General features: G+C 41.2%; 1 long non-coding RNA gene across 1 annotated transcript; it reads right to left on the bottom strand.

Moving 5' to 3' along the window:
- Positions 1-21,559: 21,559 nt before the first annotated feature.
- Positions 21,560-64,465, bottom strand: LOC122813057. Its single transcript, XR_006366633.1, has 3 exons — positions 64,426-64,465; positions 64,128-64,166; positions 21,560-21,593 (listed from the first exon to the last, which is right to left on the bottom strand). It is a non-coding gene; the product is annotated as an uncharacterized LOC122813057 (long non-coding RNA).
- Between the last annotated feature and the right edge of the window lie 3,962 nt (positions 64,466-68,427).

Below are 68,427 nucleotides of genomic sequence, written 5' to 3'. Positions count from 1 at the left end.
GAAACTTCTACAATGAACTACGAAAATGTACTTATTTGGAAAACTGTGTGTGCATGTTCATTTCCACACTTCATTACACAAGTTTAACTTCTAACACACGTAGCGGCCATGCACAAACATCTTTTTTTCCATATATCTTGACTTCTTCTCTTGTATCTTATCTTGTATTATGTTATGTATGTAGAGTTAGTTCTGTACTTAGCATCTGTCATGTATCTGAAATTTTCTGTACTTGGTGTTATTTTTGCTTTACAGTTGCTCTGTATGCAGCTTTTCTCCCCAGCTGTCCATTGGAAAAGGGCACATGCTCAGTCTGACATACCTGGTTAACAAATGTCAAAGTGAAATAAAATACATAACTAAAATTACTTTGGCTAGAGAAGATGGATGGGATAGAATCAGAAGAACCTGAGACATGAGTGTATCTATATGATGAGTAGACAAAGAGGCAATTTGCATTGTTGCATTCATATGTGCACACATACAATCTAAGATCTGTACTGGTGTCAGATTTGATCCGGCATACTTGAGTGTTATCCCCAGTGAGTGATAAATGTTGAGCAAATAGTCCATGGATTGTTGTAGGAGATGCATGGTGTGGTGGTGAGGAGCCAATCGTCTGGGTATGGAAACATTCGGAATCCTTATAGCCTCAGTTGAGCTGCCACCAAACCCATATATTTGGTTTACACCCTGGGGGCTATGTTGAGTCCAAAGGACAGGAGTCTGAATTGGTATTGACTGGCTCCCATCTAAGAGTGTAAGTGTCTACAGGACTGTCTGTCCAGTTTTGCTTTGATAATATGCATCCTGAAGATCTAGGGAGGACATCCAATGGTCCTTGCTTAGAAATGACACAATAGACTTGACCATGACCATTTGGATTTTAGTCTGCTTAGAACCAATACTGGTATAATGTCCCCTGACTTTTTGGCCATTTCAAGCAAAAATAAGTTATTGTAATCACCATGACATTCCATCTCTGTTGACCATTTTCATTCTTGCTCAACAGGTGGGTTCACATCTGATCTCTGGATCTGACTTGGCCATTATTGTAGCTCGTGGCTACCAAAAGCTCTTGAGCTCCTCCCTTACCCATAGGGTGCCAACCCTAATATACCTCAAATCTTGTTTGCTGGTTGACAATGTCAGAAATATTACCATACCATCCTGATAGAAGACAAGGGTTGCCGTTGAAGTCTGAATGGCCAGTATACAAAAGCCTACTGTTTCTTTAAGGTATGCCGAATTTCACAAGTATGCTTTTCGCTTGGTACACGGCACAGTGGTGATGTCTGTATATAGCTTTCTTAGAACTGACTGCCCCAGTAGGAGACCAGTGTAATAAATGCCAGGATCTAAACTGTATATCCATGCAGGAGGAGGACTGGGGGATGGCGGTAGTGAGAGAATACTGCAACAGTGAAGGAAAGGACATATATTGTTATGGTCATATTTTACACAACTGTACTATGTCCTTCCATTCACTGTTGCAGTATTCCTTCCATGTGGGAGACTGCCAAAGCTCAAGAACAAACCTGGGAGGAGGAAGGAACAGTGCATCCCTCTACAAAGCCAAGAAGAATGGCTGAAACAAAACCATCTCTACCTCTGCACACATCATCCAATTTGTAGTGATTGGTAAAAGTATGCATAGAAGTTCAGGCAGCAGCTTCAAGACTAGAATTAGTATCCAACCCCTTGAAAAAATCACCAGAAGAAGCCTTCACAGAAGAAGAGAGGCTCTTGCCATGAAAAGTGTAACAAAAATAAAAAGCCTTTGAAATCCAATAAGAAATACCTGGCTTGGATACAGCTAATCCTATTGACCTACGATGACAAACAAACAAACAAACAAACAAACAAACAAACTGATCAGATTTTCTGATACCTTTATTTTTTTTATTTTTATTTTTTATTTTACATTTGTTGACCGGGAAATTCCAACTGGACTAGGTCCATTTTCAGCGGAGGCCCGGGGAGAAAAACTCCAGATTGTAAAAACAAAACACAGTACATTATACTTCAATCAGATATTCACATTGAACTATAGAGACAGTCAGAACACTTTTCAGCAATTAGATACATTACAAATAGCAAGGATTAGGAGATACATTCAGTCTAGAAAAACAAAATAGCTGTTAGAATTTTAGTACTGTAGGGCATAACAGTGAATAGCTTGGTAGTTGTTCATAGGTAAGTAGGGGAGGGGATAGGAGAGCTTAAGTTAAGTAATACATGGACATAGCCAGGAGGCTTTGTGGAGGGAGGCACTGTTCCTTCCTCCTCTCTTTACTGTTATTTCAATGCAATCTGAATTGCCTATGCACATCCAAAGTATACAGCATCCCCTCACTGGCAGATTTTGTATAAGGGGAAAAAAGTAGGAAAAGTAATAGACTGATTAAGTGACAACTCATTAACTACCTTATGCATAAAAAAGGCTTACTATGTAAAGACACCCGTCCCTGTCCTTATGAAATACTAAAAAAGGAGGACAAGCCATAACGGCATGTACTTCACTCATCTGTTTGGTAGAAGTAAGAACAATGCTGCAAAGTAGCTGAAGCAGCAGGCTCCGAAGGATCCAGATTCAACTTCTCCAAAACAAAATTAAGATCCCAGGGAGAGGGAACAAGCTTCCTGGGAGGTCTCCTATGAAGGACACCTTTTAGAAATTGTTTAGCCTGAAATCTACAAGCTGAAAGAGGAGATTAAGGCAGACAAGCAGAGATAGCTGATAACAGGTTCTTAACTGATGGGCCAAACCAGCATTTAGCAATTCAAACAGATAAAAGAGAAACTAAGGAACATCCATGGTAAGTGGGTCCAGGTTACGAGACAGGCACTAAAAAAAAAAAAACACTTCCATTTGGATAAGAAGGATTTCCTAGTACTGGGCTTTCTGCCCTACTGCAGGAGCCACAGCATGTCCTCAAAAAATAGGTGTCTATGAGGAATCAGATTACTATCACCAACATTGTCAATTGAAGAGCGGACAGGTAGGGATGGAGGAGAGATCCTGTGTCTTGTTTGAAAAGGCCCACCCTGTGAGGTGAATTGTGATGATAAAGGAACAGGGAACCAATTCTGTTGGGGTCAAAATGGAGTCCCCAATACTTTGGGAGCATTCTGTTCTATTTTGAACAGGACTTTTTGAATGAGTGGAAGGGGAGGAAATCCATACAGAAACATCCCATTCCCAATAAAATAGACAGCATATCACTGCCACACCAGAGGATCTGGGACTATGTCACAAAACAAAGAAAGCTGTGTGTTCAGAGTATAGGCAAACTAAACTACTTCTGGAGTGCACCATTGGTGGACAATGTCCATAAACACATCCCTGTGAAGCATCCATTCCTGGGATTGAGATAAGGCTCTGTTCAGTGTCGGCTATAATGTTCACTCTGAAGGGATATAAACTGCCTGAAGAGTCACTTGATACCTGACACCAGCATCCCAAACTGTGTCATCTGGCAAAGAAGATAAGTTCTTGTTCCTCCATGTTTGTTTACATACCACATCACTGTGGTACTGTCTGTGAATACTTTGACAGTCCCAGTAGAAAAAGAGGATGAAGGGCCTGCAGAGCCAACATAACAGCTTGTACCTCTTTGACACTGATGTGCTCCTTCTGCTGAAGAGGTGATCATCCTCTCTGTACTTCTTGGGAGCCAAAAGCAGCTCCTCATCCCATGTCTAAAGCATCTGAAAACAGTTCCTGAGCTGAAAGAGGAGGCTGAAAGGTGAGCCCTGGATTTAAAGACAACTGCTGAATCCACCAGATACGTTCCATCTTCAGACAGGGAACAAGAGAAACAACAAACACTGAAGGATGAGCATATGGAAACAACACTGACTTCAGAAACAACTGATACTTCCTCATGTGGACGCTGGTCAGGAGGAGTATAGGAATGGTGGCTGCCATAAACCCCATAACTCTCAGAAAGTCCCTGGCTGTAATGGAGGCCAGAGGAAGAAGAGTTTAGAGAAAGGAAACGAGTTTTAAGGATTTTGCAGAAGGTAAGGATGCCATTATGGTGGTCCTCAATCCTGTCCACTGACACCAGTGAGGGAATGTTCACATTGAATAAAATAGATACAGTATTTACAGAGGCAGATTTTTATTTATTTATTTATTTATTTTACATTTGTTGGCCGGGCTAGTCTAACTGGATACATGTCCATTTTCAGTAGAGGCCCGGGGAGAAAAGCTCCAAGCAAAGGTAATGACAAAAGAAATACAGTAAAGAGAAATATTAAAGTGAAATTATGGTACTTTTTTCTTAAAGATCAGATCCACTTATACAGAGTCCTTTAGTAAATATAAACTGAGAACAAATACAAAGAGCGAAAATTTGAGAGAGAGCAAAGAAAAATAATGAAATTTAAAAATTTTTTAACTTTTTTTTTGGTTCAATAATAGAAGTCCTTTGAGTTCAAAAAAGAAAGTCCTTTTACATGTAGGCTATATAGAAAAGTGGAGTAGAAAGTGAAGAGAAAGAGCAAGAAGCAGAAAGAGATATCAGTCAGGGTTGGAACAGGGACAAAGCCAGTGAGTTGTTAGATATTCTTTCAGATGCTTCTTATAAAGAAGAGTGGAAGCAAGGTTGGAAAGTTCACTAGGGAGATGGTTCCAACTTTTCCCTATGGCGTTGGTGAAAAGTGAGTCCCCAGCTTTGTTGTTGGATTTAATGGATGAGACTAGGAGTTTATTTGCTGAGTGTAGTGTAACAAGATTTTTGTAGGGGGTAATGAGGTTGGTGAGGATTGGGGTGTTATTAGGGTAGTAAAGGATCCTTTGAGTGATAACAAGTTGTTGAAAAAGAAGTTGGTTCTCCAGTTCTAACCATCCCAGTTGTCTGAGGTTATGACAGTGATGAGTTCTAAATGGGGAGCCAGTAGCAAATCTGGCTATGTTATTATAACTGGTGGAAAGTTTGGAGAGGTTGGTTTTAGATAAATTAGTGTAAATAGCTGAAGCATAGAATAAGGTGGAGATCAGGTGGGTCTGGGCAATAGTGATTCTAGCTACAGGGGTAAGGAAAGATTTGATTCTGTAAAGGGTGCCTAGTTTTTTGTTGACAGACTTAATAGTGGAATTAATATGGTCATCATAGCTAAGGTAGTTGTCAATTGTTACTCCCAGTAGATGGGTAGTAGTATCAGGGGATATGTTAGTTCCATTGTTAGAAGTTACTGTGAAGTGCAGTTGAGTTGATTTATGAGTAGGAGCAAAGAGCAATAGTTTTGTTTTCTTGGGGTTGAGAAGAAGGCAGTGTTTCAAGAACCAGTTTTCAACACTGTTAAACAAAACTGTTAAATGCAGATCTCTCTGCATCAAACACAATTTCCCTTAGGAGCACACTAGGAGAACACTCAGCCCAGTGTCTGGATCGCTTTATATTTGTATCCCTCCAAGGCCCCAGTAAGGTTCCCCACTAGCACAGCTACAGGCTCAAGTCCTCAGCCAAGTGACCAAGTCAAGTCCTCCAGCACCCCTTCTGTCAAACCGCTTTATGTCCCTGCCCCAAGTAGCTCAAAAAAATCTGGGTGAGGCTGGTACAGGTTTACCCACTGTGCCCCCTCTTCCCAGACTATAAGGTAGTTCAGTCACTGCCACCAGTCGCTCTATTTAATCACTTACTTTAAGGCCCTTACAAAGGATATCCAATTAATACTGTGCAATATTAATATCATTACAAATAGAAGTAGTTTGACCAAGACAGCTTAGGTCTTCAGAGACATCCCACACAGTCACATGAAATAAGTATAAAGAGTCTCAAAGTTTGAATATTTTCTAAAAGGACCAGCCACAACAAAAGGTTTAAATATATTTAGCAATAAACAAAACACATGAAAATACTAAATATATATGTACAGTAAACACAGAGTTCTCTTCACAAGAAATATTGAAATAATTGTTGAACAGTCTTAGGCAGTAAAGAAAAACAGAAATAAACTAATCTTGCTAAATATTCCTGACTGCCCTAAACAATACTGTTTTCTAACAACTTACGCAAGAGCAAGCAAGGCAGATGATGGTGCATAACCTTCCAGTGTCAGGCCTCAACACAGACTATGCTGTCCTCATAGATTTCCCCTAGTAATATCTAAAATATAATATCCAGGATGACTAAACAGAATGACCACATCTTTGGTCACATGACTCTAGGTTCCCACAGTATTCCTTTTGAAGTTTAGACAGGATTTCTTCATCCTCGTGAAACAGAGTATTACTCAGATCAGGTGCAGTTTTCAGGATGTCATAAAACAATTACTGCTCCTGCAGGGACAAACCATAGATAAAAACTATTCCAGTAGACTTTCTGTCTTTGCCTTTCTTTACAACTGAGAGATAAGATTTTATTGACTTTAATAGTTCATTCACATCTCCCTGATATTTCTTAAAAAAAGAAACAAGATAAATGTTTAACTGCTTCCCTGTCCAGCAGGACCCACTGTTAATACATTATCTTAACACAAACCACTTTAAAATATTTTGAGGCAAAAGCACCTGTACAAGTCAGTTTGATGTTCAAATGACATACAGTTCTAACACATTTTCCACACAAGCAACTTCACAAAGACATTTTCAGTTTCAGATACAGATGAGATATATTTCTTTATACAAATGGCATATAATTCTTAATGAAATTTCAGCTGGCTACGCTGGTATATTTTGCACATTTATTGCCCTACTGTCCCAAACACAGCTAGCATTATCCCATCTCATCAAATTTCTCACAGCCATTATGGGTACTGTCTAAATTCTGCAACCCAGAAAGACATGATCCTGAGAAGGAGTCAGAGAAGCCCTTTTGAAGTGTACTGTGAACCTCAGCCTCTGAAGAAGAGAAATGGCAAAATGAAAAATTTTCAGCACCATCTCTGGAGAGTATACCAGAATCAGATTGTCCAAGTAAGGAAAGATTTGCACCCCTTGAAGCTTGCAAAAAGTAATCACAACAGCTAGACATTTGGTGAATACCCTTGGGGCAGTACAAAGGCAAAAGGCAAAGCAGAGAACTGAAAATGCAAGGAAGCAACATAGAAACACAAAAAACTTCTTAAGTAGAGGATGGATAGTAATATATACGTAAGCAGAACCAAAGACACCATCTCAGCCTTAGGGATCAAAAGAGGAAACTGAGTCTGAAGAGACAATACATCCGAAATGATGACACCTTCAAAAAATTATTTTCAGAAGAAAGGTCTAGAATTGGCCTCCCAGTATCCTCTTTTCTGGTCATTACAAGCATTCCTGAGTAAATCCCCTTCCCCTTTGGGGCACAGTAACCTTTCAAATAGTACCCTGAGGCAAAATGTCTCAAAGAATCTCTGGGGAAAAAAGAAAGTTGTTTGTGAGGAGGCTGAGGAGTGCCCATAAAAGGGAGATGGAATTTCCACACCATGAATTACCCTTGGCAACTAATGGACCAAACCCAAAAATCCCGATTAATCAGAAGCCATGATGGAAGACAGAGACAGGTGAACAAAAAGAGGAATGTGACTGGGAAAGGACTGATACTCGTACAGCACTTGGTTTATCTGGAAAGGGCAACTTTTGATTCCCTGTAGCATGAGTGACCTTAGCAGGTGGAACCTGCTTGCCACCCCTTTTTTTCTTAGGAAGAGGGCAAGACTGCCTGCAAACAAAAGCTGGCTTACTGGGGTAGTTTCTTTGAAATTTATGCACAGAAAAACAAACATGTTTGACTTCCTGTAAGGTCTTCATTTTACCCTAAAGAGAATTAAACAACCCAGCAGCTGCTTCCCCAAACCAAAGTTTATTATCAATAAGAGTACACATCAGCTTAGCATTGATGTCATCAGGTAAAGCCTGAAGCCTAAGCCAGGAATAACTTATCATAATATAACTGAAAGCAGCAGCAGCAGTAGAAGAAGCATTTGCTGCTGCATAGCTATACTGAATAGAATGGCAAACCATTTGAGATGAAGCCCCATCCAAAGAGCATAACATTTATCTTCAGAGTCAGGGAGATTGGAAATAAGCTGACTGTCCTGAGAATGAAGAGCCAAAACATAGCTGGACAAAGGAGTCTGGTAATCAATAGCCCAAAATGCCAGAGTACCAAAAGTGTAAACCTTCTTACCTAGACATCCCCTGGTTTTACTGTCTTTATCAGAAGGCAGTTATTTGGATGAAGGAAGCAAATGAAAATGCTTGTCAAAGGCTAAGATACCACTGAAGGATCAGCAGAACATTATTTCTACAAGAAATTAAAATACTCAAGCACCCTATAAAGCCTATAAGCTTTTTAAGATCAAGGTGCAGAGAATCAGGAGCTTTACAGGCATTAGTAAAAAACATCAAACAAAGCAGTCAAAACAGGAGGAATAGCAAAAGGTATTGGAAAATCTATCTGCAGCAACTCATAATACTTTCTATGGATATCAGAATCCTGATCAAAATCGCATTTTTAAAAAATCCACCATCTTAGAAACTGTCCCAGAAGGGAATTTCTTCAAAAGGAGTATCAGGACTGTTACACTCCTCCTTCTCTGACCCACTGTCCAAAGGAGAAGGTATTTGAGTGGAATAAGCCAAGGAATCCTCCTCAGAAGCCGACTCATCTTCAGATGCAGCCTGTTCTCTGGGCCTTTTAACGGGACTACAGGACCAAGGAGGAATAGGAACAGTAACCCTAAGGAGGTTTTACTGCCATTAAAGTATTAAACAACCTCTGAGTAAAAGCCTGCCACTCACTCTGTGGATCCGTACGAGCGGGAGAAACATGCTTAGTTTTCTGTTTCTTCTTTAAAATAACTTCCACCCTATAAAAGTTTGAATGCTTAGACACAGGATAGCATTCAATGATCACAGTAGGAAACTCTTCCCTAATGAGAATCTGTGGAATACCCCCCCCCAGGGCCATCATAATGAATCAGCTGTGGCTCCCCCTGAATGTAAAAAATGGATGCCTGCAAAGCCTCTTTAGACATGCTGCTTGCCAGATCCTCACCACTCTCCAACTCAGTCATGGCAGAGGCATCTGACAACACAACCAAGCAAGCCTTAGGGTTCTCAGCAACCTCAGGAGAAACACCCAACATAAGCTGGACATCAGAAGAAGATTTCAGTCTTGCCTTTTTCACCTTCTTCTTCCTTAATGGCAGACACTCGTGGAAGGAAGTTCCTTACATTGTATCTTTAAAGGGAAGGCAACCTACTACAAAAGGTTTCTGGTACAAAAGCCTGACAAATCAAACAGGTTGTATGGTTGTGCAAAGCTCCTAGGCAAAAGAGACACTTGTCGTGGCGGACTATATGGAGAAGCTATCTATGGCACTAGCATTTACCCTTCCTGTTTGACATTAACCTTAGCAGCAACAAAAAAAGCCAAGAAAAAACAAAACACAATGGGATACTTATCTGCTACAGCTTGGACTTTAGCAACAGGCATAGGCATTCAACCAGGGAACAGAAATCCATTCCAACTGCAGATAACGGATGTAGGCATTCAGACCAATGATTAACGGATTCATTTGGGATGGCAGCAAACAAGTGTAAGGAAGGTACACATCCAGACATCACCTTTATGCCCTACACTACGCGAGTATACTTGTGATGTTTGGTATACTTTAAACCAACATTAGGCTATGGTATACTGGCTGGATATTGGTCTACCCTTGGCAGGGAATCCCAGATGTAAAGAAGACTGCAACAGTGAAAGGAAGGACATCATTGATACCCTTATAAATTCTTCTTCCATAAATCAATTGTGAAAAATGCTGAAGGTTGGTGGAAGGGGAGTTGAGGAAGAATGAAAACGGATAACATTGATGGTGTGGTGAGTATATAACTTCTTTATCTGATGTCAATTCTCATTCATTCCTCAATAGTTGGGGCAGAGTCCCCAGCTCCCTAAAATCCTGGGTGTACTCTGAGGAAGGATATTCGTGAACACAGTGCAGCTTAAGGATGCTCTTCCCCTAGAAACCAGATCCATTTTGTAAGAAGTAATAAAGATATGAGGAATGACCCAAGTTGCAGCCACACATATGAAGTACATGATGCTTTGGATCTGGGACCTGTTCCAATCTGAAGGCATAGGAGCAGAGCTAGTCAGGGATAAAGTCAAAGTCGAGGATCTAATTCTGTTGGGATCCAGGTCTGGAACTCTCAGAGCTGTCAGATCCTGGGGCTCTGAAATCGAAGGCTAGTTCAGAGAAGGAGTGAAAACTGTGTGAGTAGTAGCAGGTAGACTCACATATCCAATATGGGATGGAGCCAAGGTAACATCCATCTTGATCTGAGCTCTGAGGAAGTTTTGCATTATCCTGTCCACAACTACTTCAGAAAGACTTCTAGAGGACCTGTTACATGGTACGGATGTCTGGGGCCTAAAGTCCTTCTTGGGAGTTTTCATGAAAGGGGAATGGAGCCTGATGGAGATTGGATCAAAAAGAAACTCTTGGGCATGAGCTGTAGGAGTGCAGGACGTACTAGGCTTTGGAGGATTTGGGATCCGTAGTCTGAGTTGTAGGCCTTGCTGATATGATAATTGGATCCAATGGTTTAGGATCCATAGATTTTGGCTCAAGTTCATATCACAGAGTCCGAAGAAGTTAGATCAGATATGAAATTTCATGAGGCAGTTCCATATAAGTCCTGGAAGACTTTGGTGGTGAATTCTTCCTATGTTCAGAAGGAGCTTTACTGGTCTTACCTGGAGTTTTAGCCCCTGAAGAAGATGTTTGGGGAGGAAGTAAACCCTTAAGAATAAATTTGCTCTGTCTGCAGCTTTCAATATGAGCTGTAGCTGACACATAGTAAACCCTTAAGAATAAGTTTACTGTGTCTGTCAGCTACAGCTCTTGTATTGAAAGCTGCACACACTGAGCAGTTTGTATTTGAATGAGCTGCTCCTATTCAATAGACACATTCCTTGTGGGCATGTGAGTTAGCGATTTTGTGCCCAACAGAAGTTCCTATTGGCTTGTTGGCCATGACAGTACATCGAAGAAAAATAACAAGATTCAAGATTTTATATATGTGTGTGTGTACTTACACACACACACACACACACACACACATATATATATATATATATATATCTGTATACACACAAACAATTACCAACAATGGTAATTAAGAATTATCCTAAGGGCAGGAAGGAAAAAAAAATACAGAAATAGAAAATGCCACATATGGTAAATTTAAGAAATTGCTATAAGAAAATATCCTGACGCGTTAAAATTGAAGACCAAACAGGGAGGATTATAGTAAAGAGAGCAAGAAAGAACTGCCTAAGAAGTTTACTTATAAAAAAATTGAAATACCTGAAAAATCGCTGAGAGACAATGACCCTGTGTGTGACTGCTTTGGTAACAAACAAGATCTGAGGTACCGGGGAAGGACTAGAACATTGTGGGTGGAGAAAGGAGCTTGAAAGTTGAAGCAAAAAGTATAGTATGCAACAGACTCGGATCCTGGGATTGGATCTGTAACCCATTTGTTGAGGGAGAATGAACAGAACATCAGATAGGACCACTTCTCTTTTATGAAGGAGATGTACTACTTTCCTTTGGATAAGAATATTTCCTCGTCCCTTTAGCACAGATATGAAGTGGATAAATACTATCAGAGAAAAGAACTGTCATCCTTGGGAATTGACTCCAGACTCTTCATGTTACACTGGCATGAATGACCATTTGCTTTTCTCTATTTGGGAAGGAGATGGACGCTTTGCTTTTGGCTGAGGATAATATCAGGTCCTGGTAGCACAGATGGTGCATTTATTGATGACTTGATAATGCTGTGCTCTGTCAATATGATGATGTATCATCACCCAAAATTATTCTTAACAAAATGTAAGTTGAATCCCAGTTTTCAGACTTTACTTTGTCCTTCATGAAGCACGGATTATTAAAATAGAAGCCAGATCCCAATGGTAGGAACTAACAAGGGTGAAAATAGTTTGTAGACAGTTCTCTACAACATATCTGATGTGATGCCAAAAGTCCTGATTCATTAATGTCTCTTCCATTGCTTTACTGAAGTAAATGTTCCTTAATTCACCATTTTTTCAGTGAATTTGTAAAATGCTGAAAACTTAAACATGTGTAACATGGTGAACTCACTTTACTTACGTTTTGCATTGTTTTCTATTTTATCTATGTGTGCAAGTGTGTTTCATTTGTCGTCTTACTACATAGATCACTTTTCTTATCAATATACTCTGATGTGGTATTAAAACACAAATGGTCATATCCAGCTTTTGAATTAAATAGTGCACAAGTAGACATAACAGCATTACTACTGTCAGTTATACAGTTCAATTTATATATGAGAAAGAACTCCATCTGTCAACTTTTTATGCAAAAGTCTCCCATACATTGAATAGTGAGCAAAACAAACATCTGCAAATATGGCTACAGACCCAGCAGTGCAACTCAAATGTATCCTCTCCTTTATTTCCCTGGAAATGCATAAAAACTAATTGCAAGTATACCTTACACTTGCACAATGGTAAACATCCTTGTCTGGGGTTTTCCTGTCAATAATTTTGCAATAAAGTATATTAATAAAGTGATGTACATTCTAGCCTACACAGCAATAGGTGATTTGATGTAAGTTAACTTGATTCCATAACAATTTTAAACTGAAATATGGAAAAAAAAAACGTTGAAGGTGAATTTACTGAGGCTGCCCTTTGTAGCCATTTCTGGCATAAGGCACGGATTGCTTCTCTGGGATAGTATGTCTTTGCCAATAATAAAAAAAAAACTTACAAGACAAGGCCTACAATTCTGGCACCTTCATAGTTATGTCCAAAACACAAAAATGAGTTTTCCATAACCGTAACTTAACATCAGAGTAATGAAGTGCATTCAAAGGAGACAGTGTGACCTTTTATGAACAAAGTTTAGGTCTCAATGACAGACTGGGGGCATAATACTGATTTATTTATTTATTTTATTTATTTTACATTTGTTGACCGGGCTAGTCTAACTGGATACATGTCCATTTTCAGTAGAGGCCCGGGGAGAAAAGCTCCTACAAGTTATAAAGACAAGTATGCAATATAACAATAGACAAGGTTACAAAAAAATTGTTAGATACAATAAAAAAATGACATGAAATAAGTAACAATTTTCGTAAGGGATACTCATAAAAAAGAAGTAAGACTTTTTTTTTTTTTTTTTTTATCAGATGAGAGTAGAAGTTCACTATTATCAGGGAAGTATACACTATATTTGCAAGAGCAATAGGAACAAAGATTAGTTATGAAATTTTTGTATATTGGGTATAATCAGTCAGGGTTGGAGCAGGGACAAAGCCAATGATTCTTTAGATATTGTTTAAGATGCTTTTTGAATAGATGTGTGGAGGCAAGTGAAGACAGTTTAATTGGAAGTTGATTCCAGCTTTTTCCTACTGTGTTGGAAAAGAGCGAGTCCCCTGCTTTGTTGTTTGGTTTGACACTAGAAACTAGAGGTTTACTAGCTGAGTGAAGTGTAGGGAGATTTTTGTAGGGGTGATTAGATTAGTGAGGATTGGTGTATTATTGGGGTGCTAGAGGATTTTTTTGGGTTATCACAAGTTGCTGATAGTGTAGCTTATTATGCAGTTCAAGCCATCCCAATTGTTTGAGGTTATGACAGTGGTGAGTTCTATAGGGGGAACAGGTAACAAATCTAGCTATGTTGTTATAACAGGTGGAAAGTTTATTCATGTTATTTCTAGATAGATTAGTATAAATAGCAGAAGCATAGAAGAGGGTAGAGGAAAGGTGGGTCTGTGCAAGAGTAATTCTGGCTGGAGGGGTAAGGAAGGGCTTGATTCTATAGAGAGTGCCTAATTTTTTGTTGACAGTTTTTATTGTGGAATTAATGTGTTCATCGAAGCTAAGGAGTTGTCAATTGTAACTCCCAGTAAGCGGGTAGAGGTATCAGGGACTATATTAGTGCCATTGCTAGAGGTTACTGTGAAGTTAGGGATAGACGACTTAGGAGTAGGAGCAAAGAGTAGTAGCTTTGTTTTTTGGGGTTCAGAAGGAGGCAGTGTTGCATGAACCATTTTTCAACAGTGTTTAATACTGATTGGGTTTGGAGTTGGAGAGAGTGAATGGATTTGGCAGAACTAATTAATGTTGAGTCATCTGCGTATTGGATGCAAGTGGCTTGTAGAATATTGGTATGTAGATTGTTAATAAATAATGAGAAGAGAAGAGGACCTAAAATAGAGCCTTGAGGTACACCAGTTGTCACTGGGAGGGAAGAAGAAAGGGTATTATTCCAAAGGACAGCCTGCTGTCTTTTTTCAAGATAGGATTTAAACCAAAAAGGTGATTGTGAGTCAAGTGATTGGGCTTTTAGGATCTCCATGAGTAAGTTGTGATTCACCATATCGAAGGCCTTAGAGAGGTCTAAAAATAGGGCAGAAGAGAAAGTGTTGTTGCGATTTTCATTAATAGAGTTGGTGAAGGATAGTAGAGCAGTAGTAGTGCTGTGGAATGGTCTAAAGCCATGTTGGCAATTGGCAAGCAGATTATTGTGCATAAGGTGGTCAAGTAGCTGTCTATGTATGCATTTCTCCATTATTTTAGCAATGAGTGAGAGTAAGGCTATAGGCCTAAAATTAGATAGCTCAGTAGATGAGCCGCCTTTGTGTAGGGGGATAATGTGGGAAACTTTCCATATGGATGGGATTTTGCTTTCAGAGATAGTTCTATTTATAAGGATGGAGATGGGGTAGGCAATGGCTTTAGCTGCTATTTGTAGGTATTCTGCTGGAAGGCAATCAGCAGACGGGGTGCAGGGTTTGAGTTTTTGAAGGAATTTAGAAATGAGGGATGTAGGAACAGGTTGTAAATGAAAAGTAGGAGTTGTAGGATTAGGAGTGTTAAGAGGCAATGTGGTGCTTGGTGGTATAGAATTTGCAAGGTTTAGAATGGCTTCAGTAAAATAGTTATTGAAAGCATCTGGAATCTGGTTGGAGTTATTTTGGAATCCAGAAGGTGAAGGAGTTTTAGAGTGTCCTGGGTGAAGTAGTTTGTTAATGCCTGAGCAGAATTTTTGAGGTTGTGCTTTTTGGGATTAAAGGAGTTTAGAGTAATAGTCTTTTTTATCTCTGAGAATGTCTTTCTTGGTGGCATTTCTTAATTGTTTGAAATAAAGGTGATCTGATGGACTTTTAGAAGTTCTCCATTTGTTCCAAATTTTATTTCGGAGGTGGATCTTTTGTCTAGTTTCCTTTGTTAGCCAGGGGGCAATTTTGGTCTTTAGGCGGGAGGATCTAATTGGGGCATGGGAGTTTAAGATTTGTATGAATTTTGTATTGAAAAAGGTTACTGCTTCATCTAGTTGGAGGTTTAGCATAGGAGACCAATCACATGCTTTGAGTTCATTTTGGAAGGATTGGGGATTGAAGAATTATTTGGAGCGGCAGGTTATAATATTATGGAAATTAGGACAATGTGTTTTCTGCCTAATAACATAGGTTATCATGTGGTCACTAATATCATCAGGAAGGATTCCTGGTTTATAGGTAGTATGATGGCTATTGAGAAGGATCCAGTCTAAGGTGGTAGCTTTATTACTTGGTTTATGGATTGTGGTAGGAGTGGTAATTATTTGAGAGAAACCATGTAGATTTATGTGATTGGTAGGATTGTGTAAAGAGCAAGTTATCCAGTCTATATTAAAGTCTCCTAGAATAATGGTTTCTTGAGGCAGGTGTGAGGAGAGGTGATAGAGTATGTTTTCAAGTGTATTTATATTATTTCCTGGAGGAAGATATATACAAATAACATAGATGGATTTGGAGTTGTTAACTTCTAGCTTGGCAGTTAGGATTTCTGCATTGTTAGTTGGTGGAAGGTGCATGTCAAAGGTGCTAACTTGGAGTCCTGTTTTGTACAAAATGGCTACTCCGCCGCCTTTTTTGGTTTTATGGTCGTGTCTTAGGATGTTGAATCCTGGAGGAATAATTACCTGGTCAAGGGTAGTGGGTTTTAGCCATGTCTCTGTTATGCAGAGAATGTCAAAGGAATAAACTTGTAAGAGTGCATGAAGGTAGGTAGTTTTGTTGTTAATGCTACGGATGTTAAGGTGTGCTATCAGGAGGGAGTTAGATGGTCTATTTGTAATGGTGTGATTAGGTGTGGAGTTATTTGGGAGATTGTGTATATGAGTATTGGGACCGGGATTAGAATGAATATTGCCAGCTAATAGAGGGTGTTTTGAGGAAATTGGATACATTTTAGAATTTTGTAGTTAGTGAAAATGGACCGTTTGACGTAGAGGTAGGTTAAGTGGGTAGGCCTATGATACTTAGGAAGTAGGTATGTAGAGGTACAGGTTATATTACTATGTTGTAGAGTATGTCTTAGAGAATTAGGGAGAGTTTGTTGGTTGGGATAGTGTTCAAGGGAGGTTAGTGTGCAACGTATAATGAGAGCTACAAGAGTTGCAGTTAAGAGTAGAGTATGAGTAGAAATTAATTTCTGTGTAGGATCCATTAGGTTAAAAGAAAAATGTAAAAATCAGTGGAAAGAGAGATCGAATGTGGAGGTATGTGGGAAGGGGGTGGAGAGTGGTATGGAAGTAAAAGGAAGGAGGAGGGAGAAGAGAGTTTAGTGTGTAGGTATGAAAGAGATGTGGGAGTGGAAGTAAAGAAGTGTGGTGGAATGGGTGAGATAAGGGTTAATAAATAAAGAGTAAAAGGAGGAGGAAGAAAAGGTTTCTATACTGTGTAGTGGTTTAAGGTAGTGTGAGGAAGGAACAGGTGTTGGAAGAAATCCTAAGAATAGTTAAGAAAGGAAGTTGATATCTTTAATAACATCCTTGCATATCCTATATGATGGCACACATAAGAAAAGGAATCCTGTGTGTATAGTACATAGCTGGTATGTGTACTTTAATGGAGGAATAACCAGCCCTTTTTTGAACTTGTTCAAAAGCTGCTTTATAGCTGGAATAGGTATTTAACTGTGTGTAGTGCTAGGCAAAAAAACACAAAATCCTGCTAATATTACTGGGCATCAGGCTGACTGTACTAACAAGTATGGGAGAATATTAACAAATGTAAGGTGTACAGTAGGAATGCTTGGAATATGTCAGGTTACGATATAGTGGCTGTTGTACAACGCCAAAAACACAAAATCCTGCTAATATTACTGGGCATCAGGCTGACTGTACTAACATGTACGGGAGAATATTAACAGTGTATGGACACACTGTGTAAACTTCTAAGTGTCATACTGCAGTTGTAACGTTAAAGGGAAATAACACTCACACCTGCCACCATTGTGTATCACCATGTATGAGGGAGTAATGATTGCCACATCAACATTACTTTCAGAGTTCTTTCTTTGTCAGCTTGATGGCTGCTGCAGCACTGATTTACCATTCCCTAACCTGACCTGTAAGACACACAACTTGTGCAGATTACTGCATTCTGGCAAACATTTGACCTGTTACTTCCTAAACATTATTACTGATTATAATGCAATGCTGCTGTACCTTTGGAACTTCAAGATACTGCTATAATTATTGAAAATGTAGAATGGTTTGTATATCACTTTAAAAAAAATGTCACAAACAGAAATAGGTCTTAATGGAAACAAACGCGGAGACACATTTTACAAATGAAATGTACAAGTTTTATATTTCAACCTATTTATTTTTGTGAATATGTTCCACTGGTTAAAGTAAGACATATAAATATACAAAGTAGATATACATATTTCTGTAAAACAATATACAACTGCTGATGCTTCAGCCATGAATATTTCTGTGAGCACCAATGAGTTATTTGTTACTGTTACATGAAACAGTGCAACATGCCCTTTTACACTCATAACACTGATCAAATGCAAGTACAATACTGACACAAACACATATGTTAACATGAAGTTTATGGTATTGTGGACCCACAATATTTGCAGTAAAAAATAAACCATAAACCAGTGCATAACTGTAGTAGCGCACACTTTAGAACACTCATCTGGACAGTAATACTGAGGTAGGTAACAAGTATTTTAAAAAGTATCAGTAATAATACAGTAGCAACATCAAAGTGATAATCTGAATTCACAGCATTCTGTTAATAGTTGCTCAATTCAAAGCTGTAAAATTATGTAATAAAACTGAGTGAGCAAAGCTTGTTAAAGTTCTGCATCTATGTAGCTGTATAAAAAGGACAGCACTACCTACTCACTGAGTCTACTTCAGAAGACCAACAGCTCAAAAGACTGAAGCTCAAATGATCGAAAACTCAAAATACAGAACAATTTTTTCATGCAGGGGGCAAGCCACCTACAATTCCCCATGTGAGATCTGGGGGGCACAGCCCCTCACACCCCCTGTTAATTATATATACCAACTACCAGAACGCACAATACCACTGAAGGGAAAAATTCCACATTCTATATTTTAGCCAAGCTAGAATTTCTACTGAATGACCTCTCAAACCTCTTGAATCAGAGGCACATGGGATATCTGCATATATCTCATGTGCCTCTGATTCAAGAGGTCTGAGAGGTCACTCAGTGGAAGTTCTAGCTTGGCTGGAATTTTCATTTAGTTTTTACTTATTTTTTTTTCTGTGTGACCTTCTCACTCTTTGTTTTAGTTTGTTAGTCGGGATATTTTGCAGTCACCCTAATGATAATGGACATCAGCTGGGTATAACAGCCCCGTGTTTCTTATGCTTAGTCAAACACTCTGCTTGTGCTGTGCTGATGAGGTCATAACAAGGCTGAAATATGCATATCCACCGCTAGTGGGGTTTGGCTTTATTGATCTGAAATTGCCCACTGAAGTGGCTTGAAATAAGTCATGGGTATTCAGAATCACCACATAAATGAAACACCTGATGTTCATAAGGGTCATTTGCATATATCCCATGTGCCTCTGATTCAATAGGTTTGAGTGGAAGTTCTAGCTTGGCTTGAGTTTTCATTTAGTTTTTATGGATTGTTTATTTTCTGTGTGACCTTCTCACTCTTTGTTTTACATTCTATATGTTGAGTTTTTGATCATTTGAGTTTCCGTGTTTTAAGCTGTCAGTCTTCTGAAGTAGACCCTACTCATCAAACCCTAGAAGTGTAAAACATTTAGTGTAATACCAGTACCAACTGAAAGCACTCTTCGAAAACAAACTATTTACAATGGAACTGCACATAATGATGTGATGCAGAAATCACTGAAATATATGTTGTGCCACAATGACACGGTGTGCAATTTTTTGTGTCACATCATTGATGACTATGCATATATCTGGAATGATTCTGACTACATTCATACTCCTACTGGATGTTTCCTTAGGGCATGAGTTACTTCTCTGCCTTCATTTGCAGGTACACTACTGCACAATGCAGTCCAATTCCATGTGCATATCACTCTTACATCTACATTATATTTTTGGCTTGTTTTCATTAGGCTACTCACAAAACAGAAACATTCTAGTACTACTTCACTTCCCTATCTTGTACATTACTCTAGTGAAAGTATACAGTTGTTATGGTCTATTCTTAGGTTTTCCCTTGACAACAGTCATCACTGCTTGTTTAGGGAAATTCCCTGCACTGCTTCAGTTTTCAGCTTGATTGAACTGCTAGTGTCATTGTACTATATCAGTGAAATATACAAAATACTGATATTTTACATAGCAAAGTGCAATATATGCCAAAATGAGGTAAAATGCAATATGACAGTGGAGCACTACCATCAAGACAAGAAGTAAGCACTCAAGTAATACTACTGGGTCTTTGCCCTATAACACTGACAGTATGGCTGGTCAACAGAACCACAGTGTTCAAAGCCATGAAATGTAATGTCAAATTAGGACAGTGCCACAGATGAAAATACACGTGTTTAGTGCATCACACTACTCCACTGCTGTTTTTGCTGTATCTATTGCAAAAGAACCTCTTTGCGGTTTTCACACACCGGTCATCCTTTGCAACACCAGCACATGTGAAATGTAGCCATGTTTTACATACATGGCATCCAATCATCCACTTTATATATGTTGCAGAACCAATGCATTGTCAACTGTACTTCATTACACTTTTTTTCACTAGTTTGTGTGGAAACATCTTCACCTATCTCTCTCATCAATGAATTGAATTAAATATTATCTCATTTCCCTTTGGATGAAGTGTATGTTCGACAAACATGATTCATTTGCAGGAGCAACAGCATTGGCCACAGCAAAAAGACCACAGTCACTGGATCCTATATGTTTTTGACAACACAAAAAATTAATGTCAAGCACTTGATCTGCGCCCGCAAATAATGGGGCATACATTCTAATGAGCTGCTCCTTCAGCATGTCTGAGATGCCAGAGAATTGTAAAGAGTCATAGACTGTTATACATGCACCACACCTGCTTGACACAACCCTGTGTGCCCCAAGATGATGAATTTGGATAATCTTATCAGAATCAATTTCACTCACAGACTTATGAGCAAGAAGCACAGTGTCTATGAAACCACCATAACATGGATGATTTTCTGCAAGTAAATACTAACATGCATTAATGATGCTATCATTGAGCCATTCACAAATGGAAATATCATTTTTGTTTCTGTATGTCAGTTTGATTCCATGAATTACTCTAGGTGTCATCTTCATCTTCATCTTCCACTGCTTCTGACTATTCTTCCTGAGCTGTCAGCCTGTTACCTGGAAGCAATGACCATTTCTCTGCATCCTCTGTGACTCCGTATAACAGTTCCTCTGGTAATATCATTGCGATAACATCACTGACAAGATATCAACATCATCTTTGATTGTGTCTTTATGTTCTTTGGTATTCTCAGATGTCATTTCAGTACTTTCCCAGACATCAACCTTCTGCAGGTCTGTTTTTTCCCAACCCTCTGTGCTCAGATGTTTTTTTCTTTCCATATTTTCGTTGTGGAAGGGGATGTATTTATCCATGTGATTGCTGCTTACCAGGTGACTCAATCAGTGGCAAACCATGATCAGCTGGTATTCCTGTGTATGCATATTATGATACTTGTTTTAGCATATCAGAAAGGTTTTGCAGACTTTCATTTGTCACCAAATAAACACTCTGTTATTTTCTTTAGGTACTGTGTACACTGCCCGATTAACATGGTTCTCCTACTTCTACATGGTGGCAAGTCAAGTAATGATTGATCTGTTTTCAGTACGTCTACATGCTCCTGTTTTGCAACAGTCTTCAGATGTTTCCCACTGATCATTGCATGAGTCTTTATCTAATATAAACAATGGGTTTTCGGAATATGAGTTATGAAGGCTATTCCACCTCCATCCATCAATGCAGCGAAAAATGCAACACATGTGTTTGCATGGCAAGAGGAATCTTCTCCAATCTTCACAACTGCATGATGGTGACTCACTGCCCAAATCAACTGTATATGTTTTTCATTATGAGACTCACTTTTTATTTTGAACATTCCACTTTGATCATTTACAGATGTTATATATATGCGTATTGTCCAGAGTATTAAAGTGCCTCTGCATTACATGTAAAACAAAGTCTTGTGGGCGATTCTTCAAAAATGCTGGTATCTCCTCATTGTATTTATATTTCTCATATCCTTGGGCATTAAGCTGAACATATCTAAATGAAAAAAATAGAAATAAAACCAATGAAATATGCTAAACTCCACAGTAAATACAGTTATCATTATTTGGTGTTCTTGTCATAATTGTGGTTGTCTTCTCAGACCATTACAGTAGACCTACCATATATCACTGGTACTGTAAGTTATGCCACTAGAAATGTCATGTATGACACTCTCACATATCTGCATATGTTATCTGGACCCTACTGAAACTGAATAGCTAATATATACTACTTATTTCCCATGGTATTCAATGATCAAGTATTTTTACACATCCATACCTTAAAGTTTTCCATTTCTCAAACCTGGAAAAGAAAAAAGTGCATGCAAAAACAGAATATCATTCTAGTTCCCTCATTGAAAATCTCATAAAATGACATGTAGCTATGACAACAGCACAGGCAATACAGTTTTGCTGTGCTGTTTTACTATACACTATAATCTAAGTATTACATACATTATTGATTAACTTTTTCCACTGGGGTAGTCATGCCAGGTCAGTGTGGACATCTGGCCTGTGTACCAGGTAACATCCCTTACCTTAGCCATGAATAATTTCAATTGTGCTGCTATGTACGATGGGAGTGTGGAAATCTGGCCTGTGTACCAGGTAACATTCCTTACCATAGCCATGAATAATTTCAATTGTGCTGCTATGTACGATGGGAGTGTGGAAATCTGGCCTGTGTACCAGGTAGCATCCCTTACCATAGCCATGAATAATTACAATTGTGCTGCTATGTACGATGGGAGGACAATGATAGCTTGTAAGACAATGAGGTGAATGGATGCTCTGATCATACAGTGGAATTGAAAGCTCCCTCAGCTGTATTGGAAGATACTGATAATATTCCACAGACACTGATTCAGGAAGTCAAAATAAGTAGTCTGCCTACTGAGTTCTTTTTCAGTTGCAGGAAAAACAAGCTGAAGGTGGGTAGGAGCTTTACTTGGGTAGCAGTTGTGCACTGTTCTGATACAGGTACTGTTTCATCTGGACATGGATTATCTATCGAAGAGAAAATGTGGAAGACTTATTGTGTACAAACAGTGATTCAATTTTCATTATGCATATACAGGAGTCAGCTGCAGTGTCCCCAGTATGAACTTATGCTGCATTGATGAGGTCAGCAGCAGTAGAAGGTAACTGTAGTGTGTCTTGGGGACATCACAGATCTGTGGAAAGCAGTGGTGAAAAAGACTTAAAAAGGGGCCTGTTAACAGATGAGACATTTTGTATAGGGTTGTTTTGTTGTTATGGTTTACTATTCAAAATCTAAGGGCATTTGGCACAGTCAGATAGTGATATGCAAGACATTTGAGTATTCACAGAAAACTTTCTGTGGTATTTCATGAAAAAAAACAATGTATGTAACACTTGCACTTTGTCTTCCAAAAGTTTTCCAGCAGAACTATGAACAATCAGTTTTGCAACACTGACTTCAGTGTGGGTGACATATTACATTCAATGTACTAGAAACTGTAATAATATTTATGATATTCACCTGTTCTTAAACACATTTACAGAGTGAAGCATAACAAGTTTTTGATTCTTTGTAAGTTCTGAATAATACTGTTACCCATGTAGGTGCTAGGTTTACTCTATAGGCCTGCAAATGCTATACTCAGTATTGTGGGTAATCGATATCCTGCTATATTAACACATTTAGCCAGTAACATTTTAATCAATGAAAGATGATCTCTGCCAATTGTAGTACCAACATGTGCAAGTAGATTGTGAAACATCACTCTCATGTCTGTTTTACAAACAGTGGTGTGGGATAACAGTATAGAAGGATTTAGGAGTTATCCTGCAATAAATTTGGTTTACACACTGATGGAGAAGGACAGCTATATAAAGACCATAGATATACCCCCGGATTCATGAAACTTCCGTGCAAGAATACGCTTTCTTGCACAAAATGTAATGTGTCCATGTAGAGCAGCAGTACGCCGTGAATATTAATGAAGGCGCACTGCTGTAGTCTTACACGGACATGATCTGTGTGTATGAGTGCAGGGGTGTGTGTCTGAGACCAGAGCTCTCAAAATACACATGCCCCCTGCACTCCAGAATTGCCGTTCGGCAATTCAAAAGGAGAGAGGATACCTCTCAACCCCGAAGAGCACAAACACTGGCCAAATACAAAAATGTTGGGGGGACAAATAGGGACACAGTTTAAATATAGCACATACAAACAGATAGTTGATAGAGTAACAGCTTTCGTATTAGCATGAATTTCCAAAGGATGTGCAGACTTAAAATCAACTGTTCTTCATATACACATCCGAAAATTCACACAATATGCCAAACCTGTTATCCCATTAAAAAAAAACATTAAATCACACACACACACACACACACACACACACACACACACATATATATATATATATATATATATATATATATATCCAAAAAACTTCGTAAAAATTAGAATTATCCAATAGCAATGTCGAAAAAGCACACTGAGAGCCAGTAATTAGCACTTTTATCCAATTTAATATGTTGGACTTCTTCAGAATAATATACAATTACAATACAATCCTGTATATATAACCAAAGTAATGGTGAAATGACAAGTCATACTGTAGACCAATTAGGAAATATAACTCATGAATAATGTAATAAGAACCCTGTTGAAGCAAGACATTCCACTAACTGAATTATGTATAATGTATTTAGAACCCTGTTCAAAAGTAAACAAAGCCTACCACTAGTTAATGTGTAGTTAATTGTGCCATTTCAAAAAACATTTAATGTTTAAACTTTCATTTAGACCAGGTGAGGCATTAGCATTTAACCTTAGTTGCCATCTTAATTCTTTAACCTCCAATAAAGTATTTCTATCCCCAAAAAATATATGAACATAATCAAGCACAATTAATTTGAATCCTGTAGACAAAGGACATATATGACAGTGTTAGCTAGGGCATTACTAAAATCACATTTTCTTATAGCCGCACAATGCTCCTTGATTCTTGTAGACAGCTTGCATATTGTTTTACCAATATAAAATGCTGAACACAATGTGCAGATAGCTGCATAAACAACATTGTCTGAATTGCAGTCAAAATATGTAGTATACTGTATTTTAAAATTATTATGTTTAAAAGTATATGAGGCACCTGTAAGAATATTCTTACAGGCAACGCATTTTCCACAAGCAAACATCCCTTTATTACTGTGAATGACAGGGGGTGTAACAATAAATTGAGTGTCTCTATTTACAAATAGAGAACGTAAAGATTTAAATTTTTTATGTGTAAAAAAAGGACCTAGCCCTAATTTGCTGTCAACCTCCTGGCTGGAGGTAAGAATACCCCAGTTATTATAAAACACTTTCTTAATAGCTATAGAGTCCCTTCAAATAGGAACTGGGAAACTAGTGAATCTATCTATAGAGTTATGTGTAGAAAGAGAGTGTCCTGAATTATGTATTTGAGAAACGTCCTGATAGGTGCAGGACAAGGGAGTAGTCTGTGATTCAAATATAGTATTGGTTATATCATTTATAGTGTTACTACGCTCATTGGTCACAAGGGGAGTAGTCTGTATTTCATTCATAGTATTGGTTGTATTTTTCTTTGGAGTGAAGCCTTTTAAAAGACTAGGAGGAAAATTAGTGTGCCTTAAAAAGACTGCATCTTTAACAATAGAATTCAGTAAATCAGTAGGGCAACCTCTCGCTATAAGAAAGGAACTAAAAACATCACATTCATGTAGAAAAACATTATCATCAGAAATAATCCTAGACAATCTGATGTACTGACCTCTGGCCATATTAACTTTCATAAATAGAGGATGCATACTGCGGAAATGTAAATAATTATTTCTAAATGTCTTTTTCCTAAATATAGTAGAGTTTCAAGTTAAAGAATTTGTATCAATAGAAATAAGCACTTCTAAAAAGTTAACTTGCTTCCCAAAAGCTGAAATCTTAAACTTTAGAAATGGAATACTATCGGATAAGGAATTAATAAATGTAAACAAATCAGACTCACATCCCTTCCATACAAAAAAGAGGTCATCAATGTAACGTCGGTACAGAAGAATATTATTAAAACCAGGTAAATATACTAGAAAGTTACATTCCCACAAGGCTAATACTAAATTTGCACAGGCAGGAGCTAGTTTAGCCGCCATAGCTGCACCTTTAGTTTGATGAAAAATCTTACCATCAAAGTGAAAAAAATTGTTAGTTAATACTAGAGAAGTTAGGGAGCAAATCATGTTAATTTTTTCCTGTGAGAAGGTGGTAAATTTTGATAAATAATTTCTTAAGTATTCTATGCCTATATCATGAGGAATGTTAGAATACAAAGATTCAATATCTAAAGTAACTAAAATAGTATGTTCATCAGTAGGAGGGTTGAGAAAAAGGAGATTAAGGAAATCCCATGAATCCCTTAGAAAATAGGGTGAAACTTGTACTAAAGTGTTTAATACCAAATCAATAAATTCTGCTATACCTTCTGTCTTAGTTTTCTTGTTTGACACTATGTGTCTAAAAGGAGGATTAAACTGGTCCTTATGTATTTTAGGAATTCCGAAGAATTTTCTTAGTTGGGGCTCTGACACAGTTAAAAAATCAGCTATTACATCACAAATCTGTCATTCACAGTAATAAAGGGATGTTTGCTTGTGGAAAATGCGTTGCCTGTAAGAATATTCTTACAGGTGCCTCATATACTTTTAAACATAATAATTTTAAAATACAGTATACTACATATTTTGACTGCAATTCAGACAATGTTGTTTATGCAGCTATCTGCACATTTGTGTTCAGCATTTTATATTGGTAAAACAATACGCAAGCTGTCTACAAGAATCAAGGAGCATTGTGCGGTTATAAGAAAATGTGATTTTAGTAATGCCCTAGCTAAACACTGTCATATATGTCCTTTGTCTATAGGATTCAAATTCATTGTGCTTGATTATGTTCATATGTTTTGTGGGGATAGAAATACTTTATTGGAGGTTAAAGAATTAAGATGGCAACTAAGGTTAAATGCTAATGCCCCACCTGGTCTAAATGAAAGTTTAAACATTAAATGTTTTGAAATGGCACAACTAACTACACATTTACTAGTGGTAGGCTTTGTTTACTTTTGAACAGGGTTCTAAATACATTATACATAATTCAGTTAGTGGAATGTCTTGCTTCAACAGGGTTCTTATTACATTATTCATGAGTTATATTTCCTAATTGGTCTACAGTATGACTTGTCATTTCACCATTACTTTGGTTATATATACAGGATTGTATTGTAATTGTATATTATTCTGAAGAAGTCCAACATATTAAATTGGATGAAAGCACTAATTACTGGCTCTCAGTGTGTTTTTTTGACATTGCTATTGGATAATTCTGATTTTTATGAAGTATTTTGGATATAGTTTCAGTTCTTCGTTGAATTTTAAAGAGTTTTTCAGTGTGTGTATATATATATATATATATATATATATATATATATATATATATATATATATATATATATATGGGTCTACATCTCTTCTATGAAAGTACACTACTTCGAGAAAGAGAAGTAGACCCACACTTATCTTGGCACTTCACCGAAAGTATACTTCTGTGAAGAATTGTTCAATGAACCGTTAAGGAGCAGTAGGGAAACGGAATTTACCTGTTTCCCCATTGAAGTGCGATTTCAGAATTGGTATATTTAAGTAGGGGGTGTGTGGGGCACAGCCCCCCACATGGGGGCTTGCCCCCTGCCAAAACATTGTTTAAGGTTTCTTGAGCAGTTCGCTGAAACAATCTTCACAAAAGTGCACTTTCGGTGAAGTGCACTTTCACGTAAGATGGCTTGCAAGGGCAGTTAGCCTAGTACTAATCTATGAACCTATGAACCTATAAGTGTGGGTCTACTTTTGTTTTTCAAAGAGGTGTATTTTCGATCAAAAAAAGATCCATACACACACACATATATATATTTATTTATTTTATGGGCCGCAATACAGTTTCAGTATAGTTGAGAGGATGTGCACTTCGTTCACCTATGCTTAGCATAGCTAAAATATCTGAAGGAGTTAAATAGGAAAATATCAGCTGAATAAGTAATCTGAAATAGTGTAGTGGTTAGAGCTTCAGCTTTATAAGCAGGCATTCATGGTTCGAGCCCCAATGAAGTCTTTTCACTTTTATATGTGAAAGCAGTTGGTTATTTTTTTCACAGTTAATGTGTAGTTAATTGTGCCATTTCAAAAAACATTTAATGTTTAAACTTTCATTTAGACCAGGTGAGGCATTAGCATTTAACCTTAGTTGCCATCTTAATTCTTTAACCTCCAATAAAGTATTTCTATCCCCAAAAAATATATGAACATAATCAAGCACAATTAATTTGAATCCTGTAGACAAAGGACATATATGACAGTGTTAGCTAGGGCATTACTAAAATCACATTTTCTTATAGCCGCACAATGCTCCTTGATTCTTGTAGACAGCTTGCATATTGTTTTACCAATATAAAATGCTGAACACAATGTGCAGATAGCTGCATAAACAACATTGTCTGAATTGCAGTCAAAATATGTAGTATACTGTATTTTAAAATTATTATGTTTAAAAGTATGAGGCACCTGTAAGAATATTCTTACAGGCAACGCATTTTCCACAAGCAAACATCCCTTTATTACTGTGAATGACAGGGGGTGTAACAATAAATTGAGTGTCTCTATTTTCAAATAGAGAACGTAAAGATTTAAATTTTTTATGTGTAAAAAAAGGACCTAGCCCTAATTTGCTGTCAACCTCCTGGCTGGAGGTAAGAATACCCCAGTTATTATAAAACACTTTCTTAATAGCTATAGAGTCCCTTCAAATAGGAACTGGGAAACTAGTGAATCTATCTATAGAGTTATGTGTAGAAAGAGAGTGTCCTGAATTATGTATTTGAGAAACGTCCTGATAGGTGCAGGACAAGGGAGTAGTCTGTGATTCAAATATAGTATTGGTTATATCATTTATAGTGTTACTACTCATTGGTCACAAGGGGAGTAGTCTGTATTTCATTCTTTGTATTGGTTGTATTTTACTTTGGAGTGAAGCCTTTTATAAGACTAGGAGGAAAATTAGTGTGCCTTAAAAGTACTGCATCTTTAACAATATAATTCAGTAAATCAGTAGGGCAACCTCTCGCTATAAGAAAGGAACTAAAACATCACATTCATGTAGAAAAACATTATCATCAGAAATAATCCTAGACAATCTGATGTACTGACCTCTGGCCATATTAACTTTCATAAATAGAGGATGCATACTATGGAAATGTAAATAATTATTTCTAAATGTCTTTTCCTAAATATAGTAGAGTTTCAAGTTAAAGAATTTGTATCAATAGAAATAAGCACTTCTAAAAAGTTAACTTGCTTCCCAAAAGCTGAAATCTTAAACTTTAGAAATGGAATACTATCGGATAAGGAATTAATAAATGTAAACAAATCAGACTCACATCCCTTCCATACAAAAAAGAGGTCATCAATGTAACGTCGGTACAGAAGAATATTATTAAAACCAGGTAAATATACTAGAAAGTTACATTCCCACAAGGCTAATACTAAATTTGCAAAGGCAGGAGCTAGTTTAGCCCCCATAGCTACACCTTTAGTTTGATGAAAAATCTTACCATCAAAGTGAAAAAAATTGTTAGTTAATACTAGAGAAGTTAGGGAGCAAATCATGTTAATTTTTCCTGTGAGAAGGTGGTAAATTTTGATAAATAATTTCTTAAGTATTCTATGCCTATATCATGAGGAATGTTAGAATACAAAGATTCAATATCTAAAGTAACTAAAATAGTATGTTCATCAGTAGGAGGGTTGAGAAAAAGGAGATTAAGGCAATCCCATGAATCCCTTAGAAAATAGGGTGAAACTTGTACTAAAGTGTTTAATACCAAATCAATAAATTCTGCTATACCTTCTGTCTTAGTTTTCTTGTTTGACACTATGTGTCTAAAAGGAGGGTTAAACTGGTCCTTATGTATTTTAGGAATTCCGAAGAATTTTCTTAGTTGGGGCTCTGACACAGTTAAAAAATCAGCTATTACATCACAAATCTGTCATTCACAGTAATAAAGGGATGTTTGCTTGTGGAAAATGTGTTGCCTGTAAGAATATTCTTACAGGTGCCTCATATACTTTTAAACATAATAATTTTAAAATACAGTATACTACATATTTTGACTGCAATTCAGACAATGTTGTTTATGCAGCTATCTGCACATTTGTGTTCAGCATTTTATATTGGTAAAACAATACGCAAGCTGTCTACAAGAATCAAGGAGCATTGTGCGGTTATAAGAAAATGTGATTTTAGTAATGCCCTAGCTAAACACTGTCATATATGTCCTTTGTCTATAGGATTCAAATTCATTGTGCTTGATTATGTTCATATGTTTTGTGGGGATAGAAATACTTTATTGGAGGTTAAAGAATTAAGATGGCAACTAAGGTTAAATGCTAATGCCCCACCTGGTCTAAATGAAAGTTTAAACATTAAATGTTTTTTGAAATGGCACAACTAACTACACATTTACTAGTGGTAGGCTTTGTTTACTTTTGAACAGGGTTCTAAATACATTATACATAATTCAGTTAGTGGAATGTCTTGCTTCAACAGGGTTCTTATTACATTATTCATGAGTTATATTTCCTAATTGGTCTACAGTATGACTTGTCATTTCACCATTACTTTGGTTATATATACAGGATTGTATTGTAATTGTATATTATTCTGAAGAAGTCCAACATATTAAATTGGATGAAAGCACTAATTACTGGCTCTCAGTGTGTTTTTTTGAAATTGCTATTGGATAATTCTGATTTTTATGAAGTATTTTGGATATAGTTTCAGTTCTTCGTTGAATTTTAAAGAGTTTTTTCAGTGTGTGTATATATATATATATATATATATATATATATATATATATATATATATATATATATGGGTCTACATCTCTTCTATGAAAGTACACTACTTCGAGAAAGAGAAGTAGACCCACACTTGTGCGAAAGTGCACTTCACCGAAAGTACACTTTTGTGAAGAATTGTTCAATGAACCGTTAAGGAGCAGTAGGGAAACGGAATTTACCTGTTTCCCCATTGAAGTGCGATTTCAGAATTGGTATATTTAAGTAGGGGGTGTGTGGGGCACAGCCCCCCACATGGGGGCTTGCCCCCTGCCAAAACATTGTTTAAGGTTTCCTGAGCGGTTCATTGAAACAATCTTCACAAAAGTGCACTTTCGGTGAAGTGCACTTTCACGTAAGATGGCTTGCAAGGGCAGTTAGCCTAGTACTAATCTATGAACCTATGAACCTATAAGTGTGGGTCTACTTTTGTTTTTCAAAGAGGTGTATTTTCGATCAAAAAAAGATCCATACACACACACATATATATATTTATTTATTTTATGGGCCGCAATACAGTTTCAGCATAGTTGAGAGGATGTGCACTTTGTTCACCTATGCTTAGCATAGCTTAAATATCTGAAGGAGTTAAATAGGAAAATATCAGCTAAACAAGTAATCTGAAATAGTGTAGTGGTTAGAGCTTCAGCTTTACAAGCAGGCATTCGTGGTTCGAGCCCCACTGAAGTCTTTTCACTTTTATATGTGAAAGCAGTTGTAAAGGTCATATGTTGTAATAAATGAGGTAGTAAATAATATTTCTCACCCAGGGTAGTGTAGCAGAACCAAAAAAGTGTCAGTCCAGAAAATATGTGAAATCCCCCATATAAACACAGGTGCCCCATACAGTACAGTAACACAAGAATAAATGTAATGAAAGCACATATGGGATGTCAGGGGAAGGTAAACATAAAATTATAATATGTCAGTAATGATGACTCAATCCCATAAAGTTGATAGAATATATAAAATTAAATTTGAGCCATGTTAAGCAGTGCACAGCTATGCTTAGCTGGTATAAGCATTGCTTAAATATAATTGCTAAGCAATGAGTAGCCCAGCTAAGCGGATTTGCCCATTGGTAAGCAGTGCTCACCATGCACCTTTAAGCATTGCCAACTTTAGCTAAGCGGATTTACCCGTAGCTTAACTTAGCTCAGCATATTCAAAATGATCCAATCACGGCAAAGTGTGGAAAATCAGCCCTATATAAACCTCGTAGGCAGGAATGCAGCCCATAACCTGTTGTTGCTCATCACTGCAAGCTCCATGGTTGGAGTTGGAGAGGGTTCTCACTTTAGAGCGCAATGCTTGGGCATTCAAGAGTCCAGGGTCATGGTTGGACTCCTTGTGAAAGACCATTAAGGGAGACTGTTGCAGGGCCAGTATCAGGGCTCCCAGTACAAAGCAGAGGCCTGGGACTGTATCACATGTGACCTCACCAGTGCTACTATTATCCCTCAGACTGGTGAGCAGTTCCGGCATCACTTTGCCGATCTGAAGCATAGGAAGAGGGATCAGTTTGTCCAATGGATACAAGATGCTCGGGCACAGAATGTCCCAGGTGTGTGTAAGTATCAGTATCACGTAATGTTCAAGATACTCCAGCCTGTGTATGTGATGGATAGGTATGCATAAATGTTTCCCTGTCCCCTGTACAGCTGCAGATGAGAGGGCCATGAACATGGAAGTGCATGCCAGCAGGTTGCAAAGGCTGCGTCATGAGGCTGGTGAGTACAAATGTAGCTTGCAGTAGTCAGGGCAAATAACAGAAAGGAGTAGAATATCACCTGTCAGCAGTGAAATTTGTGTATTGTTTGCATACCTCTGAACTGTACAGATTTATGCAGAATGTCCAGATGTCTGCCTTATATTTTTGGTCCTTTTCCCATACAAATTGTGGCTTTCTGGCAAATCATTAAAGATTGAAGTTAGAAAATAATGGCAGACGTGAGTTTAAGACTTCATACCCTTCAGAAAATTCATGCTAATGCAAAACCTGTTATTCTATCAATTTTCTAAGTTTGTAAGAGCAGTATTTCAAATTTGTCCCTATTTGTACCACTTTTTGTATGGCTTTGTCCAGATGTCTCACTCTAAGATGTTGAGAGGTATGATTGTTTGTACTGAATAAATGACAGATTAGCAGAGTAATACTGAGGTACTGGGTATATATCAATTAAAGTGTGTTTACCTGTCAATAAAAGTCTAAACCCCAGACTAGTATTTTATTTTCTATGTGTTATTAAGATTATGAATGTGTACAGCTTTTGCACAGCAACTATTGGTCTGATAGCATTAAGTAAGTAAGGCTCAACTGGCAAAGATTCTGGAGCTGTAAAACAGATTAACTATAAGAAATGTTCCATGTACCAAGATCTGATAACTGAATACTAATGTTGTTTGTTAACCATTGTTTTCTGCACTGTAATATCTGAAAGTGTGATTACACAGTATAACAACTGTTGGCCATGCATAAATGTCAGCATTTCATTGTCAGATTGTCTGTACCAGAGAGTAATAGGTATACTACAGTAAAAAAAAATACAGCAGTAACACAATAGCTGATTGTGATCAAACACAGCCTCGTAGTACATTTTTGAACAAACAGGCAGGGTTTGAATCCTGGGAGTGGTAGCAAGCTTTATGCATATTTTCATCCATGAATATGTGAATATGTGTAGAAACAGTCAGGTAGTGTTAACATACATTTCCTCCACAGGTTTTGCAAGGTAAGTACATGCATAATATTAGCTGTACGAAGTCTGTAGTCATACACTGTGTACAACACCTACTGCCCAACGTCAAGGTCATAGGTAGATGTAATGTGAGTGCATATCTGGAGAGTAGTGACTGGGCTAATTATCAGAACAGTTGTGAGCAACTGAAAAATATACAGTTGTTAAGTTATCTCCCCCCCACTCTATCTGCAACAATAATCTAACCACATAAATCAATGGGTATGCTCCTTACCAAACCCACTGTTGGGACATGTTCCATATTGTTCTACACTTATTTAAATGTTTGAATATTAATGGACCCTGTTGAAATAATATCATTGGTGGCCTGTTGCTATCAATGTTACCTGCATGCTGTTATTATATCCACTGTGGTTCCAAATCTGCATGTGTTCTGTTTGCTATGCAACTGCTGGAAACTTGTTTTATGGGTTCAGTTGGAACACCCATGCATGCTGTTACAACTAATCCTGGAATTACATTGTTTATGACTAACCAACATATGCTGTAAAACCTCAACATCACAGCCCATCTGGGAAGGTCGATCCCAGCAGATCCGCCTGTCCTGCCCAGGATCTTCCTCATCCACTGGTCCTGCAACCATCCTCAGGCAGAATCACCTCAGGGGATGGGGCTCACCCCCAGGAGTGAGCATGGACAGGAGACTGTCACCCATTCCCAGGTCCGGGGTCTGGTGCATACTGAGCTTTGAAAGGAGTTCGGAGATCGGCTATCCCAGCTTGAGGGCTGCGTGGCACATCTTGAGGGTCAGCCTGCCCCTCCTGCTCAGCCCCCAGCATAGCCACCTTTGGGGCCGTGAAGGTGCAGTGGTGAATGCCCATGGGTGGGGACCTCAGTCCCACTGTAACCATATGGGGGCTCATGCGCTTTCGATTCACAACCACCCTCCTTGTCCAAGATGTTTACCCACACATGTCCAACACCGCCCTGTCTGATGTCTTGTCTGTATTCCTACCCAACCTACCTTCTCAATTATACCTACTATCCTTCCCCAACATCCCACTCCCACTCTCACCTTAAAAAAAAGGGCAATCTGTTCCCCAAAAAGAATTACGCCCCATACATAGCTGTCCTTTTCGCATACATGTCCACTGGACACATGTAATCTAGTCCAATTGGCTTGACAACACATTACCGTTGTGCTCACCCCTGTCTCAGGGTTTCAAGTATCCAAATTTACCTCAAAATTTTGTAGAAGTGCAGCTGTTGCTGTAGGAAAAATGGACAGCTATGGACCTTTCCTACTCCAGTCCTGCACATTCTTAGTTATCTTTCATCTTGTTTTTCCCTCTGCATGCCCATTTTTTTAACATTTTTCTTTTCTTTTAAAGAAATGAGTGTGGGGGTAAGAGGGAGTAAGCAGTGGTAAGCGTGTTTATGATGTCTACACAGATTAAGCATTTTCACATTTAACCATGTTTTGGCATCACCTAGCTTCACGCAAAACCATGCAAACCTGCTTAAAACTGCCTTAATCATCCTGTCTCCATCAGCCAGTGTTCTGCCCAGCAAAGAAATAATAAGCACTGTGAAGTTTTGAACCCAGGACCCCAAACACTAGAGTCAGAAAATCTACCACTACACCATATGAGCTGTGGAAGTATTCTTGCTTTTACAAACATATCATGCAGGCTGCACATTTAACATTAATGAAAAAGCCAGCAGTCCCAGGTCTTGGAAGCAGGACTTTCTACAGTAAAGTCAGAGAACGTACCACTGCACCATCTGAGCTGTAGAAATGTTGGTTGCTTTTTCAAATATATCATTCAGGAGAGGTATGGAATAGTAGGGAAAAAATTCCGGAGTCATTCATGTTTAGTATATATAAATATACACCTATTGATGTTTATGATAATAGATAACTATGAAAAAGTATATACTTCAGATATATAGAGATATACAAACATATGAAGCAAAGACATGTAGAACATGTACATATATATATATTTATACAACTATAGATTTAGACATAAAATTAAATTGTGTGTGTGTGTGTGTGTGTGTGTGTGTGTGTGTGTGTCTGTGTGTGTGTGTGTGTGTGTGTGTGTGTGTGTGTGTGTGTGTGTGTGTGTGTGTGTGTGTGTGTGTGTATATATATATATATATATATATATATATATATATATATATAATGGGTCTACTTCTCTATCGAAATGTCATCATTTCGAAAAAGAGAAGCAGACGATCACTTACTCGAAAGTGCACTTTCGCGAATATCACTTCAACGAACCTCTAAGAAACACTGTGGTGCTTAAGCACACTATAGTGGGGGGAAAGGAATTTACCTGCTTCCCCACTGAAGTACAGTCTCAGACTTGGTATATTTACATAGCGGGACTTGCCCCCCCTGCAAAACACTGTTTTTGGTGTTTACTTTGTTTTTATCAGTTCGTTGAATTGATATTTGTGAGCGTGCACTTTCGTTTAAGTGCACTTTCGCGTAAGTGATTGTCTACTTCTCTTTTTAAAATGATGACATTTCAATAAAGAGAAGTAGACCCATGTATGTGTGTGTGTGTGTGTGTGTGTATATATATATATATATATATATATATATATATATATATATATATATATATATATATATATATATATATATATATATATATATGTAAACACAAACCCAACGAAACTTTAGGAATAGGTGTGGTAGTCATTTTAAATGTTTTAAACATTTTCATTGGCTAATTAACTAATTGATGAAGTATATAATTCCTGTTGTTGAATTTATTTGATGTCTGATGAAGCAGAGGTGAACTCTGTGAAAGCGCTCACAACCTTCTTATTAAACCTGTTTTTATTAACTTTGAAGTGAAGAAGTGATTTTATCATGCAATTTTAGCTGCACTTGTGGTCCTTCGGGTTTGTGTTTACATAACTATCGTTTGTGGTGTGTTTGGTTATATATATATATATATATATATATATATATATAATATACAGATGTCAAAATGGGGAGACAATGTGACAATAGGGAAAAAATGTAAGTACTGCAGTTATAACTGTAGAATGTTGCTACAGTAACAGGATTTCTGTCAGCATGCACGTGCAAAAGGATGTGTGTTACAAAACTGAAATGTATGTCATCATTTACTGACAGGGGTTGGGAGGGTGGCCTAATGGTTAAGGTGTTTGCCTTACAAACACAAGGTGCAGGGTTTGAGTCTCACAAGGGATAATTGGCTAAGCTTAAAATGGCTCGCAAGGGCAGTTAGCTTAGTACTAACCTATGAACCTATGACAGGAATCCACACATCATCACAGTGATGTACCAGGCAAATGGACAACAATGAGGTATGCTAAGAACACCTTAGTGCAGTAAATCACCAAAGGGACTACAACCAAAGTATTACCTCATGTGACCCATGCTATTCCCAAAGGAGATGGTGGAACATATCCTGGCAATGAGGTAATGTCCAGGGTTCTGACAGCAGTAGTAGGTCTCAGAGAGGCCTTTGTGCATGATGTCAACATCACATGGGTGAGTAATGATAGCACCCACCTTGCAGTTGATGCAAACATCATCAGCCAGGGTGCCTTGGTGTTGGCCTACACCTCAGAGGTGTAGATCGCAACCACGAGAGGACCCAGGTCCACACCCTGTGGGACTCGACTCATGTTTGTTCAGCAGTTTGACATGGGGTCCACTGCATTCACACTGTGGGTTCTATCTGTGATGCATAATAAATATCCACAGAAGAAAAAACAATTCCAAAAAATGACTCAGCCAGTAGATCCAAAAACAAAGAAATTTATTATAGTAATAGCTTATCAGCACAAACCTATCTGTGATGCAGTTTGCAAGGGAACTACTGCTCTAGGGTTTGATGCCTAGCCAACTGTGTGTGTATGATTCCTGAGTGGAGTATGGTCTGGAAGGATTAGAAGTGCTGCTTATCATGTTATATACCATACTGTCACATAGTCATTGCACATGGCACAACACTTTCAGGGCTGTAGAGTGTCTACACCTACCCCTACAGTGTTTGACAACTGTTGGCCTTGTAATGTGGACATTGGGACATATAGTAGGGCATCAATAAAATAAATTAGCAAAACCCACACCCCAATCGATCCTGTTATTAAACACACAGCAACACATACAGGATATTGTCATCTCACACACACACTTGTCATCACTGAGATTAGAACCATACACATCTAGTTATTGTTACTACAGTGTTACACCTTTATCGCATGCGCCATGGAGCTTATAGAGCTGATCCTGTCCTAAGGTACTTCTAAGATGAGGAATATCACCAGCCCATGTAAAGTATACCAATGAGTCTTGTACTGGGTGAGAGACACCACAAAATAGTTTACCCTACACACATTTTTACATTTGTCAGGGCTGTGATGACAAGTCTTACCAATCTGTTTGTTGCTACTACATTGTTATTCATTTATCAGACACACCACAGAGGTTCTGGGATGATACTTGCCCTAAGGTTCTACTAAGGCAAGGGACATCAGTAAGTAGTGGTATGTTACTATTGTGTATGCAACAGACTGTGTTCTGCCCAGAAACAATAATCAGCCATGCAAGGATTTGAACCTTGAAACCCGTATACTGGAGTCAGAGAACATACCACTACACCATCCCAGCTGTAGGAGCTATTCTTGTCATTTTACAGTTATCATGCAGTCTGCTCATCTAATATTGATGAAAAATCCAGCAGTCCCATGTCTTGGGCCCAGGACCCTGTACACTAAAGTCTGAGAACATACCACTACATCATCTGAGCTGTAGGAGTTGTTCTTGTTTTGTAAAATATATCATGCAATAGAGGCATACAACAATAGTGAGAAAGCTTGGTGGAAACATTCATGTGTTGTATATAGACACATTTTATAATATGTCTCTCTCTCTGTATATATATAATGTATCTAGTGAGTTACATGGCTAATGGGCCACTGTACCTGCTAATTGGCCTAATGAGCATGGAGTAGAGGGAGACGTTAACCTCTTCATTCCTGGATGACACACCCTTAGTTATGAAATGTGCCACATGGAAAGACTTTCCATCCACAGTGGCAATATGGTGGTCAGAATAGAGGTTGCTGTCAAGCTGTGTTCACAGACCTCCTATGGGGACATCTGTGTACACTGGACAATCACCGATGTGGTAATCTGTGGACAACACATTGATTCAACAGGTGATTGGGACACATCTCATGACACTGACTGTAAGGACAGTGCTCTAACAACAGTTGCAGGTGTCAGTGGTGACTTCATGCAGGAGGTACACATATTCTGGGGATGTAGACATAGCCCCCAATTAGCAATTGTCTGCAAACAATGTTAGCCGCAGTTCATTTGTACTGGGTTGGATGTCAGAGGCCCTGTGCCACTCCACTCATGACAGTTTAGCAGGCTGACATGCAGTCTGCTGCTTCCACACTGTGGGTTCCATCCAAGAGCCAGTTTGCAGACCACGTACTGACATAGGGAATAGTGAATAGATGAGTGTGTTTGCCTATGCTTCCTGGGTGTGGAATTGTATCACTGAACTACAAGGGCCACGTATCATGTTTTGGACTCCATACTGTTACATAGTTAATTCATATGACAGTTTATAGGACTGCAGAGTGTCCACAGTTACCCCAACAGTAGGCCCTGTACAGTGGACATGTAGTAGTGTAATGGGTGGACAACACAAAAGTGTAGCAAACCCCCCCATGGATATGGATCACAGTGTTAACAACACAACCACAGACAGACACCCTAGGACACATACACACACACATACAGACACACACACTTGGTGAGACTCAACCCCCTACCTATCTAGTTATTGCTACTATATGCAGTTATCAGACACACCACAGAGCTTACACGTTTGACAGTTGTCCAAAAATATCTTTAAAGGTGAGTGACATTAGCAACAGTGCTAAAGGAGGGGAAAGGGAAGTGTAGAAAGTGGGAATGGCTTCAAAATCATGTCTCTACAAACACACACACTCTCACACAAACATACACACTTTTACGTTTGCCATTACTGAGAATAGAACCCCTACCGGACGAGTTTACTGCAATATAGTATTATGCATTATTGCAAATGCCACAGAGCTTTTACGGCTGCAGAATGCTCAAAGGGATCTTTCAAGGTGATGCACATCAGCAGGAGTGATAAAGAAGGGCAATGGGTAGTGGAATGCAATGCTTCATAGGTGTGTACTAGGCAAATAGCCATGGAGGCTTTACATGTTAGCCCATGGGACTACCCTGGCAGCATGGCACCTGACGATACTCCACAGTGTGTGTACTCAGTATAGCCACTGGGGTGGTCACTAGGGTGGGTATTCTATTCCCTATGCACTCCTCCAGATGTCTCTTGGAGAGGGCCAGTGATATGGTTTGCTTGACATGTATGCGGCATCTTTTCCGTAGCATGGCCAGTCTCTGTGTTATGAACCTACTCCCCAGCATGTACTGTTGATTATGCGGATGGGTTTGACGTCTCTGAGGCATGTAGTGTGGACAGCTTGGTTTCTCAGATGTAGCATTCATGTGAGAGTTGGGTCAGGCATAGCTGTGTAAGCCAGGCAGAGATTGCACCTACATAGCCAGTATGGGATGGAGATTAGTTTGAGTTAGTGGAGTCTGTCCATATAGAGCAGGTGTGTAATCCATACTGTCATCCTTGCGTGGCACATTTGCAACCTCCCCTGTTGTAGCTGGAATCCAGTGGTGTACATGGGCAATGGACCACAGTACACAGTGATTTGCTGAATGAGCTGTGAGTACTGGGAAACACTGTCCTTTTACATCAGAGATCCAACACCCTTAGTCAGGGAAGGTGACACATGGAAGTGCTTTTTGAAGACAGTAGCAATGTGGTGGTCAACACTGTTACACCAACATCAGTGCTCAGTGGTCTACATCAGTGTATTACTTTATGGGAACCATGTTTTCCCCAAGGGGGTGGCCCTACATCATCTGGCATTCAGCTTATGCCCAGGGATCTTAAACAGTCTAAGGTCTCAGACCTTTGTGTAGGGTGGCAACCTTACATGAGGGTGTAACATTGACACCCACCTTGTAGTAATTTGCAAACACTGTCAACCTGGGCACCTTTGTAGTGGGCTTGTCCTCAGTGATATTGATCACAAACATGAGGGGACCCAGGTTCACAACTTGTGGGATTCCACTCATGACTGTTCAGCACTCTGACATGGAGTCTGCAGCTTTCACACTGTGGGTTCTGTGTGTGAGCCGGTTTGCAGGCCACATACAGCTATAGGGGTAGATGCCTACCTGAGTGTGTTTGTGTATGATTGCTGGTTGGGAGGGGTATCCCAGGAGTAGATGGGCTGCCTACCTTGTCATCTGTGCCATACAGTCACATGGTTATTGCAGATGGCACAATGCTTTTAGGGCTGCAAATTGTCCACACCAACCTCTACAGTGGCTGACAACTGTTGGCCTTGTAATGTGGTTGTTGGGACATATGCTAGGTCATCAATAGAATAACTTAGCAAAACCAACCGCTCCAATAGAAATATAATACTGTAGCAAAACCCACCCCCCAATGGATCCTGTTATTACGCAATCACAACAACAACAACAACAACAACACACACACACACACACACACACACACACACACACACACACACACTTGCCAGTACTGAGATTATAACTCCTATCTATGTATTGCTACTAAAGTGTTACACTTTTATCGCACATGCCACGGAGCTTACAGGGTGGATGTCTCAAAGTACTTCTAAGGTGAGGAACATCACCAGCCCTTGAAAACCATGACATTGGGTGATGTAGTTGGTGAGAGATTTCATAAAATAGTTTACTCTACACACAAACACACACACACACACACACACATTTACATTTGCTAGGAGTGAAGTTAGGTACTTATAAGGTGAATAAGATCTGCAGGACTGCTAAAGTAGGGCAGTGAGAAGTGTACTAGGTGTAACTGGGGCCAAAATCTTTAAGCTAGAAACACATATCTATAGATATATATATATATACACACACAAACATGCCAGAAATGAGATTCAACCCCCAACCTATGCAGTTATTAATACTACAGTGCTACGCATTTGTCCCATGCGCCACAGAGTTTATAAGTAGGACTGTGTCCACACATACTTCTAAGGTGAATGACATCATCATCCCTTGTAAAGTATTATACTCTGAAATGTACTGGGTGTGTATGGACACAAAATACTTTAACCTACAGATATATACACACACAAGCAGACACACTTTTGAACTTACCAGGACTGGGCGTAGAACTCTTACCTTGCTAGTTTGCTACACTATAGTATTATGCAGTTATTACACACACCACTGAGGTTATAGAGTTGAGAGCTGCCCAAAGGGATGTTTCTAGGTGGCTGACATCAGCAAGAGTGCTAAAGTAAGGCAATGGGAGGTGTAGTGAGTGTGAATGTCCTCAAAATCATTCATCTACAAACACACACATTTTAACAGTTGCCAGGACCGGAATTAAAATTCCTGACCAACTAGTTTGCTACACTATGGTATTACGCAGTTACCACAAGTGCCACAGAAGTTATAGGGGTGAGAGGTGCCCAAAGGGATATTTTTAGGTGGCTGACATCAGCAGGAGTGCTAAAGTAGGGCAATGGGAGGTGTAGTGAATGTGAATGGCCTCAAAATCATTCACCTTCAAACACACACACACACACACACACACACACACACACACACACACACACACACTGACATGGAACTTTACATTCAACAGGACTGAGATTAGAAATGCTACATGAATACTTATTGGTACTATAGTGTTCCACAGTTATCACAAGCAGCACAGAGCCTATAGGGCTGAGGCCTAATAGAAGATATTTCTACGGTGAATGACATCTGCACATCATGTGATATAGGCCAGTGGGATGTATAATGGGTGGATATGGACTAAAACAGAAATTCCTACACAAACACACACACATTTGCCAGGACTGGGAATAGAACACCTACCTAGCTGCTTATTTTCTCCAGTGTGTTACATACTTATTGCATGCACTATTGAGCTTACAGGTCTGATGCTTTTCCAAAGGTACATCTAAGGTGACATACATCTGCAGATCTTATGTGATGTGTACTGGGTGGGAAAGGCCTCATAATGGAATTTTCTTTGTCACTGTCTGTCTCTTCCCCATGTCTCAGTGTGTGTATGTTTGACATATTATAGTATGCTGGCCTTAGATATTATTACTTTTATTTTTTATTTAACATTTGTTAACTGGGAAAGTCCAACTTGGGACAAAGCCAATTTTCAGCAAAGGCCTGGGGAGAAATGCTCCAGATCCATTTCTTTGTAATGTGGGAAGAAACCAGAGTACCCAGAGGAAACCCACAAAAATGCAGGGAGGGCATGCAGACTCTGCACAGAAGTCACTCCAGCCGAGACTCAAACAGGAAAACCTCTTGCTGGGAGGTGACAATGCTACCGCTGCACCACTGCACCATCCAATGTGTGTGTATTCCTGTCCAATGTGTGTGTGAAGAATAGTGTACAATTTGGTGTGTGTGTGTGCACAGACATCTGTGAATAACAGTTATCTATAGTCCATTGTGTTGTCAGACATGGGCCTCATTTCTCTAAGTGTAGGAGCATGCACAGTATGACCTTCTATACTGAGTGTGTGAATCCATTCCAGGGAGAGTTGTACTCCAATCCAGGGTTTATGCTACAGCTACACCTAGGAACCTGTTTCTGCAGGATATCTGTAGATAGGTTGCCAATATGGAGACACAATGGGCCAAATATAGGGGGATACTGTTACTATTGCTGTCTGTGCTGCTTGTGTTTCATGATTGGTGTTAGCATAGATTTTCAGACATATGTACTGTTTTACACTGTGATGTATTATGTCATCAACTACTGACAGGTATTCTTTGCTCACAGTTATTTACCAGAGAAATACAAGATGAATGAAGCTGAGACCAGTATTCTTGGCTGCAGCCTAGACATTCTAGCACACTCCTGCCATTGTGGAGGGGTAGCTACAGACACTTGACTGATGGGTCTGTGTAAATGGTCATGCATCTTGGTAGTATGCTGGCTGGGATCCCCTTCTTGTACATATATCAACTTAATAGAATGGTCATATCCTGCTGTGGCCACACCTTTTAGTTGTACAGATTCTTCACTAAGGTTATCCAGAGACAGGACTCATATCTGGTCAGTTTCCCTTCACATATTGGTTTACAAGCAGGTTTGTGACTATTCATTAATGGGTCTGCAGTCAGGGGTAGTACGGCCAGGCATTGAAGTTTCAGACTTCACACACTCCATGACATCTATGCTTCTACACCCCCCCCCTCTGTTATTCTATCCTCTTCCTACACTATGTGAGCAATATCTGAGAAGTATCCCTATAGTTGGGCCTTTCTCCCAGCAGTATTTATGGTGTGGTCCACAGTTCTTGCAGTAGGACATGGGGAGGCATGCTACTGGCATTTGTCAGCATGGCCTTGTTTTCTGTTTACTGTGTTAGGTTGTTAGTTAGGACCCCATGAAATTCCATACATTGACACTATGGGTGAGACATGGGCCTTTGCCAGAGGACTGTAGGCCATTTGAGAGTGATGCAGACCATCTGTAGCAGGCCAGTGCATTTTGTCACTCATATGTTCCCAGGCTGCAAGCCAGTGGATTCCCCTGGGATGACAGTGGTATGTGGGTGAGGTCTTACTGGCAATCCTTCCTGTTCATATTGATCCATCAGTCTGGATGTGGGCAGGGTGCTGCTTACAGCTAGAGACACACCTGCATAGGATGCCTATTCAGCATGCTGCATCATGTGGGTATTCCCATACAGAAGTGGGGTCATACTGTAATCATTCCCAACAGCAAGGGAGATACCTGTGGCTGATGGTGGTGTGAGCTGAGTGTATGTGTGACATGGAAGCTAATGGCACCTGACTCACAGATTTACCTGGGACATTCCCCTTATTCTGCCTTGTGTGTGGACATCGGTAGTCTGTCATTACTTTATAACTGTGTCTTTTGCGGCCTGCCACTAATTGGCCAGACTACCAATATTCCATACTAGAGGGACAAGTAATGTGATGTTAACCTCTAGGTATAATTCCAAAGTTGTGTGCTGTTGACAGTTATTTTATAGGCACTCTGTGTAGGGTACTTCCACCTGTGTGTACTGTTTCTATGTATAGCTACCCATTCATGGCCTATCCAGCTTTCCAACGGTGACAGATATTGACATATGGACAGTGAGTATGTATGACTGTTGACATGGATGTAGCTGTGAAGCAGAGTGGTTGGCATTGCAGTTGTTGGAACATGGCCCTATCGACCACAGTATTGTACGTAGGTCACTGAGACACAACCATCCAAGGCCAACATGCTGACCGCTTCCAAACAATATTAACACACAACAAACTTACCATAATGACCCCTGTGTACACATGCACCAATTTATCATGTTGATTGGGACAGCTCTGGCACTCTGATATTACTCCACAAACTTGCATGTTAATGCATTTCTACATGGGAGTGGGGGGGGGTGCACACCTTCAGACTCTACACATTTGCAATGAATGTATCGGTACTTTACTTACTCTGTTTGCTTCCATTTCATATTGTATTGTGACCTATCTTGTTGGAAGGTGGCATATCAGTAGAGTACACATGTTAGATTTAAATGGCATACATTTCAGTTTCAGGCGTCTTACTCTTCAAATCTATAATGCAACTTGCCAGACCTGCTGTATGTTTGTGTAGGTCTGGAAGGGGGCTGTTTACCATTGTGGGCATTTGAGTGCCTTAGCCCGCCTTTCTTTATGGTCATCTACACCTGTCCTGTTGTGTGAGGCTGGTGGTGTGTATGTGAACCCTCATTGACATCCATGTGTGTGACTTATGGACACCCAGTTATTTGGGCCACCACATGTACTGCAGAGGGAGTTTTCACCTTGTGTACTACTGCCTAGTATGTTGACACCAGTATTTATGGATTTCCTGCTGTTCCATACAGCTATCTGCTGCTATCCCATTCGGCCACCCAATTCCCTTGCATGCTTCCATCCATACCATAGATATCAGCATCAGAACATACTACTACATTCACTAATTGATAGGAAGAGTGACTTACCTTGTGCCTGGGGTGGTACTGTGGACGGTGCTGGAGGGCTGACTATGTTGGACGCTCACAGTACATTGCCTATACATGGTAAGGCACAGGTAGTGGCATGTTTGGCATCCCTTTTACTGTATGTGCGAATAAGAGAGTGGTATCAGTTCCTGGGTCCCTACCGTGTCAGTGTATGTGCTATGCATTGACTCTTTGCCAAGGCCTGGGCATATTGGGCATACCTCCTTCTGTCTACAGGGCAGGCTCAGGTAGTTCCTTCTCAGAGTACCTCTGTGCCTCTGCTGGCCTTGGCAATGGTGGGGGGCTGTGTGGCCCTGCCCCGTCCTGTTCCTGCTGCAGCTGTTTCTGCAAGACCATATTGTGTAGCATGACACATACTATGAACATTTGTGTATATGTAGCTGGAGAGTACTGCAAAGATCCACTGGATATGTCAAGGCAGTGGAACCGTGACTTGAGCATCCCAAATACATGCTCTATAATGATCCTGGTTTGTGCGTGTGTCTCATGGAATTCTTGTTCAGGTGTGTGTGCATTTCTGATGGGTGTCATCAGCCACGGCACCAGTGTGTAGCCCTGGCAAACCTATGATACAGCTGTGAGCAATGCCAGATGTGGGAGTCGTGATAGCGTCCAGGGTTGCCAGCACACACATTCATGATAATGCCCTGGGCATCGCACACAACCTGGCAGTTGATGGAGGGGAAGCCCTTACGGTTTATGTAGACCCTACCCCGCTCACCGGGTGGTGCCTTGATGTGTATGTGCATGCAGTCTATAGCACCCACTACCTCAGGGTATTCTGCTATATGGTGGAAGAGACGCATATTGCTGGTCAACGCCTCATGGGTGCTGAGGAAATATATGTGCTCACTGGCATGTGCTGACATGGCATCCAGGAAATGATGCAGTATCCTGGATGCTGATGCCTGTGAGACCCCCATGATATCCCCAGTTGGTCTTTGGAAGGTACTTGTGGCTAGTATTCTTAAGGCTACACATACCTTGGTATCCAATGGGATGAGTTCCCCTCTGCTGGTTCTGTGTGTGAGGCGGGGCCGGCACAGCTCGACGATTTGCTGTAGAATGTCCCTTTCCACCCTACATGGCTCCATTATCTCCAGCTCATGTAGCCCCTGGTAGGTTACCCTGGGTCTGTACACTCTTCTTCTCCTCTTCACTGTGGGCTGGTTGTCAGCATTCTCCTCCTCACCACCCTCCGTCTCTAGCACATATTGATGGAGTAAAGCAGCAGCAGCCTCTAACATTTTTAGTTAGTTTAGCCAGTTAAAACCCCCCTGTGTACACCGGTGGTGTAGAGTTTGTGGGAAAAAACAGTCTGAAAGGTGTTTGCATAGTTTATAGTAGTGTTCTTGGCTGCTGCCTGTGTATCTGGCTGATTCTGATACATTCCACCTGCCAGCTATGCTTGTTCTCCTTGATTGCCTTCCTGCTGCTGATCCCCTTCCCACTTCCTCCCTATTTAAGCCCGAGGCACGCCACTCTTACCCAGTGTTGAAATGTAAACAGTGCTGCCATTTCTTCTCTCTTTTTCTTGTTTTTGTTTTTCTTTAAAACCCAGTGTGCGCCGTGCACACCCATTTAAGCTATGTAAACAGTGTTCAGGGACATCTGACACACTCCCTTCCTTAGCTGTGCTTAACTAAAGGGCAAACACGGGCCATAGAGCTCCAATGAGCTTACAGCAAGCATGACACACCCCCTTATGAAGTCATCCAGCTCTTAGACTTGCACGGTTATATTGCTGCACCTACACAATTAGGTGCAAGCTGACACTTGGGAGAAATATGTGATTCAGTATAACTCCCCTCATTTGCATACCCCAGTGTGTAGGTCATTAGTTAATGCACTAAAATGGACCCTTTCCCCTTGACAACCAGTGCTCCCTGGTATTGTTTACATTCTGTATGCCATAGACTATAATGACAAAATGCAGATTTACCTTAGAATGAGTTTGCCCATGTTTTTTTTATAAATTTTCGGCACAATCTTGTTTGCTTAAATGGCCGAGATCAGCCAAAAAAATAAAATGCTTAATTTTCATAAAGATTAAACAATTTTTAATACTAATGGCCTTATATTTGGCCACTGGCATGTCTAATGTACATAATATGTGCTTTTTCAGGAGCTGTCATGCCTTCATTTTGTCAGTTGCATAAATGTATTCAGTTATTAATCTAATACATTTCTTTACTGACATTGTTCTAACATGGAGTCTGGGCACCTTGGTGAATCACTAAATCACCTCATTTGCAGGGTTTTCACCATCAAATGAGATGATTAGCATGCCCACGGTTTTCTGTGCTACAACAGTGTAGGGCCGCTCGTGCACATGAAAATGGCACTATCCTGAATCGCTCAGAGGCCATTTTCCATGCAGAAGCTCCTACACTGTTCCTGCACAGTAAATAATGCTTTGTGAATCCCTGGGGTGTGTGCATGTGTGTGTTCATAAGTTAAAGAATTTCCGTCCAGTCACACCCAGCACACTTCTCATTGCCCAACTTTAGCAGTCCTGCAGATATCAGTCACCTTAGAAGTATCTTTCATCAGGCCTCACCCCTATAAGCTCTGTGGCGTATGTGATAATTGCATAACAATATAGCACAAATAAGTTAGGTAAGAGTTCTAATCTCAGTTCAGCCAAATATAAAAGTGTGTGTGTGTTCATAAATTAATGAATTTTGGTCCATTCACACCCATTACACTTCCCATTGTCCTACTTCAGCAGTCCTGCAGATATCAGCCACCTTAGAAGCATCTTTCGTCAGGCCTCTGCCCTATAAGCTCTGTGGTGCATGCAATAACTGAGTAACTCTATACTACAAATAACTAGTTAGGTAGGATTTCTAATCCCAGTTCTGGTAAATGTGTGTGTGTGTGTGTGTGTGTGTGTGTGTGTGTGTGTGTGTGTGTGTGTGTGTGTGTGTGTGTGTGTGTGTGTGTATGTGTAGGTTAAAGTATTCTGTGGCCTCTCACACCAAGTACATCACCCATTCCCATACTTTACAAGGGCTGGTGATGTTCCTCACCTTAGAAGTACCTTTGAACAACCTTCACCCTATAAGATCTGTGGCACGTCCGATAAAGACGTAACACTGTAGTAGCATTAAACAGATAGGTAGAGGTTCTATTCGCCATTCTGGAAAGTGTGTGTCTGTGTGCAAGAACAACATCCTGTCTGTGGGCAGGTTGTTGATTTGTGTGAGAACCATATACATTGGGGGATGGGTTTTTGCCAATTTTTGCTGTTGCCCACCCAATACATGTCCCAGTGTCCACATTATAAGGCCCACAGTTATCATCCACTGTAGAGGGAACTGTAAACATTCTGCAGCCCTATAAGCATTGTGCCATGTACAATAACTATGTGACAGTATGGAATAGATAAGATAGGAAGCACATCTAATTCTGGGATACCGCTCCCCACTACAGAATCATCCCATACCTCCCAACTGTACAGAATTTTGCAGAATGTCCACAGGTTTGCCACATATTTTTGCTGTGTTCCACCTAAAATCTGTACTTTTCTGGCAAATAGCTGACGATTGATGTCATGAAATATTGAAGAACCATTTGAGTTCAAGACTCTACATCTACTTTTCCTGCACTGTATCGCAATCTCAGAGTTGGTATATTTAAGTAGTGGGGGTGTGGGGGGTGCAGGGGGGCTTCTCCCCCTGCCTACACCTGTAATTTTTTTTTGTTCTAAATTTTTTTTTTATTTAATTTTGACTGTTTCTTGGTTCGATGCACAAGGTTTGATCTTTATGCATTCGATCCATTAAACAGTTGAGATTATAATATAGACCCATTGTTGGAACCATGGACATTAACTCAGTGCCAGATGATGTGCCACCATACACTCTGGGTACAAAATGGTTCCCATAGAGGAATACATTGATGGTAGTTCAATGAACACTGATGTTGGTATAAGAGAAGTGGGAACACAGGTTGACTGTGAGCTCTCTGTTGACCACCACAGTGCCAATGTCTTCCGAAAGTCCTTCCATGTGTCACTTCTCCTAAGAGTGTTGAATCCTGGAAGTAAAAGGACAGTGTTTCCCTGTACTCTCCTCTCAGTAGGCCAATCAATGTGTACTATGACCAATTTGCTATGTACCCCACTGGACACTTGCAACAGGAGGGGCTGCAAATGTACCTCACAAAGAGGATCTTAGGTATTACACACTTGCCCCATATGAACAGACTCCAATAACTCCAATAAATCTCTGTGTCATACTAGCTACTTAGGAGCAATCTCTGCCTGACCTATACAGCCATGTCTGATCTAAACCTGTCAGGAATGCTACATCCGTAGAAAATAATCTGTCCACACAACATGCCCCAGATACCTCAACCCCATCCTCACAATCAAAAGGACATGCTGGGGGGACAGGTTCACAACCCAGAGACTGGCCACGCTATGGAATAGACGTCACATACATGTCAAGCAGAGCACATCACTAGCCCTCTTCAAGAGGAATCTGGAGGAGTGGATGGGGAATAGAATACCCACTCTGGGGATCACTCCAGTGACTATACTCGGTAGACACACTGAGGAGTATCGTCAGGTGGCATGATGCTAGGGTATTCCTATGGGGTAGCCTTGTAAAGCCTCCATGGCCATTTGCCTGGTAGACACCTATGAAGCTGTGAACCTATGGATCTCAGTACTGGCAAATGTGTGTGCAGTGGTGTGTATAGCAGTGGCTGTGAGTGTGTAGACTTGTATGTGACACTATTGAATGTAATGTCACACCCAGTACACCCACCATTGCCATACCTCACAAGGCCATGTGATGCTACTCACCTTACAGGTACCTGATAACACTCCTCACACTAGTAGTCCTGTGCTGCCTGCAATAACTGCATAATAGTAGTGTGGAACCACAACCTGATGGGTAGGGGTTCCAAACACAACACTGGCAACTGTGATCCTGTACATGAGTGTGTGTGTGAACAGTACTCTCTGTGTGTTTGGTTGACACAATATCCTCTGGGGTTGTGGGCTTCAGCAATCTGAAGTGTGTTCCACTCACTACACTTACCATTGTCCACTCTACAAGAGCTGACGTCAACCACCACAGAATTATATACAACCCCTCAGCTCTATAAGCTGTGGGGCACATGCAATAGCTGTTAGACCTGGGAAGTGTGTGCAGAAACAGCTGTACCTCGGCTATGACATGGTCGATGTGTTACCACACTGCCATACCCCTCATTGGTGATGTCTGCAGGGCCACATCCTGCTGACACAGACACCTGGAACACAAACAGAATACAGCATGTGAGAACACAGTCACTTCGTGTTACCAACAGCAATAATGCATCATGGCTGAAAAGGTACACACACACTCGGATGTGTACCTATTACAAATGCCAAATGACAGCACCTTCTACAGCATTAAATAGCTACACTCTACTAAAGTCAACCTGTGCATCAGACCCATACTAGCATGCCCCTGCATCGATGATATGTATAGCAGGGATGTGGAACTGGTATCATCATATGCACAGGGTGTTGTGTGAGTTTGCCAGAAGCCTATGCTGGGCCATATGGTTGACATCATGTGTCTGTGTGTTTGGGGGGTGTTCATTAAATGGGCTGTGCAGGGGTGGAGTGCGTGTGTGGAGGTGACTTGACTGATGGTGATGTGTGTGTGTTTGGATGCACACAGTCATGCCATGCAGGTGCCCTACACAGGGGTATTTTGGACAGCTGTGTTCTGTACATGGCAGGGTGTACAGTTAACTGTCTCCGGCCATAGACACTGGAACCGGGCCTGCCAGTGTCTCACCGGCACCACCAGGGCTGAGCCCAGATGCAGTACTTCTCACCGATGGTGACTGCTGCCTGCTGCATCCACGTCCCTGCTGGGACCGGCCAGAACCATGTGCCCATTGCCTGCTGCGTCATGATGTGGACAGCACACCCCCTTCAGTAGTGCCGGTGGTGCTGCCACTATGGGAACGTGATGGTGCATGGCCACATAGAGCATCAGCTGATCGTGGTGCTGCCCTACATCCACGTGGCTGCTGGCCATCATCCACCAAATGCTCAAGCACAGATATTCCATGGTGTATGAATGTCCCGGTCTCCCCCCACCATCTATCCATGTCCGCATACTGGCCACAGTTTGAACTCTTATGTTTGGTGTCTTACACATTTTATGTCTTTGTCAATTCAGTACCATACTCTAAGGATTGCAGTCAGTAAATGGTAACATCCATTTGTGTTTCTGACTTCATATCCCTCAGAACGGATATGTCACAACACACCCAGTTACACCAGCAACCTTCTCAGTTTATAAGAGCAATATGTCAAGTAATGCCCCTGTGTTTAGGCCTCTGTCCCCCAAGTATGTCCGGCTTTGCCCAGATGTCATGCAGTAAGAGGTGGATAGGTATGGTATATTATTTAGTGACTTCATTCCCAATATCATCCCAGTAATGTATCCGAATGACAACCATGTTATGTGCAAGAGGCCTTATGTATGAGGACAAAGCCTGGACATTCTGTGGTATTCTGTACAGTTGGGGAGGTCTGTGTATTTCTGGTGACTGTTGACAGACTGTCAGGATTATGTAGCAGTGTACTGTGAATATGTTAGTTGGCCTGTGTTTATAGGTTCATAGGTTGGTACTAGGCTATCGGCCCTAAGGCCTATGCAAGCCTAGCCATAACAATTCCCTGGAAATTTCTTCCCACAATGTTTACTTCTCTAGGCCCCTGTCTAGCCCTGACTGACATGAACACCGGGGTGAATTTCCTATCTCCCATCCAATCATCAAGGTTCCTTTTGAAGAGGCCAATGAGGCACTCTGCTTGACATGTATGGGCAGTCTATTCCAGAGTATGGGGAGTCTCTGGGTCAGGAACCTATCCCTCCAGCATGTTTTGTTCATTGTGATGATAAGGTTTAGATCCCTGGAGCGTGTGGCTCTGAGGGATTAGGATTTCTTTAAGTTGAGCATGTCCAACAGCTCAGGGTTTGACATGGCCTTGTATGTTAAGCAGAGATCACCTCTGAGTAGACAATATACAACAGAGTATAGCTGGAGTTTTTTTAGACGGTTGGCATATGGCATCTGCTTTAGGCCTGTGATTTTTTTAGTGAGGTATTTCTGTAGCCTTTCCAGCTGTTGCAGATGTCTTGTGAGGTACATACCAAAAGGGGCATTATATTCTATAATGGGTCTAACGAGGGATGAGTACAGTGGGACAATGACCTCTTTTTTTCTAGATGAAAAGCCCTTAGTGATGAGGTGTGCCACATAGGAGGATTTCCTGACTATTGTGGTGATGTGGTTATCAAAGTGAGACCACTGTCCACTTGTGTCCCTAAGTCTTTCATCACACTTTTGATGTTTAGTTTCCTGCCACCTATGTGGTAGTTCATGGGTACATGTTTTTTTCCAAAGGGGATAACTATCCATTTCGTGGCATTAAGCTTGAGCCCATGGCTCTGGCACCAGGCATCTGTTTCTGTAAGGCCCTTTTGTAGAATATCCACATCCTTTGGGGATTCAATAATGGCTCCCAGTTTGCAGTCATCTGCAAACTTTGTTAGCCAGAGTCCCTTAGTGCTGGCCTGGACTGAACCCTGAGGTACTCCACTTGTCACTTGTCTGGAGCTGGATTTGGAGTCGGCTACTTTTACAGTCTGGGTTCTGTCAGTAAGCCAGTTGGCAACCCATCGAGTGATGTAGGGATTTATGCCCAGCTTAGTAAGTTTATCTGAGTGGGGGATGGTGTCGAAGGCCTTGGCGAGGTCCAGATAGGCTGTGTGGACCGCCTTACCCTCGTCCACAGCTCTGGAGACCGATTTGAAGAAGTCAATCAGATTCAGGAGACACGATCAGCCCTTCACAAACCCAAACTGGGTGGGGTCCAGTGTTTGAAGGTTGCCAATGTCTTTGTTTATAAGTTCCATGATAATGCATTCCATGCCCTTGCAGATCAGGCTTGTCAGACTGATGGGACAGTAGTTCCCGGGATCCAAGGCAGATCCTCCCTTGTGGAGCGGGATAACTGTAGCTGTGCACCACTCAGTGGGCACGAAGCCTGAGGTGAGGCTATGATTAAACATGACACTTAGGTGGGATGCCAGTTCATTTTGTAGTTCATGTAGTACACAGCCCGGGATGTCATCTGGTCCCATGGATGCTGTATTCTTGGCTTGGGAGAGTGCTATTTCTACCTGTGTGGCTGTGATTATCGGAATTTGTCAATCTTTTGGTATTGAGATGGGCCCTTCAGGGGGTGAGACGGGGGTGAAGTTGGCACTAAATCGATCTGCCAGGATATTGGCAATATCCTTGGGATCAGTATATTTAATGCCATTCTGTTGTAGCTCAGAGCAGATCTGAGCATTGCCTTAAAGATTCTTGACATAACTATAGAATGCCTTGTGGTTGTCTTTGAAATCTTTGGCAATTTTATTTTCGTAACTAGCTTTTGAGGATTTTATGAGGGATCTCAGCTTCTTACTGAGGCTGGTGAGGGAGTGTTTTGCATCCTGGGACTTTCCTCTTTTGTGCAACAGTTTCTTCCTTCTGTTGTAGTTTGTTTATAGCAGGGGACCACCAGGTTGGCTTCCTTTTTTGGAGAAGAGCATCTTGGTTATATTTGGGATGGCACAATTCATGCATGGGTGGATGTGCTCGTACAGTGCCTTAGTGTAGGATTCTGCAGTTGAACTTCCAGATCCTGTCTGCGTGGGTGTTGTGAAGTTTGTCACTTCTGACTTCAGTAGCATGAAGTTGGCTTTGGAGAAGTTTTTTAAGGAGGTTTCCTTACTGGGGGTGGGTGGGTGGGGGTGGGATGTGGATGTCAAGGGTGATTTGCTTATGGTCAGACCTGATCAATGAGGGGGTGACCACTGGTGTGGAGCATCTATCGCCCATGTTGGTAATGACCAGGTCTAGGATATTGGAGCCCCTGGTGGGACAATGGATTAGTTGATCCACGGCATTGGAATTTATGAATTCCAAGAACCGTTGGGAAAAGGAGTTGGCACCCGAGTAGTTTTCCCAATTAATGGCAGGGTAGTTGAAATCACCCAGTATTCGGGTGTTTGGTTGTATCTTAATATTTTCCAGTATGTTTAGGAAGATGTAGTGAGAATCTTGGGGTATGGTGGGGGATCTGTAGTAAGCTACAATTTGGATTGCAGTCTAACCTAGTGTTAGTTGCACCTGGGGAATTTCAGATGCATTGTGTTAGGCAACTAGCCTGGAGGTATGAATATCCTTGGTGAATATGGACACTCCTCCACCTTTAGTGTTTCGGTCTTGGTTTTGTGGCCGAAATGTGTGGTAAGAATTGTAGCCTGGTATTGCAGGGGTACTCTCTGGAGCCTTGAATCAGGTCTCAGTCACTGCACAGATATCGATGTTCTCCATTTTTAGGAGTGCCTCGAGAGAGTACACTTTAAGGTTTAGACTTCTAGCATTGAGTAGCATTACTTTCAGATTTTGCATGCTTGTATCTGTTACGGTGGTGGTTTTATCCTTTGAACCTTGCCTAAAAAAGGCACTATAGGGGTGGCAAGAGCTTTAGCCAGTAACCTGAATCCCAGGGGTGACAGGTGCAGACCATCTCTGGCAAAGCATCGTGGTTTGTTGATCATGTCTTCCCAGGCAGGCAAATACTGGATCCCCTTTGAATGACACCAGAAGCTTAGCCAATTGTTGAAGTCAATCATTTTGTCCTTATACTGTGGTGTCCTTCTGGGCGAAGGCAGGATGCTACTCAGGGCTAGGGTCATACCTGCCTGGGTCACATGATCCAAGAGCTCTTCCATGTCTCCTTTCATGTAGTCCAGGGAGATACGTCTCAAGTCATTCACTCCGGCATGGACAATGACAGAGTCGTATTTGTACTTGTTGTGAAGTGACTTGAGTGCATGCATGTGTAGGGGGGGATAGATGTAAATGTTATGGTTCCTCTTCTGTCTATGTATGTTGCCCCAGTTTATGGTGCTCTATCAACTGTACATGTTTGTAGGGGAGGACTGAGATATGTCCCGTACCATGTTCACTGTGAATTGGGCCAGTACATGTAAGAGTAGTGTGTGATTGGTAAACATGCTGATGGTTTTAGGCAAGGCTTCCAGCTTAGAACGTTTAATATAAGAAACACACAAGCGCATTCATAAATTTGCTTCTTCAGGTTGAAGAAGCAAATTTGTGAAAACGCATGCATGTATCTTATATTAAACATTCTAAGCTGGAAGCTCTGCCCAAGTCCTTCTGTTTACTTTTGACTGTTGCAGCTTTGGTTTTACTTGACAAAGGCACCCGGATTACAGTAGTGTTTGTGGTTTTTTTCACTATGCTGATGGTTTTGTTCACACAGTCCTTATACTGTACTGTTCATTTGGCTTACCAGTATGTGACTGCGGTGGACTTGGTTTTGTGTATGCATTTTCACACTGGTGTCTGCTTTTCAGTGCTGTTACATCCCTGTAGTGCCTGATACCTTTACAAATACGTGTGTAATTCCCCATACAGGATTTGGGTTATTGTGTCAGTCTGACTGTAGTTTAGGCAGTGCTTGGTAACATGCCTAGCAGCTCAGTGTAGCGTCCCCACTGTGATGTTATGTCCAGATATTTTTGGAATGTACTGTTGCCTGGCCCCAATACGTGTTGTGAATTACTGACACGTCAGTGGGATGATGTGAGGTTTTAAGTCACTAACTAGTGGGAAGTAATTGTTTTTTTGACTTGTGCTATATCAGTCAATATATATTAGAACAGAAAGCAGGGTGTTACTGCAGCAATTGTGTCAGCTTATCTACTCCAAAATTTGAGATATGTTCCCATCTTCATGGCTTCCACCCTCCACTTTTTCAGGCTTGCTCTGGACTCGTTGCACCAAGGGGTTCTGAGAATACCACTCAACTGGCCAGGCTGTGTCTGAATGTCTAAGTTTACTGCTCATATTTCTGGTCTGTTCCACAATTTCCCTAATGTTTTAATTCTCTGGTACATCACTGTGATGATGTCAGTATTCCTGTCAGTAAGCATTGACACAGGTTTCATTTTTCTGAACTCATTTCCTTCAGAACATGTGATACTCTAGCAACATTCCACATTTATAGTTGCAGTATTTACATTATATCCCTAGTTTTGGCCCATTGTCCCCCCATTATTACAGGCATTGGCCAGAATTCTTGCAGTAAGAGGTCGAGAGGTATGGTGCTGGTGTAGGACTCCACTACATGTTATGAACACACACACACACACACACACACACACATATATATATATATATATATATATATATATATATATATATATCTTTGCATACAGCTGTATACACATATATATGTACATATTTTACATGTATATACTTTATATGTATATCTCTAAACACAGTTATATATACTTTTTCATATGTATCCCACCATACATATCTTATACATGTATATTTATATATGGAAACATAACGGATTCTACACTGAAACTATTCAGTACCTGCAACAGTGATTGCTACAGCTCAGATGGTGTAGTGGTGCATTACTGTGACTATTGTGTAGAGGGTCCTGGGTTCGAGACTTGGCAGAGCTGGTTATTATGTTGCTGGGCAGAGCAGTGTCTGATGGAGTCAGAGTGATTAAAGCAGTTGTAAGCAGCTTTAAGTGGGTTTGAGCGATGCTAAGCGATGCCAACAGATGGTTATATGTGAAAATGCTTAATCTGTGTAGGCATCGCTTAGCGTCGCTCAAACCCACTAACCTAAGGTTGGCAGTGCTTAAGAGGTCCTGTTGACCACTGCTTACCATTGTGCCTATCCGCTTAGCTGGGCTACTCAGTGCTTAGCATTTCTATTTAAGCAATGCTTACACCAGCTAAGCATATCTGTGTACTACATAGCATTGCTCAAATTTTATTTTACAGACCATCAGCTTTATGGGATTGCTTCATCATTACTGACATATTATAATTTTATGCTTACCTTCCCTGACATCCCCCTATGTGTACCTTTCAGCAGCATTGAGCCCTGTACATTAAAGTACAAAAGCCTAGTTAGGCAGAAGTTCTAACCTCAGTTCTGGCAAATGTGTTTGTGTGTGAATATATGTGTAGGTTAAAGTATTTTTTGAATTCTCTCACCCACTACATCACCCATTGCCATACTTTACAAGGGCTGGTGATGTTCCTCACCTTAGAAGAACCTTGGGACAACACCCACCCTATAAGCTCCATGGGGCGTGCGATAAATGCGTAACACTGTAGTAGCAATAAATAGATAGGTAGGCATTCTAATCTCAGTGCTGGCAAGTGTGTATGACAACAGTATCCTGTGTGGGTGGGTAGTGTGTTTGTGTGAGAACAGGATCCATCAGGGGGTGGGTTTTGCTAATTTATGTTGCCCACCCAGCATATGTCCCAACGTCCACATTACAAGGCCAACAGTTGTCAACCACTGTAGAGGTAGGTGTAGACAATCTGCAGCCCTAAAAGCAGTGTGCCATGTGCAATAACTATGTGATAGTACGTAATAGGTAACAAGACAGGCAGCCTTTCTAATCCATGGAGACCACTCTCCACTCAGGAATCATACACAAACACACTCAGCTAGGCATCAACCCCTATATCAGTAGGTGCCTCGCAAATTGACTCACAGATAGAACCCACAGTGTGAATGCAGTGGACTCCATGTCAAACCACTGACCAGACACGAGTGGAGTCCCACAGGGTGTGGACCTGGGTCCCCTCATGTTCGGGATCTACACCTCTGAGGTCCAGGTCAACACAAAGGCACCGTGGCTGACGTTTGCAGACAACTGTAAGATGGGTGCTTTCATTACCCCCTCATGTGAAGTTGACATCATGTACAAAGGCCTGAGACCTATGACTGCTGTCAGAACCCTGGACATTAGCTCAATGCCAGGAGATGTACCGCCACCCTCTTTGGGAACACCATGGTTCACTTGAAGTAATACATTGGTGGTAGTCTAGTGAACACTGACATTGTTATAACAGAATGAGGAACACAGGTTGACAGTGAGCTCTCTGTTGACTACAACAGTGCCATTGACATCAGAAAGTCCTTCTATGTGTTACATCTCCTAAGGGTGTGTAATCCAGCAAGTAAGAGGCCATGGTCACCCTGTACCCTCCCCTCAGTAGGCTAATCAATGTGTATAGTGGCCCATTTGTCATGTACCCCATTGGACACCTGCAACAACTGGAGAGGCTGAAAATATACCCCATAAAGAGAATCCCAGGCCTTACACACATGGCCTATATGGGCAGACTCCAATAACTCCAAATAATCTCCATGTCATACAGGCTACTTATGTGTGATCACTTGCCTGACTTACACAGCCATGTCTCACCAAACTCTGTCAGGAATGCTACATCTGAAGATACCAATCTGTCCACACAACATGCCCCAGAGACTTCAACCACATGTCCACACTCCAAAGAACATGCTTGAGGGACTGGTACACAACCCAGACACTGTCCACAGTATGGAATATACATCACATACATGTCAAGCAGGGCACATCACTGGCCATCCTCAACAGAAATCTGGTAGAGTGGATGGGGAATAGAATACAAACCCCTGGGGATCACTCCAGTGACTATACTCATTAGACACACTGGGAACTATCGTCAGGTAGCATGATGCCAGGGTATTCCCATAGGCTAGCCTTGTAAAGCCTCCATGACCATTCACCTAGTACACACCTATGAATCTATGAACCTATGGCTCTCAGTACTGGCAAATGTGTGTGTGTGTGTGTGTGTGTGTGTGTGTGCGCATTGGTGTGTATATCAGTGGTTGTCAGTGTGTAAACTTGTATGTGACAGAGTATTATGACTACTCTCACACCCAGTACACCCCCATTGCCATACCTCACAAGGACACATGATGTTATTCACCTTACAGGTACCTTGGTACACTCATCACACTAGTAGTTCTGTGCCACCTGCAATAACTGCATAACACTGTGGTGCCACAACTTGATGGGTTGGGGTTCTGAACCCCACACTGGCAACTGTGATCCTGTGTGCGCACACGTGTGTTGTGTGTGTGTGTGTGTGTGTGTGTGTGTGTGTGTGTGTGTGTGTGTGTGTGTGTGTGTGTGTGTGTGTGTGTGTGTGTGTGTGTGTGTGTGAATAATAATCTCTGTTTTTGGTTGATGCAATATCCCCTGGGGGTGTGGTTATCAGCAAACAGAGGTGTGTTTAACCCACTACACTTAACCATTCTCCACTCTACAACATATGATGTAAATCACCATATACCTATATACAACCTACAGCTGTATAAGCTGTGAGGCACATGCAGTCACTGTTATACAGACCTGGGACATCTGTGTAGATACAGCTGTACCTCACCTATGACATGTTCAATGTGTTACCACACTGCCATACCCTTTGTTGTTGCTGTGTGCAGGACCACATCCTGCTGACACACAGATGTCTAAAGCACAAACATAAGGCAGCATGTCAGAACACATTCACTCAGCATTACTAGAAGCAGTAATGCATCATTGCTGAAAAGGTACACACACTCACTGATGTGTACCCATTGCAAATGCCAGATGACAGCGCCTTACACAGCATTACATAGCTACAATTTACTAAGTTCACCCTGTGCATCAGACCCATTAGCATATCCCTGCATCAATGGTTTGGATGGCAGGGATGTGGCACAGGTATCATCATATGCACAGGGTATTGTGTGGGTTTGCCAGAGGCCTAGGCTGTGCCATACAGTTGACATCATGTGTGTGTGTTTGGGGGGTGTTAATGACATGGCCTGTGCAGGGGTGGTGTGTGTGTGTGTGTGTGTGTGTGTGTGTGTGTGTGTGTGTGTGTGTGTGTGTGTGTGTGTGTGTGTGTGTGTGTGGAGGTGAGCTGTTTCTGATGTGTGTGTGCTTGCATGCACACAGTCACACCATATGGCTTCCCTACACAGAGGTTTGTTGGACAGCTGTGGGTTGTACATGACAGGGTGTACACTTCATCATTTCCGGCCACGAACATGGGAACCGGACCTGCCAGGGGTCTCACTGGCACCACCAGGGCCAAGGCAGAAGGCAGTACTACTCCCCGATGGTGACTGATGTCTGCTGGATCCACATCGCTGTTGGGACCGGCCAGGACCATGTGCCCATGGCCTGCTGTGTTTGGCCTGCTGTGTTGTGGTGTGGACAGCACACCACCCTCAGTAGTGCTGGTGTTACTGCCACTATGAGAGCATGATGGACAAGGACCCCCAGCTGATCGGAGTGCTGAGCTACAGCCATGTGGCTGCTGCATCTCCCCTGCCATGCATTCAAGCACAGATACTCCATAGTGTAGGAGTACCAAGGCCTCACCCTACCTTCTAGCCATGATCTCATTGCCCTCACATGTGACCGCAACAAGTTCCTGGATATCACCACAGACACAAGGGAGATGTTCTTCCACAAGCCTGCACAGTTGTCTGGTGTTATATTCATTACATCACTGTGCATCCATTAAGGCCCGAAACATGCACCTGGTAACTGTTGCAGTGGCACTTGCAACATGGTTTGATGGGCAGCAATCCTCCTCAGAGCACCTCTGCCCATCTGCATGTGTGGGACCTCGCCAGTACTCTGGCTATGGCTAGTGCCTATGCCCTCACTTGCCACAGTCACCACACTTGCATGATCCATGCCAGCACCCAGCTGTCCTTCAACTATGGCCACTGGTGATGGTGTATGTGTGGGCATTTTGACTGTGTGCAGGGATTGGGATGACAAAAGTGGGATGCCAAATGGTGACATTGCTGTAGCCCCTAACAAAACCACCTGTGCCTCACTAGGGGTGTCATCCTGGACAGTGTCTCCATAGAAACTGACATCAGATTCATAGCGGAAGGGACTGCAACCACCATGTCCACCTGTGAGGAAAAGACAACATATGTAAATTACTAATGGCACTATAAGGTTTGCTGGTACACACACACACACACACACACACACACACACACACACACACACACACACACACACATGTACACACATGGGGTGTCCCAGAGGCATTCCACAGACCTCACATTAGGCAACTGGTGACATTCAATATACACAGTCAGACCAAAACAAACACTCTGGACAGGCCCTCAACATCATGCAGTGCATACCTTTCAACTTACTCTTACTACTAATATACACCACTGGGATATGTGAGTGTTGGTAGTAGGTGGTGAACCTTCACCTAGCACACACTGCACCCATGTAAACATTATGGCTGTTCACCTGTACAGCACTGTGGCAACACCTATGGAACATACCTACAAACTGTATAGAGTTTTCAGGAATGTCTACATATGTGGCTCATATTTCTTGTCTGCTGCTCATAACTCCTATGTTTGTCTGACACATTACTGGTTTGACCTGTGGATTGGTGACACTACTTAATGTCATACTGTGATTTGCAGACATCATAACCTGCAGTACATGTATGTTAAAACAAGGCCAGTTACTCAAACAACTTCCCAAGCTTACAGTGGATATAGTAAGTGTACACACCACTGTTAACATGTCAGGATTTTGACACATCACATAAGACACCAGTAATATTGCCATAACATTTCCACCATTTAATATGACACATAACCTGGGCTGCAGTGGTGCAGCGGTTAGCGTTGTCACCTCACAGCAAGAGGTTCTCCCATTTGATTCTCGGCTGGAGCGCCTTCTGTATGGAGTCTGCATGTCCTTCCTGTGGACAAGTGACGCTAAAGACATGCAGGTAGGCATGAGCATGAATGGGCGTGCCTTCTTTGAAGGTTGGGTGTTGGGCTGGCAACTTGGCACCGTAAAGATCCACTGCCAATCATGAGCGGATCGAAGTTCCACCGTGGCGACCCCTAACCAGGAAAAGCCAAAAGACATCAATATGACACATAACCTGTGCACTCCAATTGAAGAACATATACATCAGGCAGGGGTAAGATATGGCAAATGCTATAAATACAGTAGCCGGGTTGCATGAGGGTGCACACACGTAAACTAATACTTTGTTAAAGCACCTGTTGATCTCATTACAGCATTCAGTCCTCTTGGAAAGGTGTGTATCAGCATGGCACATCTTGACTTGGCAATGTTTGCACACTCTCCCTTGCAAAACACCTCCAACTCTCTGACTGCAAGGATATCCCCTGTGCACAGCCCTTGTCAGGTCACCCCAGAGATTGTCTATTGTATGTAGGTGTGGCCTCAGGCTGGGCCACTGCAGAATGTTGATTGCTTTCTGGTGAAGCCATCCTTTTGTTCAGTTGGATGTATGGTTTGGGACATTGTTGTGTGCAACATTGGAATTCCTCCTCATCCACAGCTATGTGGCAGACACCAGAAAGATTACAGCCACAAGGGACCAGTGTTTGAAACCATTCACAATCCACTCCAAATCGGGTACAGCCCTAGTTGCAGCTTGTGAACAGTAACCCCAAAGCAGGACACTGACATCAACCTGCTTCACTATGGGGGTGGTGTTGTTCTGCTGATGTGCAGTACTATTACAGGGCCAAACAAACATGACCGAATTGTGGACAAAGAGAGTTTAACCTTGATCTCATAAGACCTTAATACATTTCCACACATGCTTTTTGAAAAGCTGATGTATTGTTTTCCAGGCGTTACCCAGGACTGGATGTTGTTTGGTCTGAGGAACTGCTGCCGTCTTCCAAACACACTGTGTATAGCCAAGACACATGGCGATTATGGAAAATTGTCACATGTAGTACACACACAGTACTAGGCAGAGATTCCTGAAACTCCTTCACTGTTTCTGTTTGGATCCTGACAGCCTCCCTGGCCAGTTTTGGTATTGTATTCTCAATATACTTGTAGGGATGTCCACTTCTTCACAATGTCACTGTTGCACCATATCTTGAACACCATTTGATGACTGTCTGTACTGTGTTCCATGGCATATGCAATGCTGTGGGTATGTTTCAGTAGCCTTTTCCAATCTGACACCTTTTTAAAATGTGATCTCTTTGCAGCTTGTTAAACTGTATATGAACTATTGCTTTTCCTGTAGCAGGCAACTGTGGGTCTATGTTAGAATAATCCTGGTATGTGAGCTGACCGATATTTGCAGTTAATCAAAGAGTCTGTAATTGATGTCAGCTGTGTACCCAATATGATGTACTGCTGTGGTTGTAATGAATGCTGCTACACCACAGTATGAGCTCCATCCTGTGTAAACATATGCATCTAGCTTCTTGGACTATTTCTATGTGACATACTTGTTCCCCTAACAGATTTGTTTGTTTTACACTTGCATTGTACAAATCATAGTTCACATGAAAGGTTGGATGGATGTGGTCTTGTGTACTGTGCTCACATTTTCATATATCACAAATACCTGGCGTTCGAACAGGTGTGTACACCATTCATATGTACTGTATAACACTGATTTATATAATATGTCCCTAGTCTTGGCCCTTTGTCCCCACATTTTGGCAATCTTTCATCCAGATGTTCTGCAATGACAGGTTGTGAAGTATGCTACAGATATATGACATGTCATGCAAATAGGCCCCTGTGATATCCACTGTGACACTATGCAGTGAACCCCACCACAAGTGATCATGCAGATATTGCCAAATGGCTGACTGTAACAGTTGTGAGCATGGTCACATGCATGACTTTAACATGTCTGGGGTACTGGTGAGCTACAACAGGAAATTTCCATACTTACTGGCTTCAGGCTGCTGTACCACGTGTAGACCAGAGGAACCTAGGTAGGTGTGAGGGAGAGGTACTGTCAGCAGATTCACAATAGGCATTGGTACAAGATGAATGCTCTGTTTCTGTACAGGTACAGTATACACTATATTACACAATTTGCTGTCCTTCGCCATAGATGTGCACTTGTGTGCATTACTAAACCCCACCTACTAATCCATTTTGCACTGACATATGCATCTAAACACTCTATGGAAGACAGTGTAACTGCTACCTCATTACATTGATGTGGATGTGCACTTTGGCCTTACCTGGACACTCCTTGCCTGTTGCCTGGGTGCCACCCACCTCCACAACTGATGTTTCCTGCATATGCAGTTGCGTGGGGGCTACCCCAAGGATGGCAAGGAGCTACTCAGTTGCCGTAAGTGGGGCCTGTGTACCTGGACCCCCACCAGTGGCAGTACAGTCCCTTGCTAAAGCAGCAGCCCTTTGCCAGGCATGTCGGATCAGGTCAGTTGCTCTATGCCTGACCTGATCATAAGTGTGCCCATGGTGGCCCACGATGTTCACTCTCTGGGTAATATCCTCCCACATGGCAGTCCACTGCCTCTGATTTTGGCAGCCATGGCTGAAAAGGATGCCACAGTGTTGGAGTATGACCTCGGTTATGGGCGCTGACTCTTTAGCGGTATAGCTGGGTTGGCACTGCATGGCACCTGGAAGACAAACAGGAAAACACATCACAGGACCTCAGACATTGCCCAGAGTTCTCTACAGAGACAGCACATGATTAGCCACTACATATAAAAACATCATACCCCTGTACCTAGTAGCACTGTATGAACATGCATTGTACTCCTGGTCCTGTTGTGTCATGTTCCCCCCAATGAGGGTCAGTACATTGCATAAACCACCATTCACGTTTGTGTAGAGGGATGACAGTGGCCGTGTTCCTTGTGGAAGGGATGTCAATGGTGCTCAGGCTTTGCTTGCATACAGTGTGTAATGGAGTTGGAAGCATATGGCTGGGTTCATGTAGGATGCAGACAGGACTGTTATCAGGCCTCATGGGGAACTTGCTTTTGTTAACTTTGATTAGGCAGTATAGGTTCATAGGTTCATAGGTAGGTAATAGGCTATTAGCCCTAGGGCCTATACAAGCCTAGCCAAAAACGTACCCTGGCTTTCGCCACCCAAGAAAATTATTTTCCTGTGCCCCTGTCAAGCAGAACCACAGAAGTGATCCCCGGGGTGAATTTCCTATTACCCATCCAATCATCAAGATTTTTCTTGAAGAGTGTTAATGAGGAGCTCTGTTTGACATAGATAGGTAGTCTGTTCCAGAGTATGGGAAGTCTCTGGGACAGGAATCTATCCCTCCAGCATGTTCTGTTTATTGTGGTGACAAGGCTTAGGTCCCTAGAGCATGTAACTCGGAGGGATTGGGATTGCTTTGTATGTTAGGCAGAGATCGCCTCTGAGTAGGCGATATGCGACGGAGTAAAGCTGGAGTTTTTTGAGATGTTCTGCGTAAGGCATCTGTTTGAGGCAAGTAATCCTCTTTGTGAAGTATTTTTGTGGCCTTTCCAGTTGTTGTAGATGTCTTGTGAGGTACATACCAAAAGGGGCGTTGTACTCTATAATGGGTCTAATGAGTGATGAGTAGAGGAGAACAATGACCTCTTTTTTTCTGGATGAGAAACCTTTTGTGATGAGGTGTGCCACGTAGAAGGATTTCCTGACCACTTTGGCGATGTGATTATCAAAGGAGAGACTACTGTCCACCTGTGTCCCAAGGTCTCTTATCACATTTTCGGTGTTAAGTAGACCACCGCCTATCTGGTAGTTCATGGGTACAGAATTTTTACCAAAGGGGATGACAATGCACTTTTTGGCATTGAGCTTGAAACCATGTCTTTGACACCAGGCATCTGTCTCAGTGAGGCCCTTTTGTAGGATGTCCACATCATTAGGAGTTTCAATTATGGCTCCTAGTTTGCAGTCATCTGCGAATTTAGTTAGCCAAAGACCTTCTGTGTTAGCCTGTACTTCAGAGAAGTAGATACCAAACAGGAGCGGACCCAGGACTGAACCCTGTGGTACTCCACTTGTCACTGGTCTGAAGTCTGATTTGGAGTCTGCTACTTTCACAGTGTGGGTTCTGTCAGTAAGCCAGTTGGCAACCCATCTTGTGACATGGGGATTTATACCTAGTTTAGTGAGTTTATCTATAATCCCAGAGTGGGGGATGGTGTCGAACACCTTGGAGAGATCTAGATAGGCTGTGTGAACCAACTTACCCTCATCCATGGCCTTGGTGGCTACTTCAAAGAAGTCTATCAGGTTTAGGAGACATGATCTACCTTTTACAAACCCAAACTGTGTGGGGTCCAGGGTTTGGAGATCTCCAATGTCTTTGTTTATGAGTTTTATGATGATACGTTCCATGGCCTTGCAGACGAGGCTCGTCAGGCTAATGGGGCAGTAGTTCTCGGGGTCTGTTGTGGCCCCTCCTTTGTGGAGTGGGATAACTGTCATGGTGCACCATTCAATGGGCACAAAGCCTGAGGTGTATGATTGAACATGGTACTTAGGAGGGGTGCCAGTTCATTTTGTAGTTCATGTAGAAGGCAGCCTGGGATGTTGTCAGGTCCCATGGATGCTGTGTTCTTGGCTTTGGAGAGTGAAGCTTTTACCTGTGCAGCCGTGATTACAGGAACTTTGCATTCTTCCAGTATAAAGATGGGCTCTTTAGGGGGTGAGAGGGGGGTAAACTTAGCACTGAACCTATCTGCCAGGATGTTGGCAATATCAGTTGGTTCTGTATATTTAGTATGCACCTGATCCATGATGATGATGAGAGGAGGGGTGCATGTGCGTGCATATCCACCTATACTGATGTTGAGCCAGGGGGGTGATGTTTGCCCTAACCTGTCTGCAGCTGGTTGGCTGTAGCTATGGTGTGTGTGTGTATGTAGTGTGATTAACCTCCATTACAGGGTGGTTTGGGTTGTTGCGTCTGAGATTGCAGACATATGTGAAGATGGCCTTCTGTGCTCAGTGGATGTGTCCGATTTGTACTCATAGTCAACTTTACAGTAATCCACCTGTAATGTACTATGTTCGCTCAAAGGTTGACATGCTGCCCAGTTGATGGCTGCACCTACTTTACCCTGTACAACCAATACAGCATCCAATGATGTGCTTTGTGCATTTCTGCTGTCCAGCAAAGGGGTTTACTCTACTTTGGTGGAGACAGGTTTTACAATTAAGGTATTGCTGAGTTCATACAGCTATCTGGGTGGTCATATATCTGTTTGTAATAGGCATGGACACAAGGTCATAACACAGTTGGACACCTCGACAATTTCAATGCGATACTCCTGCTTATGTTAGTACCCATGTCTGTGTCAGGCAGGGCAATGTAACAACCAGTAGCTGTAGAAGTGTAACTCTGTTGGATGCACAGACAGTAATATTACACACATGTACAGCTCATTTACCTGATGTTTTGCATCCCATGTCAGTTATGAGGCAGCCAGGTACACCTGCCCATGCATACATCTGCACAGGTAATAACTGCTATACATTTCTGTTGTCAGTATGGCACATTGTAATAACAATTTTGCTGCTCAGTCGTTCCTGTCAACCGGTTAGGGCAAGACATCTGGAGGGCATGGCACATACATGGTGGGCTATGCGCCAACATTACTGACACTTTCTTCATATTGCTGTAACACACATATGTCATTTGATAGCAGAATAGCCTTTGCATTCACAGACATACCCTGGAGGATGTCTGATGCTCATATGGCAGGGAGAGAGGAGGAAAGGCTGAGTGTGGTAGTGATGGTAGGAACTTTTCATGTTGCATTTATGACTGGTATGGGGACAGAGCTAGTTGATATAATGAACAGATGAAAGGTGGATATACTGTGTGTGCCACAGATCAGATGGAAGGGAGTTATGGCTGTGAATCCCCTGTTTGGGAGGGGAAACAGTGTAGGGGTTAACCTGAAAGAATATTATGCCAAGAGTGTTTTTGGGGGTGGTAAGAGTGTTGGGTAGACCGAGGTTTATGAGGCTGGGAATTGATGGTGTAATGATGACAGTTGTTAGTGCATATGCTCCGTTAATTGTGTGTGATGGATGAGACAGACATACTTTGGAGTGGTTGGATGAAGTGGTGATGACTGTACCCAAGGGTGAGAGACTGGTGACTGGAGCAGATTTCAATGTGCAAGTTGGTGAAGAGGACAGAGGGGATGCAGAAGTGATGGGTAGGTATGGTGTTAAGCAAAAGAATGCAA

Source organism: Protopterus annectens, chromosome 10.part0 (genome assembly GCF_019279795.1).
Source record: "Protopterus annectens isolate FY-2018-M chromosome 10.part0, PAN1.0, whole genome shotgun sequence".
In the NCBI taxonomy this organism is placed as follows: Eukaryota; Metazoa; Chordata; order Ceratodontiformes; family Protopteridae; genus Protopterus; species Protopterus annectens.
Note: the sequence above shows the minus strand (reverse complement) of the source record. Positions and strands in the feature narration are given on the sequence as shown.